Here is a 72,089-nt window from a genome sequence, read left to right on the forward strand (position 1 = left end):
GAACGTCTGTGACTGTGTAATTTTTATTTGCTTTATCCAACTCGTTGAAAGGCTCTAACCGCTCAATACATTGTACAACTTTGCATGATCGATTGGTTTTTTTTTTAAATCATTTTGTTTCATGTTCGTGAGTCTTCAAAACTTTTGTAAATTAAACCGTTTGAGATGAATAGAACGTCTGTGACTGTGTAATTATTATTTGCTTTATCCAACTCGTTGAAAGGCAACACCCCCCCCCACACAAAGATAGATAGATAGATAGATAGATAGATAGATAGATAGAAAGATAGAAAGATAGATAAATAGATAGATATTATTTAAAGGTTTGTGGTTTAAATCACTGCTTAAAGAATAATACATTGTAATCTGCTAGCTATTGACATATCTCAAATTACTAAGAAGGAAAAGAAACGGCAAAATATCTGAAGAGTAGGGCACTCTTTCCCATTATTTTGCCCATACCCGTGCTTGAACAAGAACTTCCCCTATACCCTATATTGTTCAAGTACATTTAACTGTCGCAATACAATATCCATAATCAAGGTACTGCATGATTTAATAATGGTACCTACGCATAACCACTAATTTTTCATGAATTCGGAAAACTTTAGCTTCATGTTGTCTTTAAGTCTATACACTCGCATTTAGGTTAGTTCGATTACCAAGTAAGGTGCAAACCATTTTAGTTTCTTGAATCGCATAGTTACCATCTCTGTAAACACGATGTTTTTCACAGTATTGTTCAAGGCGATGTAAACGATACAAATTTTAAAAGATATTGTCTTCGATTAACAACACAGAAATTATCAAATTTGAGGCCGGGGACCCCTACCACAGGTATATGTCAATTTGAGAGTTATTGCAATGTTTGTGCTTATTTTATGTATATATCTATGCAATGTGTATCGTCTCGATCCTCTCAAATTGTCATTTAACTGTATTTCACATGTGTCTTAAGCGACTGTTAAGTGAGCGGCCAGCGCGTTAGTTTCCCTTTGTCATCTAAAGCAACATTTTGGTCGTGCCTAGATGGCCCAGTGGTTAGCGCGGTGGCCGTTCACTGGTAGGAGAATGGGTTCCAGAGGCCGTGAGTTCAAGCCCTGGCTGGGGCGGAGGTGGAGCTCCAATAGGGTGAATTTCTCTGTGCTTTATATATATATATATATATATATATATATATATATATATATATATATATAAAGGATAAAAAGCCACTTATTAATCAGACGTTTTACAGACGTTGAAATTCTGACGCAATTCCATTTTTTAAAATCCAGAATATATGGCACTTAAAATAAATGAATTGCAGCCAGACTTGAAACACAGATGGGAATATAATGCATCGGTAATAATTCAAATGTTGTACATTGAATGCATGCATGGGCAGTGTAAAAAATCCTGCATAAGTGAGAGGAAACAACCTTCATTCTAGTACATTTACTTCTAACATATATACTGTTTCAGATGCTATGATAAAGCTCAAAATATTTTTAGGATATCATTAAATCAGAACAATAAGAGATCTTTCCATCTTAATATTTTTTCATAAATTGCTAGATTGCTCAATAAGGTATTCCAAAAAAAAAACCTTTGCCTGTCATATACTTTGGATAGAAAATGGGAAAACCAATAAATTATGTTTTTAAGGTATTATTTTGGTATTTCAAACCATTGCTTTAAGAATTACCTGTTGTTTATTGTCAATATCTTTTGGATAAATCAAAGCTAGGTTATTTTTATACATATTTATAGCTGAAAGAGAATGAATATAATTTTTTCAGACCAAACAATTTAACCGTATGATTAAAGAACTTTAAAAATTTGGTCATATTTCATCATAGAATTTTACTATTCTAAAACTTAAGGCAGATATATTGTTTTCTTGATGATTAATATTTCTGAAATCTATATTATTGTGTACCAATTCATGTACATTTATCAATAAAGACTTTAGTGCAATATAATACAATTTTTAAACAGTGCGATCAACAAAAGTTTTATGTTAAATCAGATACCGAATCGAGGTTAAACGGTTTGAAATAAATACCAAAAACAAACTTCATTTCGTAGTTTCAGTTTTCAGATCATGAAATACTTATATTAACCCGATAATCTCTCTCTCTCTCTCTCTCTCTCTCTCTCTCTCTCTCTCTCTCTCTCTCTCTCTCTCTCTCTGTACTAAAGCAATGCATTTTTAAATATATACTTATATCGTACATGAGATATTCAATACATATTGGATCATTTAATGCTCAGTTAATCTGCAATACGATATTTTAACGCGTTATTTTTTTCATTTTGTTTTGGAAAAATGGTATAGGGGTTTGCGAGAGGTCGGCATAACAAAACGAAAAAAGGCGAACATACAACACAAATGTAACTAAAAGATTTACCTGGGCCATTGATTGAACTGTGTTTACAAGGTACTAGATGCCATTTCTTCGCCATGTTACGATACAGTTTCATGTAAAAATGTTTAAAAAATATTCTATATTTCTATTTCAAAGTATTTATACATTTTATACAAACAATAAAACTATTTTTCATTACTATATATTTTCCTTTTAGATGCTAAAAGCAATCGTTTGGGAAAATTTTGTCCATTTTAAAGATAAAAATGTTATTTCCTTTAACACTTGTCTTAATGAAACAACTCCTCAAGGTGCAGGATCGAAAACAGGCACCGAAAGCAAAGACACTGATGCCATGATTTTCAATGATCTTAATATCTTCGTTGGGGCAAATTTTTGTGGAAAAAGTACAGTGTTAGAGTTAATAAGAAGATGCATGACGGATGAAATAAATGTGTCCGAAACAAAACCATTTAATGCAAAGGAGGTTGCATATGCATTTTGCCAATTTAATTTGGATTCGTACGGCTTTGTTATCTCTGGAATAATCAAAGAGTCATGCAATGGTGCTGAGTATAAAGTTTTCATTTACAAAGACCGAAATGGAACGTTTTTGCGTTCAAAGGCGTCAGACAACAGTTTTACTTTCAATGGTTTGGTTCATGCAGCTCAAGATAAGATTGAAATCAATGCACTTCTAAATACGCCAGCTAATGCTAACATACCAAATCTTCTTCGATTGATTAAAGAAAATAAGCAAAGAAACAGAATTGTTGGTTGGGCTTGTCGTCTTTTTACTGCCATTAAAAGTAGAATATTGACCAAAAACAACGGACCAAGCTGGAAAACTATCGAGGAAAAATATATCGCTACATTTCCTTTAAGGGGCATTGGAAGTGTACAATGGACCAAAAGTAGGAAACTCGGAAAAAAGCATAAGGCAAGCAACTACAAAATCGCATGTGAACGAGCAGAAGTAATATCAACACTTTTGTCGGAGAAGCACAAGCATCACATTGATGAAGAAAACGAGAAACAGATTTTTAGATACATTACATATCCAGAGGTATTCACATTTAAAGAAGATAAAGGGGTAATTGTTGTTCAACATGACAGCGGTTCAGATGTTCCTTTGTTGAAGATATCAGAAGGAATAATAGAAGCCAAAGTAACATCTTTGCTACTTGCACACAAAGACATTCAAACGCTTTGCCTAGAAGAACCTGATCGAGGAATGCACCCTCAAATGATTGAGAGGTTAAAGAAAGAACTGTACAAAGCAGCATGTAGCAAGACAATAATTGTTGTAACACATAGTCCCTATTTGATTGACACCATTACCGTAAACAAAACACATGTTTTCGTTCGTGAGCTTGACGAAACAACCGATTCCTACGTTTGTTCCGTGAAAAATGTTGGGGAAAATAAAGACCTTAAACAAGTGTCCAACATTGAAATTCGGAGAACCTTATTGTTTGCAACCAAAGTTTTAATAGTTGAAGGACCAACTGACAGGGAAGTTGTGCAAGGTATATTTACCCAAATCACACTGAACATTCTTAAAGATGTTAAAAAAAGAAACTATTGGTCAGAAAATGATTTAAGTGCATATCAAATTATTTCCATGAACGGCTGTGACAACACAGAAAGTATACAAGCCTTTTGCGACTTCATAAATCTACCGTGGTTGTGTTTATGGGATCTTGACAAAGTTGTTGTTTATGATAAAAAAACACAAATGATTACATCTTTTAACAGTAAATTAGTGGATGGAGAGGATTTGAAAGATCTAAACAAGGATTACAGTAACAAATCTGTTGATACTTTTTATGAATCTATTGAAGATTTTAAAAAGATATCCCAAAGAAATACATTCATTTGGAAATACGGTACACTGGAAGATGCGATATTAAAGTCTGCTGCTGGAAGTGAAGAAACTTTTTTTTCTCAAAGATATGAGTAGAAAACAACTTAAGGATATAATCAAGAAATACGGTACACTGGAAGGTGCGATATTAAAGTCTGCTGTTGGAAGTGAAGAAACTTTTATTTTCAAAGGTATGAGTAGAAAACAACTTGAGGATGAAATCAAGGAAAACGGTACACTGGAAGATGTGATATTAAAGTCTGCTGCTGGAAGCAAAGAAACTTTTATTTTCAAAGGTATGAGTAGAAAACAACTTGAGGATGAAATCAAGAAATACGGTACACTGGAAAATGCGATATTAGAGTATGCTGCTGGAAGTGAAGAAACTTTTATTTTGAAAATGATGAGTAGAAAACAACTTAAGGATGAAATCAAGAAAGGATTTAATGAAAATGATAGACAAAGGTTTTTTTCGCAGATACTCAAATTTGATGTAATAAAGGATTTTATTGAGTTTATGGATAAAAAAGAAGAAGAGAGAAAAAAGAAATACGATGCACGGAAACAATCATGTACTGCTGAGATCACAAAGCAACCCTGTATTCATCACCAAACTTTATTTTTTATCTCTTTTGGTATTCCATTGCTTGGTTACTGTATTTACATGGTTGTAAATTATCTCAAGTAGGTATTAAATTAAAACAAATGTTACAAAAGTTTACAATTTACATTTAATCTTGTAAAATTTTGCTATTACATGTATACACGGGGCTTTACGTGTAAATTTAGATTATCGATTTGCAAATGTAATATTTATAGAACAACGATCATCGACCAAAGTGTACATGTTGGTCATGTAAATGTAATAACTTTTGATATGCAACACACTTTCACTACCTTGTCAAAATCACCTGTAGGTGAGCTCTTATCAAAAAGTCATTCTGTCATATATATGGTAACTCCAGAGACATGCCTTCAGTCAACGGAAATATCGTTCGGAACAATCCATGAATTGCTAGTACCAATGGAATCTAGACTTACAAGCATAGAACCCTTAAAACCGACTAAACGAAATTTAAATTAACATTTATAACTTAGACAATTACATCAAGATAGACAAACGTACATTGAAATGAAAGTAAATGAATTTGACAGTGAGATGTCCCAAATGAAAATCAAAACAGTGCAGGATGACGAAAGTAGCGCTTACACAAGACGCAAAATGATTCAAAAATGTGATAGCATGTGTCCAAAAAATATTTTGTTGTTATCATTTTGTCTTGTTTTTAATTTTTTTATTACACGTATTATTCACACACTGTATTAAAGTCACGTTGTAGCAAGATGTACATGTTTTTCAATTTACGATAGTGCATATATGTAAAATACCTTAAATGAATTGCAATTACTGTTGCAAATTTAATATGCGTTGTTTTACAAAACGAAAACAGATAGAGGAGATTGTAAGAAAGCGTGGAGAAAGGGGTACATTTTATAAACATTTATCATTCTTTATGTAAGTCGACAACAATTGTTTTGTTTCAATATTTAAAAAATAGGCAGTTTCAGGTCCATGCAGAAACCATTCAGAAAACAGCATTATAATGGGTTTTTTTTACCAAATGTTTGTCAATGCCTTTCATAATCTAAATATATATATACAGTTCTTTTAATTTACAGCATTTTTTAAAATCCTGTTCTTAAGGATTTGCTTTACAACATTGGTATTCAGGTATGCATTATAATGATATATGTATGCAGAAATATATTTGTCAAAAACAAGTTTAAGTCAAATTTGGCCTCCATAATTCAACATTTTTTAGTGTTTCGGGTACATTATGTTGTAATGTTATTTTAATAGAGTTGATATAAGATATATTTTCTGACATATCGTTTTGATTTATTTGAATTCACTGGCAGTGTATGATGTAAGAAGTTACGCTATTTTTTATTATTCAATCAAAATCAGTCAAAATTGACATTCTTCTTATCTTTTTTTTCGAATGAGAAATATAGCGAGACACTTTGAGAAAGAAATATTTTTGTCTCTAATTTTTCTTGGATAGATACATTACTGTTGAAAATAATTTTTTGTTCAAGAATTTGCTAAAAGTTTTCTAAAAAAAAACCATTTAAAAAGATCATATTAGGCTAAAATATGGGAAAATAGTGGGAAAAGTTACTTTATGGGGTCATATTTTTAAATTTTGTGTATTGAATCAAAATGAAATTTATTAACGTTATTAATATATATTTGTACAAAGAAAAAAATGACAGTAAAATGACAATGTTTATTTTAGGGGTCATTTCAAGTCCATTCCATATATATAGTCCATTACCAAATATTGCTGATTTTTTGTCAATATTTATAGAGAGATCAAATTCATATAAAAAAAAATCTTTTAGATCAAATCATAACTATTTAACAAAATATCATTCATAAAATGATAATTATTCGTTTCAATGCCTGCTTAACAGAAAGAACATGATGGGAAGTCGATTAATTTTATTGGGAATAAGTATTGACTAGTTGGTATTATTCTGTTTAAAATTTGAAATTAGAGCCAATGTAGCTTAGTTTCTAATTCCATTAAGATCAAGAATATCATTGATAAAATTTTAACTTTCCCTATAATAATTAATGTGTTGCCTATCCGAATGTTTGGGTTATCCTTAAAATGTTCATGTTTCTGTTGATTTTCTTTTTAATTTCTTCTTTCATTTATAACTTTTGTTCAACTTAATAAAACCTATTTTAAAAATAAGTTTGATATTATCTTATCTTCAAATTTAAAATGAAATATGACACTCTCTTGTATAGTTCTGTACTGTTTCTCTACTGAGCTGTTTCATGGAGTTTTACCCATTTTGTCTCAGAATGAATTGATCGTTTAATCTAATATGACTTTAACACAGTGATAAAATCATGGTTATTGATTTTTAAGCCCTTCATATATGTAGTTTTGTATTATAGTTGCTCAACTTATTTTACTTATCTAACCGACCCATTAAAAGCCGTATAAATCATTTTCGACTAAAAAAAGAATATGGCTCAAAGTTAGGTTAATTTAGAATACGATGTAAAATGAGTCATATTAATATTAAAAGTCTATCTATTGGGGTCGGTTTGGTACATCACCATTAATTTTCGTTTTCCCTTGGACTGAAATGTCACACTTTCATTGGTTTTAACATAGCACGTGGTTGCCTCATATATATCTATTTTTGTTCGGTGAGAAATAATATTAGGCAACATGACCGTCAATGGCCGACGCTTTGCTTACTCATTTCGACATTTCATAGGATTTAATACATAAACCGCATGCCGTAAGTTCTTAAAGTATTTGGAGTAGTTGCCCTTTGAAATTCTTTAAAATTAGAGTAGTTGTCCTTAGAATATTGACTTCACATTGTTTTGTCTGGAGCAGAACAAAATGGCAGCGAAATTTGCTCAAATCTCTGCCGAGGAAAGGGAGAAACGTTTAACATTAACTAGCAACAAAACATTGTAAGTAAACATGGGTGAAGCAAAAATTTTTAAAGAGTATTTGAAAGGTGAGATTGAAAATTTTAAAGAGTTTAAATGAGTTAGATTGGTCCAGATGTTAGGCATCTTGTACATACATGGCTTTGCGTAGATCATCGCTATTTGTGAATAAATATGTCGCTTTATTGTCCTCAGAAAAACAAAACACTTATGAGGTTAGTTACTGACTCACTACGGAAATATATTGGGTTGATTAATCTCATACACGGCTCGGCTTCGCCTCACCATCTTTGAGATTGATCAACCCAATATATTTCCGTAGTGAGTCAGTAACTAACCTAATAAGTAATAATATACTCATCAATATCAACTAACTATGGAGTATAACCTATTTCAATCTTATTTTGAAGACTAACAGAACATTTCATTTTAAGTGTAAGATCCATGCTCAGACGACCACATATTCTCTATCCTTTCCCCCAATCTGGCTTAAACTTCACTTAAAAATGTATGTGGGTAGAGAGTGTGCAGAGATCCTGAAATTTCATTGTCAAAGGGAAGGTCAAATCTGACCTAGCAGGTCTCTTTGATTTCCTAATTTTGACCGTAAGTTTCTTACCCATGCATTACATTACTCTATCTAAATTAAGGTGGTTGGCACCTGAAATACTAGTAGTGTCAATCATCTAAAAACCACTTGGATATTAAGATGGGGCCCTTAAATGTTCATTTGGTTTTATTTGTGATCCATGTCACATGCCATTTTTTGGAAATATAGGGCCCCAAACATAAATGATAATTTTCCTGAACTGTTTGCTAAAATTTTACATGGAAATTGATAATTTGAAGAAATCAAACAAATATTTATAGTTTGAACTATTATTTAATTATGATTTTAATACAGAATGAAGTTGAAAACAAGTAGTGACTACAAAAGTAAAATCTAAGTCAAAGTTAAAAAATTCTTGCTTCACTAGTGGCTTCAAAGGCCATTACATAATGAACACAACAGCAGATGTTACAAAATTTTGGAGCAATCAAATAATAATGTAAAACAAATTATAGGAATGGCATCGTTTCAAAACTTTGCAAACAAAAAGACATAGTTACATTTAATGTGTTATTTAAAACTAAAACAAGTAGGGGTCACACCTAAAAATTTGAGATATAGCATGAAATAAACTTATTTTAGACCAAAATTTGAGTTAATTTTTTCTTAACTTCAATGATATATAAGCTAAATATGCAAAAATATATCGACAGAAATATCAAAATATTGTTAAAATGTGTTTTAGAACATCATTTAAAAATTTGGTCTGCGCTGAAAATTAGGAAGCTAAAGTAACAGTACTCTAAAACTAGAGAGTTATGAAAATTATTCATTTCCTTCTTTAAAACCTTCCGCCACAAAATATAGTCCCTTAATAAACTCTGCAAAAATGTAATTTTTTAAAACCAATTTTATTCAATAAAGTTTATTTGGCATTGTAAAATATAAATATACTACTAGAATTAATAAGTGATACAGAATTTTCAGACTAGAGGTGACTCAATGTGGCCACTCAAAACCTAAGGAGCGAACCTCTGTAAGTATGAACTAGACTTTGACCCATGCATGCACGGGTTGACATTGCATATATCATGCATTTACAAAATAAATACATCGAAACACCGTATATCGTTGACATAGTAGTATAGATACATGTGTTTCAAATATCCTAAAGTCTTTGCAAACATATTTAAGTTACATAAATTCAAAAACATAACAAAAGAAGACAACAATCCAGTCCTCATAAGAGATGTTTGTTTTCCATGGAACTGTTCATTGCACACGGCATGGCTCGGCCAAGATTCGTCCCTCTGTTACATATTCAGTATTAGACATAATCACCACACGATCCTAATTTTTATTAAACATTCTAAATCTATATTTAAAAAATATTGTAATTCAATTAGGAATTACAAAAAGGAGGCAAAATTTAGGCAGCATACAGTAATTTATATCAACCTCATAGTATTTACTCCTATTACATCTGTTGGAGACAGGAACTTTACACAGAGGGCAAACAGACTTTTGAAGCTACAGTCCCCACAGACGACCTTGTGTTTACAGGTGTGGAGGCGTGTGTTGGCCATGGAGTGTTTGCATCTAGTACAGAGGAGGGGCAGCTCTGCTAACAGCTTATGGAGAGCATAGGCTTCCGAAGTACACTGTCTACTAGCCCCGAACCTACTATTTAAAAAAGTGAAAATTTTCTTATTGAGCTTTTGTGTCAAAAGTAAATGAAGGAAGTTTCTCAAAATGGTTGAGTGAAATTCGAATCGACAAATTCATTATGAATGGTTTTTGGAAATGAATTACAATCCGACCATTACTGATGGCGAGTGTTCGTTAAAAAGTATTTCCCACCTTGCTTAACACAAACTGAATACATGTAAATATAAAATTAGTGGAATTATTGTTCAATTAATGACAAGGCCAAAACTATTTAGTGTTAATTTGACAGAACAGTGCAAATATAAAGATTAAACAACAATTAATTCAAATCAAAGAGTTATTATAAACAAGAAAGCATTTATTGACGCAAGCGTCAAATGGGCCGCAAAAAATATAATTGTTGTATGAATTATCATTCATTTGATTGTTTACATGAAAACACACCAAAGAGGAGAAAATAACGAGTTGATTTATTAATTTTTATGGTAAATTTTAATATATTTTCAGCAACACGTTTTGAAGTTTAACATTTTACTATAATTATTAAGAATCGAGTTCGTTAGCATTTCTAACGGTAATTGTTTTACAGTTGCCATAGTATGAATTATGTAATATTTTTATAGGAATAAAACATATTTCTGTATGCAAATATTTAAATTCATTACAAAATAAGCATAAAATTAATTCTATTTTTAAAAAAATCTATCCCGCAGAAACGCAGTTACACTATCTAAATGTATATCAAATAACGGACCGCCTTCTGGCGGCCCGTAATAAGATCATCATAAAGTTTTCCCAGAGCAAAAATTAATTTGGGATGTACACCTGATTTAGACGGGCGTCACATGCATTGTGCACTTATATCCAATTTTATTATTAATTCCAGTATTTCGAACACAAAACTTTTAAATCTTTGAGATAACTATTTTGAGATTTTAAAACATGCTGATGAAAAACGGCTTTGACAGACGGAGGTCCTGAGTCTGAAATTGACGTATTATTACCTCTTGGATGGTTAAGGCTTTGTCCGCTTTAAAATTGTACAAAATAAAAGAACAAGATAAGATATATAAGAACATTTTAAAGTGGCGATGTGTGCTAGGTAAAACATTTTTTAAAAATAATATCATAAAAAGAATTTATATTATATAATAATATAATAATATAAAAAAATGTAATATTGATTTCACAATTTTTTCTACGCGTTCGTGGACGATTGAATTGTTAGTTTGACAAAAACGACCACGTGTTAATTATAATGTTTTTGTACCTTGATGTATTGAGTTGACAACTGCAGTTCTTTGGTGTGCGTAACCAGATAACACTTGCACCCATGCATTGCGTTACCATATTAGATTTAAGTATGAATAAAGTCTTTGCGAACATATTTAAGCTTAACAAATCTAACAACCATAACGAAAGACGAAAATGAAACAGAATTGACGAAACGTTACCCTTTTGGTGGTCTGCTAATTTGTCTGCTGTAAAAATTGTTTGAAGTAAGATATAAAGATAATATTTATTACAAAATATCTAAAAATAAAACATACGAGAGCTTACAACGTTAATAATAAATGACGTAGCTAAGTGCACTGAATTTCAAAATATTTTTAAACATTCTAATTCACATCACAAAATACAGATTATTGGAAAATTTTATTTAACTCACATCAAAATGATAATAATGAAATTTTAAAATATTAACAAAAAACAAACATCATATAATTTAAATTATATGATGAAAAGAAAAGGATTTTATCTTCAGTAAAATTAAGTTTGACAGACACCAAACTAATACATAAAAATGACGATCCGCAGACATTGTAAATGGAGTTGTTAGTTTGAAAGAAAATAAAGTTATTTATGATGTAATTACTTGCAGTGAAAGCTTTCCGCTTTGAGATTTGTATTTGTAACTTTATTGGTCAGAGGTTAATCAAATGTGCATCACTTTACATTCAGGTACTTGGCATATAACATCTTCTATGCTCAAATGCGAGCTAAAAATGTATGATTAAAAGCAATTCCATGCATTGCCATGAAAATTAACTGAGGATATCTAAAAAAATCAAGAGACATGCTATGTATAATCATACCGGATTTCAGTGTAATTTCTGATTTTCATTCATCGAATTGAAAGCCTTTTAAACAGTATTCCAAATACGCTTTAAAAGAGTAAGAAAAAGAACGAAAGAATGAACAATGACTCCGATATTAACGTCGAACTTAAGTAATATTACTTTGCTGTTTGTTCACAATTTGGTCTGCTACAATATTGTATGATAAAAGAATAAGATCTAAAACAAACTGTGTGCAATATCACTGCACAATTCAGCTGCTGGGCACCAAACTGAATTAAAACTCTTAGTTTAAATCTGCTTAGGGTGTGAATGTTTAGATTTAACTCAAATTGGAAATTAAATAAAATTAGGAATATCGAGGGATTGTTTTCATATTTAAGCAATAAAAGCAAATATACATCTTTTAAAATTCGCAATAGCATTTCAAATATTATTTTTTTTCTTTTATTGCATTTACATGATAATTAATAGATATTAAGTTATCAGAGATACTTTGGAGATTGCAATAGTCAGCATGAAAATTGTTGTATTTGTAGCAAATATGCAATTCTTTTGCTTAATGTCCTTGTTACATAAGAGTTGATGTGCTTATTTATACATAAAAGCAATGTCAAAATTCAATGTAAATTCATCCAAGCAATTACATGAAAGAAAAATGTTGATGTATGTAAGCTTTGGTCACACGACAGTGTACATGCATCGCCTAACCATGTCTTATATCATTTAGAATCCTAGATTATCAATGAACAAAGTAGAAATATTCAAGACGATAAAGTAATCAATTCAAAAGATGTGCGATGGATATAAATGAAAGTCGAAAACAGACGTTTAAAATAGAGCCGACATGATATAACATTACCTTGGTGATGGTCTACTAGTTGATCTGCTTTAAAATTATTCAAAATTTAGGATATGCATGTACAATAAAAAAAACTGACTCGGCGGCATGATCTATGCAGAAGATTTCAAAAACATGGTAATAATGAAAAATAATGGAATGAAAGATAACTTCAAAATTAAAATTACTTTAAAACATACCGGTATTTATTACAGCTGGCAATTTGTTATCCATACAAAATGAAGGATTCCTTTTTAAATATTTGAAATCGGATATACAGAACCTTGATCAATTACGATTCATTTTAATCACCCTGTATGTATTCTTTGCAATCAACCCAAAAGTGTAAAATTTTTGGGTTGTAGACATTGTAAATGGAGTTGTTAGTTTGAAAGAAAATAAAGTTATTTATGATGTAATTACTTGCAGTGAAAGCTTTCCGCTTTGAGATTTGTATTTGTAACTTTATTGGTCAGAGGTTAATCAAATGTGCATCACTTTACATTCATGTACTTGGCATATAACATCTTCTATGCTCAAATGCGAGCTAAAAATGTATGATTAAAAGCAATTCCATGCATTGCCATGAAAATTAACAGAGGATATCTAAAAAAAATCAAGAGACTTGCTATGTGTAATCATACCGGATTTCAGTGTAATTTCTGATTTTCATTCATCGAATTGAAAGCCATTTAAACAGTATTCCAAATACGCTTAAAAAGAGTAAGGAAAAGAACGAAAGAATGAACAATGACTCCGATATTAACGTCGAACTAAAGTAATATTACTTTGCTGTGTGTTCAAAATTTGGTCTGCTACAATATTGTATGATAAAAGAATAAGATCTAAAACAAACTTTGTGCAATATCACTGCCCAATTCATCTGCTGGGCACCAAACTGAATTAAAACTCTTAGTTTAAATCTGCTTAGGGTGTGAATGTTTAGATTTAACTCAAATTGGAAATTAAATAAAATTAGGAATATCGAGGGATTGTTTTCATATTTAAGCAATAAAAGCAAATATACATCTTTTAAAATTCGCAATAGCATTTCAAATATTATTTTTTTTCTTTTATTGCATTTACATGATAATTAATAGATATTAAGTTATCAGAGATACTTTGGAGATTGCAATGGTCAGCATGAAAATTGTTGTATTTGTAGCAAATATGCAATTCTTTTGCTTAATGTCCTTGTTACATAAGAGTTGATGTGCTTATTTATACATAAAAGCAATGTCAAAATTCAATGTAAATTCATCCAAGCAATTACATGAAAGAAAAATGTTGATGTATGTAAGCTTTGGTCACACGACAGTGTACATGCATCGCCTAACCATGTCTTATATCATTTAGAATCCTAGATTATCAATGAACAAAGTAGAAATATTCAAGACGATAAAGTAATCAATTCAAAAGATGTGCGATGGATATAAATGAAAGTCGAAAACAGACGTTTAAAATAGAGCCGACATGATATAACATTACCTTGGTGATGGTCTACTAGTTGATCTGCTTTAAAATTATTCAAAATTTAGGATATGCATGTACAATAAAAAAAACTGACTCGGCGGCATGATCTATGCAGAAGATTTCAAAAACATGGTAATAATGAAAAATAATGGAATGAAAGATAACTTCAAACTTAAAATTACTTTAAAATATACCGGTATTTATTACAGCTGGCAATTCGTTATCCATACAAAATGAAGGATTCCTTTTTAAATATTTGAAATCGGATATACAGAACCTTGATCAATTACGATTCATTTTAATCACCCTGTATGTATTCTTTGCAATCAACCCAAAAGTGTAAAATTTTAAATGCAATTTTTTGAAGCATAATTTTACTTTTTCTGGATAAAGTTGCTAACCTCAATTTTCAGCTGGCCGTTCCTGCATACTTCGAGGGGAGAGTTACCACTTTTGTTGTTACTGTTGTAGTCGGCCCCCTTCTGAAGCATCGAGACAGCTATGTTATATCTCTCTTGGTTTTGTGCATTTGGATTAACACTAAGTCCATAAAGCTGTTGAATCAAAAAGAAAAACATACATACTACATGTATTTTTTGTAAATCGGTTGTGTTATATTATAAGAACCCATGTAGATGAACAAGTATAGCGCTTTTCCTATTTGATACATTCTAGAATGCTATGATTTTAGATACACGGTAACATACTTGACCAATTCCTTCTGTCTGTCGGCATCCACTCAAAGCCAGATGTAGGGGGGGGGGGTGTCTCCGTCATTATCTCGTAAATCCATGTCAGCTTCTGAACATTAAATGAATTTTGTTAACCATATATTTACACCCTCTCCCAAAAAAAAAAAAAAGTAGCATGTCACATATATTTTAGTGAGTTTGATTTTCAAAAAAGCTCTAATAATCTAAACAGCTTCATTTTTTTAATTTTGTTTAATGCTAGGTAAATATATACAATTTTCTAATTTAAAGAAACAATCATATTGACAATAAGCATCCACTATTGTGTAGAACAAATAACAGTTCTTTCAAAACGAACGAAAAACGTAGTGATGAAGAATATTATATTTTCTATGTAACGATTTAATGAAATCAAAAAGTTACCGTTTTCAATCAAAATTTTAGCCATATTGTCATATCCTTCGTTGGTTGCTATGTGAAGCGGTGATAATCCCTGCCGATTATAGTATGTCTTTGCTGGGCCAACATTGGCTATGTATACATGCATTAGCTGAAAATATTGGGCCAATGTTCACTTGACACATCTAACGTGAGTACCAATGTTAGTTGGTAACACAAAGTTGGGCCAACATTGGGCCAATGTTCACTTGACACAGTTAACTTGAGAGTCAATGCTAGTAAGAAAACAATGTTGGGCAAACATTGGGTCAAGGTACACTTACATATTACTTGAGTGTCAATGTTAGTTTGGCAAACAAAGTCGGGCCAACATTGGGTCAATGTTGTAAACTTGCCATCAATGTAGGTTGAGACCAATGTGAGTTGGGAAAACAACGTACGGCCAACATTGTGTCAATGTACTCTTGACACATCTAACTTGAGTGTTAATGTTAGTAGGGAAAACAACGTTGGGCCAACATTTGGCCAATGTTGTAAATTTACCATTAATGTAAGTTGAGACCAATCACTTGACACATCTAACTTGAGTGTCAATGTTAGTTTGGCAAACAAAGTTGGGCCAACATTGGGTTTACACATTTTTTTAAACCGTCAATGTCAGTTGAGACCATGATAATAGCAAAACAAGGATGCAACTTATGTTAATTACATTTTTATTTACTGAAAAGTCTGTTGGTCGATTACATTCGCTAAAACGCTATTAACTTTTAAACATTGCTTAAATATTTATATATTTTTTGATTAGTTTTTACCATGTTTAGAAATAAAATCATTACTAAAAGCTAAATATATGATGTCAATAATTACATGTATACACTTTTTAAAATATCAGAACCATGTAAAAATATGCAAATTAAAGTTTAAGTTTTATTAATTTAAAGAAGCTTGTAAAAGCCTAAAATTATCATGAAGAGATTCTGCTAATCTATTCTGCTGCACAATTGTTCTAAAGTGAAGAATTAAAGTTCCCGATCCTGCGATATGAGCAAATATACTGCCAAAAGCAATTAAAACAAAATTTTCACAGTGCTAGACTGGCGAGTGTCCATGTTTGTTGTGATATCTCAAATGTTGGGATGACCAAATCTGCTCCTATTTAGCATTTTGTAGGACATATCTAGAGTTAAACAGTCTGCTAAATTTTTAGCCATAGCCTAGCAAATAAAACAGAATGTAAGTATTATTTATATACTAACTGTAAAATGTTAGTCATATGGTACGTACCTTGGCCCACCGTTGGGCCAATAACGCTCATATTCTACCCACTTTGGACCGTCGTTGGTTCAATATCAGAAGATGACAAACGTGACATTGTGTCGATATTGGCCCAATTGCAAGATGTGGGGCCAACGTTGGAACGATTAGCAAAATTACATTGGGACAACATCATTTGCTAATAATGGGCCAGTGTAACTGATAGCATCGGGATAACGTTGGCCCAACAAAGTCATGATATCTGGGGGAATAAAACTTAAGTGTCTCAGTAATGAATAGAGGCAGTTGTCCCACCTTTAAGATTAAGATATTAGCAGAATCTTGTCGACCGTTTATTGCAGCAATATGAAGAGCGGTGTATCCATCCTTTTTCTGGGCGTTTACCAGACTGTGCTTCATTTCGATCAAACGTTCAACCGCGCTGTAAAATACATTCATTGAAAATTTAGACATCAGACGGTCATCATTTAACTAATATCGATATCTTGTAGTCTTTCTATAAACTGATAGTTACAACTCGTGGCCCTTCATCGCCGCCCACATCAACGGTGTTGTTTTTGTTTGTTCGGTAACTTCAGGTTTATTTGGGGATGACTCAGAAGAATATTGACGGCCCTGTCACTTCTCTTTGCAATGGCGTCGTGTAGCGGGGTGTTGCCTTTAACATCCTAATGTATTTATATAATTTTCTGAAAGATATAAGCATTACTTAATGAAAACTTTTGAGTTGCGTACTTATGATACATGTAAATACCAATTCTAAAGTTTTTGTGCTTTGCCAATTCTGACCTGTTTATTTAGACTTGCCCCTGCTTCCAGAACTGTATTCAAAACCGAATAAAGTTCGTACTGCACTGTAAAATGTGCAGGAGTTCGTCCTTGCTTGTTGCAAGCATTAACATCGGCTTTGTTTTTTATCAAACAAATAGAACTGTCCGTCTCTTTACTACAATAAGAATTAGTAAATTCGCATCATTGTGTAAAACTACATGCAAATCATATTTATGTGACAATATAGCTTGGTATTATTCGAGACAGATCAAACCGTTCGTCTTTACCCTGCTTTTGATACCATCAAAGGTGTCATGCCGTCTTTATTGCTTGCGTTTATACGAGCTCCATTTTGTAATAGTAATTTGACAACGTTTTCATGTCCTTTGTGTCCAGCAGCCATTAATGGACTCAGATTCTCATGCCAGCTGTTAACCTTAAGGATGAGATAAGTTATCCAATTATATTGGAATTCATTATATAATGTAATCCTACATATATATTGGAATACTCATATGATATTTTGTCTAATTTTGTGAGCAAGGAATTTAGGTCAGATCTTGCTTACTGCAACATAAATTCTATGAAATTACCAGATCTTTGTTTCTCTGCATCAACTGATTTACTGCCCCGATATTGCCATCTGCGCAAGCATTGAACATTTGCTCTGGATCGACAGTCGGCTTTTGAGCACCCGATGCTTTTCTGAGAAACAAATGTGCCACCAGCTTTGTAAGATCTGTCCTTTCCTGGAGTTTTTCATCACGGTTTTGTGAACCTACCAATTATTAAACGTGCATAAGTGACATGACGTGGTAAGACATCATTGGAAATTGTGTAGTCCTGTATTAATTATAAATAAAAAAGTTACCACTGAAGTCATCTTCGTCCTCGTCATCACTTTCTTTGTCATTCTCGTCATCCAGAACATCAACATTGCCCTCTGTAACAGGGATCAGCAAACCAGGGTTATATAGCCAGGCCTGGTAACCAAAGGCAACAGCTACGTCACCATCTGAGTCTATCTTCATCACTTTACCCACCTTTCCAAGCGACTAAAATATATATAACAATGCAAATATCTATTGAGATACTGCGTATGTGCAATGTGAAAAGTATACATATAAAAGTCAATTCTTATAAGAAAACTCAAGATTTGAACAACGTTGCAAGTCCCTTGCTTTTTTAATGTCATCATTCCAACCACCATGATTTCTTTGGAGGAGAATGGCCTTTGTTTCATCTTTCAGAACCTGTACCACATCTCCCACTTTGACTTCGTCAACCTGCGTTAACAATATCAAAAATTTAAGAATCATGAAATATTAAATAACATCACCTATTATTACTAACGCCTTCTGGTGCTAGAGTTTTCGCTGTTTTTTGTTGTGTTTTTTTTTTGCTTGAATTACGCGTGCAAAGAATTAAGAGTAGAAATTCTTGGAAACATGCACTCGTGCTCTAGGAATTCGTAAATATGAGTTTCATCCTGTTCTTGGTCCGGCTTTATCCCACCCCTTGTCATGTAACGGGGTAATAACACAGCAAAAGTTGTGTTTCTGCATTTGATAGGAATGTCGCGCTAACCTTGTCTTGTATCGCTCCACACAATGGATGCCATGTCAACCCTACGTTCATTTAAAGCAGAGCTAAGACTTTATTTTATGGGAGTGACCAAAAAACTGCATTTGTTGATTGTTTTGTTTATTTCTGCTGGCTTTAGACATTAACACTGTGACCGAAACTTTTTGTTCATTGTGTTTCATTCAAATACATACGATTATTACATGTTAATTAGTTAGACTCAATGTGTAGGTCTTCAACGTAAATTGTAATTTTTTTTGCATCACCTAATATTGATCCATTAACAAACAGACGCACCGTGCAGTTAGACAACTTTCTATGATAAAGTTTTCATCAAATTTATGATAAAGTTTTCTACGTATTCTAAAACTTAGATTAGTAAAAAATACTTTTTTCTTACCTTTTTGCAAAATATTGTCGTGATTTTGTGTTGTTTAGATAAATACAGGTAAAACAAAGGCAAGAAAATATTCTTTTTAAAAATCAAATTAACATTTCCGTGATTTTTATTCAACTTCGCGAGATTACATATACTTTATAAAAAAATAAGCTTGTTTGGATAATTGTTCAATCAATTAAATACCAGAGCCGTTACCTTTCTGACTGCGCCTGCGTGAAACTGGTAAGTCTTTCCTTTGTATTCAATTTCGACTGTGTTGTCGTCGGGGAAATTTTTCACTACTCCAATTTCGCCTATGCACTATAATAAGTTCTAAATATTCTTATATTCTTATCGTTCTGCGAAATTTCAATGTTTTGGGTCATTAAAAATGAACTTAATTCCACACCTCTGACATTCTAATGGACCATCCTCCATGTCCCCGCTGTAGTTCTTTTAATGGCTTCTCCGGTACGTCGATAACACATTTATCTCCCTTATTTAGCAATGACTCAGGTGATTTTTCCATAGATATCGACTTTTCCCTCTTCTTTTCAACTTTTCCTACATTTGGTTAAGAATCGATATCATAAAACATTTTTAAAGCCTTATGAAAATTTTTAGAAAAAACGACATTCATTGGTAAGAGTTGTTTTTTTTTTTTACCAACAACCGGAAAGTTGGAAAGTTCTCGGTAATAAGAGCTCCCAGGAACTTCTTCTACACATTGTTGGTCAACCTTCCCGTGGCACCCAACACGATTCACGTTTGCCTCCCCTGATGTTTCCAAACGCATGCGCACTGCGTTTCTTCCGCCTACACCTGATCCATTTTCTCGGAGGTCTTCTACCTTTCCTGTATTTCCAGATCCACCTTAAATTATTTTCAATAAAGGATATTCATATTGCGTAGATAGGGTGAGTGTATATATCGTCTTGAGGTGTGTCTTAAGCGTTTTTATCTTTGCATACTATTTAAAGGTAGGCATATCCTGTGTTCCAAAAACCCAATTATGACCTTTGCCCCAGGTTTATTTGAATATCCCAAGTGCTTTCATTTTGATACTAGTGGACAGTTTTTTTAAAGAAATTTTCTTATGGTTATGGTATTGGTTAATCACTTTCAAAATTAATTTTTTTGGTCGTAAGTTGAGGTACAAAATTGTATTACTATTAAATGCAAGGCACACTGGTTAATTATAAAAATTTCCCTTAGGTTTAGGTCAGTGTTGAGGGATTGATTATTACAATATTGAGGTATAACCATTAAGTTAAATATGAGAGACCACAACAATTTTAAAACTTAAAAAAAAATTCAGGGAAAAGGGTTAATTTGCAATGAAAGATATGAAAATATTTGCACAAAATACAAGTATTGGCGTATCTCTCTTACTTTTCATATGCATGCTCAAAATGAGGTTAGCTTGTTCTTAAAAAAAGACAAAACGCAAAATCCTTTACAAGTGTCAATATAATGATTATATTTAACCCCTTTTCATAAGTACAGTGGGTAAGTCTTACATGTAGGTTTGTTTGTTTGTCATGTTTGTCAAAACCAAGTCATTTTAAAAGTATATCTCAAAATACTCAAAACCGTTAATCTAATTAGCCGAAAGAGTGCATGTATATTTCAGTTTATTGCATTGAACTGCTTGCAATAGTTATACATGTACATGCAGGATATAAAAAAACCCACATACCAACTGGTGCATTGTCTAAACTGTGCAGGTCAAATTTCCCGCCTTCACCGACTCGACATGTGGACTTTCCAACCATGTCCGAGTAAACGTCATACGTTTGTTTTCCGTTGTCCTTGAGAACTGTGTTCACGTGACCCTCCTCCTTATCGTCATTTTCAAGGTTCAAGTCAGGACTACGCACGACCCATAATCCCTCGGCCATTTTCCTTCCTCCGTCTTTACCTAAGGACAGCGATTAATTTGAGTTACCACATTCCCGTTTCAAGTACATTGACTTTAGTTTCTATTGTATTTACACTTGTCTGAAATACTGTTTCTAGAGAAATAATGCCTTCAAAAATCATCAAGGATTAACTATATACATTTGGAAATTTTCTGGTTTATATGAAGAATATTTCGAAATATTTTATAAAAACTGCACGGATATAACTACTTTTAAATTATTTGACTTATCTTCCTGATCAGAAAAAATTATGTATACGCATACCAATCTAACGTTCCGCTTAGACGCTAACTATTTATTTTCTTTTTGGCCTTTTTAGAAATTTCAGTACATTACATATGAATTATTAGAATATGTTCTATGTTGCTAGCATACAATTATAAATGTTTAACTTATTAGAATGCAGTAAAACTTTTGGGAATTTTTCCATATACATGTATTGTAATGAGTAACAATTTACTTTAATCATCATGTTAAACTCTAATGTTAGTAATAAATCCATTCAATGAAATACTCTTGATTAAATATCGTACTATCAAGAACTATTATATTTAAATTTCATAGTCTATAAATTGAAAGTACATATAGTCCAAAATTAAACGGTTACATTTTGAGTATAAACGATAAATATTGAAAATTGCATCATGCAAATTTGACAGATTATTTTGATGTTCTATTAGTAAATTTTATAGCATTCTTTTGAAATTGCATTAAACCTACCTTTCTCGGTGGTTGACGAATAAGTTCTCAATATATCTAGATTCTTCGCTTGATATTGCTAGCTTCTAAGCTGACCTTAGAAATTTCCACAAACATTGATGATGAACAATAATTGCGGAAGTTTATTTTTCCCTTTCAAAGATATTTATACTGTTGAACAACTTAAGATCTACTTATAATATAACCAGAACGTTTTTGGTATAAACGCATTGTAACATAAATAGAATATGTTAATATTTCTATGAATTTTGTAGAAAAAAAAAGACAAAAGAAGTTAGATCGAATCATACTTAATCGTTTTACAAAGTTTATTTACTTATTGCCTGGTCCTGAAAATAAAAAAAAATAGCTGTAGCCAGATATTTTAATCTTAATGATTTAGATGCTCGTGTACGTAGGCGTTCCTTGATACATGGAACCAGAATGTCAAATACAAGTACTAATCAAAGTACTGAAAGTACTGTTAGACGATGGCGCCGCTTGAAAGTGGCATATTACATGTATGATAATTATTGTTGTCGAAAATCCAAAGCCAGTATCCCATTCATGTACTAATACTTAACGCTTACTCGCACAACTGGTCGTAAGTTTCCTACATGGATAATTCTGTGGAAATCGTAGTTGTGATCACAATCCACACTTTACAAATGTTGTGTCTCTTTATCGTCATCTTTTGGGGAAAATCAATAGATTTATTACAGTAGCCTTTGTATTATAGAAGTTTGTATCTATATGTTTGTATCTATATCAGTTGACATTAAAACTCCGTTTTCGGTAATACATGTACTACATGTATGTATTTTGATTGCCCCAGAATGACTCATTAAATACATGTAGGTGGGTTGCCACCACATATTGAATGAATAAATCAAATCCAAAGCGATTTCATCACAATACGCCCAAATATTTGATTGTATAAAAAAGGGGATTTTTGTTTTTTTCCCTTTTGACTTTTGGGTTGACCCCGTAAAGGGGAACAACTTTTAAAAAGTGTATATTGGATATAATAAATGCATAAAATACTTATCAGGTTTTTACTAATTATTTGGTAGACATTTACATGTAGTATGTTTATTATCCCTCTCGACAGCATTTTCCGTCAATTTCTTCACGGGGAAAAAGTTGCAGTCTTGTGGACCATCACACTTGCTTTTGTCCTCATAGTCACAATGAAAGTTAATAAAAAATTGAAAAAAAATATCATTCAATATTCAGTTGCGGCAGTTTCATTATTCAACGTTTTAAAGTACATTTGTCCTATTGTATTTAGCTATAGATTTATTCAAATCATTTGAATGGATTTGGGAAAGTCACATGTATATTTTATCGCATCTCAGTACACTTTAACACGCATAATTTACTTGCTACATTAAACTCTTCTGGTTAACTTACAACAAATATTGATTAATTATTCAAAATTCGTTTTCAAAAAAAAAAAACAAACAAACAAAATCCAAGTTGAACGCATGTTTTTCTGACCGTACAGCTGTGTATATAAATTTCAATTTATTCTTTGCATGTACTATATACACTATATCTAGGGTTCGCAAATCCCAGCAATATTTCCGGAAAGCTATAGTTCTGTAACTCAGCAGAAAACTACAGTCATCTATGAGGCAAATTTTTTGCCGAGTTCATGTTTCATTATTTATCGCAATTATTGCATGGATTATTGCATGGATATACGCTACGGCTGATGTAGCATTTCGTAGAGTGATGACACTTTCTAACCGTTGTGTATTTCGATTGCGAGTCGCAACAAACTGGCGCATTTATACATGTATATTAGGCCTGCCTATTATGGAAACAAATGTCGAAGAAAGCTCATAATAGAGTTGTACTCGCAAGATAAAAATAATTTGAGAACAAAAAGGGCGATATTTACGTACGTACATGAGTAATAATGTTATCTGTTAGTGAAAAAATCCCCCCAAAACCAAAGAAAAGGTTCTCTAATAGCAGAGACGTCGACGGGCGCATATGGATTAAAGTCACAGATTGTACTTCGCTTATCAAATTGCGTTATTCAGTTTATTGTGAAAAAATTCGTCAGAAACTGTTTAGTGAACAAAATTATTATATCTTACATTACCGTTCACAATGTACCATAAATGTAACTATATGGAATATTGCATGAGTTGAACCGATTGTTTTTTCTCACAAAAAAGCTAGCGTTTGCTGCAAATAAGAGATACACGAGCTGACACGCCGTGAAATCCATAAGACGTTTTACAGCATATGTCTTTAATCCCTTATTTGCTTACAAAAAATCTGAACTAAAAATCTTTGAAACATCGTATATTATACATGTAAAATTATAAAATGGCGACTCGATTTGCATATGAATTTATAATCCAAGGTCGATCGATTAGCGTGTTTGAGAGAAAGTCAGCAGCAAGTAAAGCGTAAAATTCAGTAGTAAATATTGTCTGATGAATATTGAGGTTCCTGTAATAAAATTAATGTTCCTACAGACTGAGTGGGTTACAAAATAAGGTTCATGTAAATCACAGGTCAGTCCAAAATTAAACACATTTGTATCGTAAATTTCAAGTTTTTTGTGTGTTTGAAAACACATGTACACTTGTAGAAGAAAGTGTGTCATTGATCGGTTGAAGTTAAAAAAAAATGTAATTTATGTTATATTCATTGTCAGTATCTGTTGTGAATTCTTTGGAATAAGATACAACAAAATAAATATTCTGCCTCAACTAAAATTAATGCGTTGAAAAATTGCTGAAATATGAAATGGCAAACATGTTTAAATAGTGTGTTTCTGACAATTGTTTACATCATAAAAAAACAAGAAGCGATTATTGTGAGATCTCTTAGCAAATTATCGCAGTGATATAGTTTATGCAGCCGTGATACAGAGTTTAACGTCACAACTGGCAGTTGGTGCATAAATTATCGATACCGCGTAAGCAGACAGGGTAACGGCCAATTTAAACTAAAACACAATTTCATAAATTATTTACATGTAAATATATGTACAAAATAATTAGCAGCTATAATTCTTAAAATATCTGATAAGATTAAAATTAGTTCTCATACTGAAATCGACACATAGATAAAACATTGTCTGTAACACTGCATACCTAACAGCGTTATCGTTCCTTATTCGCTAGGGTCCCCGTGAGAAATACAGTTATCGTTCCTTATCCGCTAGGTTCCCCGTGAGAAATACTCTTCCGGTCAGGACGGTAGCAATAGACCGTGGCTATATATAGCCACCGTCTAAAAAGGGCACATTAGCCACATCGCTCAGTTGAGTAATATACTAAATATCTTGACAGAGTAGTAGAATGGATCCAGTATGAAACTATTTCCAGTTTTATTTCCCGATATTTTCATGTCCATTAGGATACTAGGGGGGTCAACATATTCACTATAAGATCCTCCAGAAATATTCAGATATCATTTGTTTAGATATTAACTATCACTCATTAAAGAAATAATCAGTTTATAAGTTTGTAAATAAAAATGAATATTTTCTATATCTTTATATAAAACTCTTCTTTATAGGATATAAATATAGTCCAAAAACGTTGAACGCCCGACTTTTGTAGTGTAGTCTTAACAATTTAGAGTCAACAAAATGTCAAAATGCTTGCAAACAAGTAATATTTGAGTTTTAAGAATAATTTCAGGTACCTCATTACATCAATACTTATTAAGACATTTTGTTAAAGATTTGTACTATATGTATATAATCGGTTTGGTTGAATGTCATCATAGTGATGGGACATCTGCTCATATTTACTGAATCAATTTTTAAAAAATAAATTTTTCATTCGAAATGAAATAGCCTATTTGACTTTATTAAACATTTCTTATCCATTATGCTATCTATCTCAATCAACTAATTTTCTGCTGATTTAAGAAACTGTTTTAAGGTGTAGTGAGTCCCGTTAAATTTTTTCCATGGTTTTTGAGAATATTTTTCTTAAATACCAGCAATTATTTATTTCTTCTTAATTATCTACCTTTGAGAGATGGCATGTTCCTTTCTTTAAAGAAATTACAATTTTCACGTAATACATGTAATGCATTGAACCAAGTTTGGTTGAAAATAGCCGAGTGGTTCTTGAGAAGAAGTCGAGAATATATATAGAATATCACACTTTTGTTTTGATCTCGGCCCTGGTATCAGCCCGAGCGGTTGGTATCGGCCCAAGCCCGAAAGGCGCGGGCCGATACCATCCGAGGGCTGATACCAGGGCCGAGATCAAAACAAAAGTGTGATGTTGTTTAAATCATATATCTAAAATCAAAGACTTCAATTCAAATTTAAATTCCAAATAAGGAATATAATGTATCATGAAGAAGCTATACATTTTTTTCGGATTTACAAAACTTGTTCGTTTTTATTTCTTTTTATATGTGTTCAAATTGTAAGAGTTGTCGGACTTTGTTGACAAACCATCGTCATTTGAAATACAGTAGAAGGGAGTCTGTCGTCTGAAATGAAGCACTATCTTCTAGAATTCAAAATTATCGAGAGAGAAACTTCCCTCCTACGCAGCTTCGTTATGAGTCAAATTTTTTCACTGGGATTTCGAAATCCCAGTGAAAAAATTTGACTTATAACGAAGCTGCGCAGGAGGGAAGTTTCTCTCTCGATAATTTTGAATCGTAAGTTTCCCTTCAGATTCCATTCATAAAGATCCATACTGTTAAAGCAACTAGAAAGTTGTTTGAGAACGTTCATACATGTAAGCGCGTCCATTACTTTAACCCCTTAATTCTTACAGTCTAATCTCTGGTTTTCTAAGATTAAGTCTCGTTCCATCCTTCTCTATATCCTCCATAATTTAAACGTTGATTGATATTAAATAAAGCGTGCTATTGTTCTAAATACACAACCGTTGTGTAGGTTACCTCCCCTTACTTGAATACACATCACTCTTTGGCGCTATTTTTGAATTATTATTTTTCAATTTTCGGTAATAAATACAATTATTCAGACGTGTAAGGTGAAAATTTGTATTATATATTCGTAATTCTATCGTTATTTCACAAACTAGTCTTAATTTAAAGCAGATATATATGGAAATTATCGATTTCAAATTTGAGGGCAATACACCCCCTTGACGACGGGCTGAGACAGAGAAATATCAGCCCCGAGGGCGATACAGCCCTAGCTTTCGGTTGCTGTCTCACCTAGTCCAAAACACGTGTATCAGGGCTGATACACTACTAGGTATATGATATAAAAAGTTTACAGACGTAAGGACAGATAGACGGACGCACGGACACCGGACAAAAAGTTATCACAAGAATTAACTTGAAATCTTAGCTAAGATGAGCAAAAACATTTCAAATATCAAAAAATTAAAACTTCGAAGAAAATCTGGATATTAAACTTTTAAATATATGAAAAAGTTTTTTAGTTCTTATGTATATTGTTCTTATTAATGTGTCTGACTGAAAAAAAATAGTTTGTTACAACGGAAACTAAAATTTCAAATGCATGTTTTGGATAAATAACCTATTGACGATTTATTAGATTAGATTGTTTATTATAATTTTGTATATCGGTTCCAATGTCGTTGAAGTACAAAATTGTTAAGCATGAACATGAAAAAATAAGATACGGAAACCAGTTGTGTTAGGCATTAGACGATGTTTATTTTTTTCTGCCAATTTGCTTTATTGATATCTTGATTAGATGCCAATATTATTCTTCTATTGTAAAAAAAAAAAAAAAGGGTTTGTGAAATCCCTATCATTAAGAACAAGCACTTTTTAACATTTAGCGCCTTCAAGTCACCTGCGGAACCAAAAACATTTTCCAAATGGATGGGGGAGGTGGTTCGAGAAATATTAAGGTTTGCCAGGGGGATCCGAGGCAAATTTTCAATAATTTTACTACGGTTTATTTCTACAAACATACAACTCATAGGAAACAAGCATTTTAAGAGTATTGCTAGAAATTTGTGAAAACAATGCACTGTTATGCTTAATATCATTTCTGACCGTCTCAACAGACCAGCCCGATAACGAACCCGATTGTAATAATACAAAAAACCCTGTCGATTAAATTTACCGGTGAAACCCGGTAGGGGACTACATGTAATAAAAGTATCTTTCTTAAGATGGAATGGAACATCACCGTTTAAGAATTTTCAAATTTTACAATATTTAACCAAAAAATAGCTTTTGAAAATATTTTTAGAGATAAAAACTGTAAAACCACCAGTGGGATTCGAACTCATGACGTATACTCAAACAGTACTGTATGAGAAAAATATCAGATAGTTTCGAGGCCCGTTAGGGGCGAGAACTGTCTGATATTTTTTTCATACAGAACTGTCTGAGGATATATCGTACTTAAAACATTGCCTTTGAATTTCATTGCTGATTTACCTGAGACAGTCCGATTTCAAAAGAAAACTTCATGTACATATATACAAACTCGTTTCGAAGGAAACTTAACAGTCAAGGAGCAAATGTTACAATGGAGTTTCCAACGAGACCCCAAACAACACATACTAACATTTAGGTTATTATGTTGTCTACTATAGACATGCCGTCGCACATGCGCAAAAAACTGAAAATAGAGATTGTACTGAGACTGTGGTTTTTCAAAAAAAAAAATTATAAAAAGGTCCCAATCTGCTATCAACTGCATATAATTTTGTAGTATCTGGTTCTACAATCAAGCAAAAGCGTTTCGCATTGATTGGAAAATACCCGTTCGATATCTTGTCTGTGAAAAAAAATTGTTATCTTGTTAATTCTTGCCCGACAGATTTATTTTTCTATAGTTTCCTTATTTATTTTTTTTTTCAAATTGTAATTAGACCAAAACGGAAACAATATTAAAATGTTTACGAAACGTGGTAATTTTGAAGTGAAGCACATTAAAAAGATATTTCTTGGGCATTTTAAAAAAGATAAAAAAAACACATTTCATTGAAACTTATAATTCTGCTTTCGCGTAACAAATATATTTAACAACTAAATTTTACAGAATGCATCCTTAGACAAAGTGGATTAAACAAATGTGAAAATTAAGGACTACGCCCTTTTTGAAGAGGAGTTAATAAGGAATATTGAAAAAATTTTTTTTTAGAAATTTTCAAAAATCTTCCAAAAACTAATTTATCGGCAAGGAAAACTGAACCTTGTGTGGAAGCATCATCAGGTAGTGTGGATTTAAAGTTGTGAAATTCGTGACCCCTTTGGGGTAGGTTGGGGCCCACAAGGGGGGGTTCAATTTTTTTTTTACATAGAAATATAAAAAGGTAGTCTTTAAAAATCTTCTTAGAAACTAATCAGACAGGAAAGCTAAAAAGTGTGTGGAAACATCCACAAGTAGTGTCGATTCAAAGTTGAGAAAATCATGACCCCAGGCGTAGGATGGGACCACAATTAGGGATCGAATTTGTACATCGGAATGTATAGAATTTTTAAAAATCTTCTTCTTAGAAACTAATAAGCCAGGAAAACTGAAACTTGTGTGGAAGCATCCTCAGGTAATGTAAATTCAAAGTTGTGAATTTCATAACCCGAATGGGTAGGTTGGGGCAACAATGGAGGGGGGGGGCTGAAATTCTTACATAGGAATAAAAAAAAATCTTTAACATTTTTCTCAGAAACGTATCAGCCAGGAAGACTGAAACTTGTGTTGAAGCATCCTTATGTAGTGTAGATTCCAGTCGGTGAAAACCATGATAGTTTGAATTATGACTCCATTAAGCTGATTTTATCATACCTATTGTTCCTCAGATTAGTAATGTGGCCCATGGGCCTCTTGTTTTTTAGTTCATTTTAAGCAGTACATATATTTGATTAAGCTATCGTCTAGCCTTGCTCTTCTAGATTTTTTGTACATGTATTACGTAAACATGTTTGTTTATTCGAACATCTTGTAGCATTTATATAATTCAGGAATCAATGAAATGAATAAATTTAAGTTACTCGTAAACATTACAGTTATAATCACCATGGTTGGTGCCTTTAAGAATGTCTTTGGAGAGGACCTGTCTATCAGCAGTGGTCCCTGGTGCTGGATCAGAGGCTGCCTAAAGAATATGGAAATAGTGAAATGGATGACAATCACGGGAAAGGGCTGGGAAATTGCTACTTACATCGTCACAGCTTTCCTTTACATCTATCTCAAATACTACATGATTAAGAGGGTAAATCTTAAATTGGCTATCTAAAAAGTTAATTTGCGTCAATGAAAACATTTAATTATTTTAAAATTAAACGCTCTTACTCTCAGTTGATTTTACATGCTTAACACTTTGTTTATATGAGATAAATGAGAAAGATGATTGCATTTGAGATTAGATAAGTATCTTTTTTTTTTCAAAATTGGCGAGAGAAACTGACTTACTTTGAAAATTTAAAAACTTCCTTATTAGTTTTCAAAATTAATAAAACTGGTTTTAATTTAAAATTTAATTGCCATAATCTTTGAGAAATATAACATAATTAAAATTTATTATAAATATTCAATTTTCCTTTCTTGCAGCGCCGGCGAGAGCATGCCCCTGATCTGCGATACAGTCAAATCTCGATGCATCTTCGAGATGACGACGAGAACTACGTCCTTCTGTGGTTCGTTCTCTATCTTCTCCGAATCTGGGGTACTGCTAGATACGGAATTTTTGTTTTTAGGGTAATCCATGGAAAAGATGTGTACAATTTTGACGAGACGGACATGGTGCTGATGCATTTACAGAGTATCGGGGACAGCGCTCAGGCTTTTTGTAACTGTCTTCTCTTCTGTGTCAAGGATACAACTGTCCGACGTGGAATTTGGAGAAATTTGTGTTGGAGAGAAAGAGATCGACAGCTGAGAGACTACAATCAAATACATTAAGGAGTAAAAGCAAACTGCAGAAAGCAATTTGATGTCCTTGTGTGTTCAATTATATACCACAAAACTTTACCAATAATTGATAACAATCAGTGTAACTATAAGATGAACATATTTCATCAAAAATGAATTTTCTATTTGAAATGAATTAAGTGTATATCAAAATATATAGTGTTTTTTAAAATTTAATGTGGTTCGTGAACATTTTTTGAAAAGCATAAATAATAATATGGTAATTGATGATTAAGTAATTGATACAATGCAGAGAGAGAGAGAGAGAGAGAGAGAGAGAGAGAGAGAGAGAGAGAGAGAGAGAGAGAGAGAGAGAGAGAGAGAGCGAGCTAGAGAGAGAGAGAGAGAGAGAGAGCTATAACAATATATTCGATACAAATGAATCTATTGAATATATCATTCTTTATTTAGAACTCACTTATTTTAAGATTCAACATTAGAACAAAATTATAATGATACTAGTTATAGGTAGCTCGCGCTCCTAAAAAAAACTTCCCACAAAAATAACCGGTGTTACATGAGAAGGATGAGTTTTACAGATTCTCATAAGATTTGTTTGATACAATAAAATATATAAATGTATACTGGGTTATTTTTGAAACATGTTATTTTCGCCCTTCTTCACTTGCAGACGATTGCACCCTGTCTTGAATTCGCCCAGACATAGATGAAAATTTATGCTCTTTCTAATAAACTCAATTTTAAAAAATTGTTTTGAATTCGCCGTCTAAAATTGCCCCTGACTACAAAGGCGAAAAGGTCGAAAATTAAACGGGGCGAATATGTCCCTTTATACAGTATATCCTTGTATAAATGCTACAATGCAGTGAATAACACATTTGATATTGCAACAAAACTGATCAAAGGCGGAAATTGTTGCTTATCTATAGGGAAAATCCCACACAACACGTATGTAGGTAACTCAGCGTAATAATATTAACCAACTCAGCAGAGGTCGAATTTAATGAAGTAATTTATTGCATGTAGGTATACAAGAGAAGAAAGATTTACATAAAAGAAAATAGATGACTTCGTTTTATGCATACTAGTAGTTGTAATGTTGTATTTCCAATATCTACAAATTCTGATATTTAAAAGAAATAACTACTGTATTTTATTACTATAATTTACCAAAAACATCATACATACACTTGTAAAAAAAGTAATGCGGGCATAGACAAAAAACGTTACAATTTTGTATAATAATTACATGTAAGCTTGAAACAGCAAAGAGTTAATTAACAATTTTTTATACTAAATTATTATCAGCTATTAGCTATACTACTTTTTTATACTAAATTATAATTAACTGAGCTATTTCAGAGTTAAGTCTTTCATATAATAACACCGAAAACTTACATTGATGATAAATATTTGATAGAAAATGTGTTTAACCACTTTCATTTTGTCAACTGTCATTTCCGGTCCTCACCGGAAGGGTTCGAACAAATCAAATTGTTTAAAAGTTGAACTGTTTTACTTAAACAGTTTTTGTGAAATTGATCAGTAATAAAGAAGTGTTCTTTAATGGTCAAGAAATACTTTACTTTTCACTGAGCACTTCCGTTTGTCCTTTTCCTTTCCCGAGACAAAAAAACGTTACTCCACGAGATCTCAAAAACAGTATATTTCAACAACCAATTTTTGTGGGATGATAGCCCTATGCAAGTTCATGTGTTTATACTATTTTGTTTGATTCTTCGTAACTCCCAGTCGTCACCGGAAGCACTTCAAAAATATTTTTTTCTCTTTTCTTTCTTTTTAAACATTTAATGAATATATGAGTATAAAATCTATATATGTCATCTATACAATGTTAAGTAAGCAAACAAATTCTACTTCCGGTGAGATATCTCAAATATATTATGTAGCTTTCCTTTTCACCGATTTGATACCCGCGAGATTTTAGTCATTGTAAGTGACTGATACACGAAACTTTTATGAATGATAGACATTTGATTAAAAATGTGTTTGACGAGTTTTATTTATAAATAAGTCGCATGTTGACATTAATAAGTCGCATGTCGACATAAATATGTTGCATGTCTACATAATTATCTCGCATGTCAACATATTTATGTCGCATGTTGTCATAATTATGTTGCATCTTGCATCTATGATGTCAGAGTATGGCATTAGTAAGTCATTTTATCCACACATAAGTCTGGCTTTCTTTAGAGATTTGTAACTTGCATGTCAACATAATTATCTTGCATGTAGTCATAATAACCTTGCATGTAGACATTATTTATCTTGCATATAGGGGCAGAAATATGCCACTATAAATCTAGAATATTGTTTCGACACTCAAGTTTCACTGGGATTGGTTGGTTTTGTTTGAAGGGAGGGGAGTGGGGTTTCTATTTAGAGGAAATTATTTTACCGATCTTAAATATCAATAGATTGAAATCTTATTTTTATCAAATCGATACTTATAAGGGATTATTTTTTAAATACTTTTGTACGTTGGTATTTTGTTAAAAATAAGTTAACACCGACAATCATACATGTATCATATGTAAGGATCAAGTATTTTGAAAACTTTAGCACAAATGTGCCCTTAGCACCGGCGCTATAATTTAGCACTGTGTTTTAAGAAAATACTTAACATTATCTAAACACTGTCCTTCATGCGGCATTCAAAATTAAATAATCCCATTAGCAAGTAACGGCAAGTAACGGCTCCTCATCACGTACTGGTCTGCACATTCCTCGTATCCGATTCCACATATCCTGTCGCACGGCAGTGTCTCGGATGCAGAACAGAATGCAGTTAGCAAACGCCTGCGCACTGTCTCCAAAGCTTTGGATATGAAGGAGAACCATATCGAAGGTACCTGGAGAGTTGTTGAAACTTTTGCTGAGAATAATATCGGAGGTACCTGGAGAGTTGTTGAAACTTTTGCTGATGGCGTACAAAAATCGGATAGTTCCTGCTGCGCGGAGAATGATGATGACGAAGAAGATCATAATATACAACTCGTCCTCCTCCCTCAGGTAATGGTGGCTTCGATCTCTAAAGCGCAAACGCTATGAAGGAAAAAAGTTATTTATCATTAAATGTATAAGAATGAAATCTGTATCAATAATACAAAGTTTGTTACGTTTTAATCCTAAAATATATTTCAATTTAAAAAATAAAATCTGTATCATTAATACAAAGTTGAGTTCAATATTTTGCCGCTTTTTTATGATGATAATTTAAACTCCTCTTCAACGAATACTGTGAATTCTATTTATCATGATCTCTTCATGTTTATTCAATATTACACTACAGTTAATAAGTGGAAAAGAAGGAAAATCTGGCAGAATTCTATTAATTGATACGGATGACAAATTTTACAAGTACCCTTTTCCACATGTAAATCTTCATCATTATATAAAATGCCATTGTCAGAAAATAGGTAAGGATTTCCCAGCCTTTTCCGGTCAATGTCTTCCATAGAAAAACTTTGGGTTTGTGTAGACACCCTTTAATCCAGCACCATGGCCCCGTGCTGGTGAGAAAGTCTTCTCCGAGAGCGTCGTATGATAGAGCTAGGAATGTTATACCCACTATGGACAGAGCAACAACATTAAAAGTTAACGTAGCATTTTCAAATCACATGCGTTGTAAAGACTAACTACATAGGATTCATAGTCATGCGTTGAGTTAGATGAGGCCTGGGGTTTCCGGACCCCACCCACCACCTGGAAAATAAATCATAAAATTAACATATTTCTAGGTCTATTTTTGCGAAATATTAACGAAGTAAAAGCCATAATTTGTAAATGAATAACAACGATTGACTATGCATATTCATTCAGGTTGATTTACGCATTAGCGCGGGAATAATAATTCAGAGAAGCAGCATGGGGATCGAAGTTTGTTTACCATAGGCGTCGGAACCGGGGAGGGGAGGGGGGGGGGGGGGCTGGGGGGGGGGGGGGCTTAGCCTCCCACTTTTTTTTGCAAAGTTAGACCTAACCATTAGGCTCATAGCACCATAGAGGGTTCAGCCCCCCACCCCAACTTTTTATCGTAGCAAACGTATTTGTTTCCAAATTAAACTTGAAAAGATGGGAATATTGAGAAATTGGAGTCATAGGTATACTTGCCCCCCCCCCCCCCCTCACGGATTAGGAATTTCACGATTTGGGAAAAAAATTTGGGTAGGTCAAGATTTTTTTGGAACTATAGGTTTACCCCCCCCCCCCCCCCCCGCCCGGATCAGGATGTTTATGATTTTGGGAATTAGGTTTTTTTTTTTGCTTGTCAAGATTTCCGAGGATTAGTATAATAGCCCCCCCCCCCACTTTCAATTTGCTTCCGACGCCACTGATTTACAATTGTTTGAATTCATATAAACAGGTTTTGTGCTGTAAACAGAAAAATATCAGATATTGTCATCTGCATTTTTTGAGGATGGCTGTATATGGGTGTCGATGACAATCGATGAGAGCTTCTTTGCATTTGACCGTTATTTTCATACCAATCAGAAAAAAGAACGTCAAAATTACCCCTTCTGGGGCCCCTCGACTCAAAACATCTACAACTAATAATTTTTAAAAAAAGTATTCAGGTGAAAGCAGTACAAGTTTTATCATCTTCAGACTATGAATATCGTACCACACACATGAGCCTCTTTTTGTTTCTGAGTAAACAAACAAAATATAATCTATTTCGGTTAAACTCGGTGAATTAGAATAAAATTATTTCCTTTTGCGGAAACGCAAATATGAGTAAGGGGTGGGGCTTAAGGTTTTGTATGTAATTCGTGTTCGATATGTATTCATTCTGGCGTTCAAACTTTACACGGGAAAGTTTAAAGTGTATGGTTGTGGTAATCAGTACTTGATAAGGTTCTTATATAGTATACCGGTATAATGGTAATACTCTTGCGCATATAATTATGACAAGCTGCTTGTCAAATGAAAACTTCAGAAGTTTTAAGATATGGTTGATGTTGAATATTGCAGAATATTTATGTTAAATATTGCAGATTCTTTCTGAGTGACTCTCTGTAATGCAAGAACGCAAATGCAAAAATTAAATTTTTTTTTGTTTTTTTTTGTTTTGGTGCTTACTGTTCTAGTTAAGTGCAAGTACAAACAAACAAAGAAAACACATCGCTGTATGTGTGACCTACCTGTCTAGCTTATAGTTCAACATGAAGTTTAACTCCTTTCTAACACGTGTACACAGCTCAAAGTGATCTCAAATATAGACTCTCACATTTTCTGTTAAACAATTTCTTTTTTTTTTCTTCTAACTGCTTACATTTTTGTTTTCGCATCTTGTGTACGTTCTAAAATTAGCTTGTCACATCACGTGATAATGAATTTTTCAAAGTTAGGCAATTACTAACCGACCCGATCAATAAATAAATAAGAATTAACATTCGATACTTGTAAATGCATTTGATTTAAACTGTATAATTTGAAAAAAGGTTATAACTTTTGTAGCTTAATGGAAAGACGCAAACCTTTTTTGTCTCTTTTAAAATTTTTATTCAGAACGGCATAATGATCTTTAACGAAAGCAGGCATTAGACCACCTCCCCTGGCAAATATAATTATCCCTTGTCAAATCGTAAATGTTTTTACGATCTGCGCTTAACAATATATATACAACACAAACTTCAATAATCTTTCATATACTTTTGTCACCACTCAATTAAACAAACTTACGTGGTACTCCCCACGAAACAAAATGGTAAATCACTCTGTTGCGGAAACTGGACCACTCTCGCTGAGTGAGTAAGGTCATGAGAATGTGGACCATGATGATAGACGTCCAGAAAAAAGAAGACAAGGATGAAAACGTCGTTACGAAGCTTTGTACATCACAAACAGCATCTGTCGTGACATTTTGCATTTGACGATTAAAGAGATATTCCGTCTCATTTTTGATGACGTAAATGTACACGTAGCGCAATGCTCCAACAAGGTTTCCCACCGCAGTCATTTAGTCCGCAATAGTCAAGTACACCAGAAGCCGCCTCGTCTGGTTTCTGGCCACTGTGACTAGAGAGTAAGTAATGAAAATAACCACTGCACCAACAATGGACAGTGAACTACTCACAAATGTACAGATAAGCACTGATGGTGGCAGTTGGCTAGTAGGGGTCGTAGAGTTAGTAGAGTTAGAACTATTTGAAAACATGTTTGTAAAATGTAGTTTACTTTCGGTTTTCAGTCTTCCGTATAAAACTTAAGTGTCTGCACAAGGTGTCCCTACAACAAGTACACAGTCCGAATACTAGGGTTATGTTCAAAGGTTTACGTGCAATTAGCGCAGCATACAAATAAATATTTGAATAGTGAGAAAATACATAATGCATTTTGTACATTTAAAAAAAAAATGTTGTATCATAAAAAAGCAATTAAACAAACGTCTACAACATTTATTTGAGGGCCATTGCAGATTATATAACAGAAGAAAGGAATTTAAATATTATATAGATATTCCTCTTAACGTGCAGAATTCGTTATTAATAAACTAAAGCCACTTTAAAATGGGGTTGTAAAAATGCTTCCTTATAAATATTATAAATACTTAAGTAAATGTTTTGTCGAACGATTTACTATCATAAAAAGTTATGCGTTTATGGCAACGTTATTTTTTAACAACAATCACATTTTCTCCACACTTACACGCCATTGCTTAATTTCCCCGTACTTTATAAACGCCGAACTAGCGTTCGCTTTAAAGATTACCGAATAAAACAGCAAAACACAGTTCATTATACACTTGACTTAGGCTGTAGAAAATATTTTATTTTATAAAAAGATTGATACCACTAATTGGCGTATTTATAAGATAAAATCCTTTTAGTATCGCCTTTTCGGAGTCTTCCGCAGAAACTTTTGAGTCTTTCTAATAAGCATTTACGTACTACACGGTCTTAGAAACGAAACAAAATGACGTTACGGGATGCTTGACCACTTTGAAAATAGAGTAAAACATTGTAAAACAGGTTGAAAATTGTCGTTTGATATAGTTTTATACAAAGCGATGACAACATTTCAATTCAGATTTGCAGAAGAACAAGAATCAAAAAGATCATGGTATAGAGTTAGTCCTCGTCACGGAGACTGTTGTTGCTGTTTTATCTAAAGGAAAAAAGTCTAGAAAGGAAATAGACGTTAATACAGTTAGACGTCTGTTATCTCGAAAACCATCCATACGGATTTGTAAAGCTGAGTTGAAGGTCCCAAACGATTGCTTCAATGCATTTAAACTTCTTGCAATGGTTTTTTTTTTATGTTAAATCTCTGTGAAACCAAGAAGTTTTTTTTTCTCAGTCGAGTAACAGATAGACTGTCGGTAATAAGTTTGTAGTGACTGTCATTAAATTTTTTTTAAAATGTCAAAGTCTTAACAAACCTCTGTTAGATACAGTATGCTTTTCGAACAATTTTTCCCTTTTGCAAATCTGTCTATATACGTACAAAACCCAAGCAATGTTTGTTGGATAAACAATGATTGTCCAGAAATCTTGAACTAAATTGTCATTCAAAGGTTAAGTTCAAAACAATGTTCTTTAAAATGCTTTTATTCTAATGCCCTTTTTTGAAGCGGGCCCTTCTTTTTAATGTATGATTAACTCACTGGGAAATAATTTATCAAAATTTATCATAAATATCATATTGAAAACAGTTGTGCATGCAAATGTGTGAGGGTAAAATGTACTTGTAGAGGATCAATTTGCTGATTGTAAAATGCAGGGAAGCATATTGTAATTCTTAAAAAAAATATAAGTTTAGAATAAGAAATTAAATTTTGAATGAAAAGGGTAAAATCAAGCTTTTTGAATTCGTCGAAAATATAAAAATATGTTTTTTCATAATAAAATAATCATCATTCATGATCAAAAAAGAAAAACTGATGTATAATTTCTCTTTGAAATTTTTATTTAACTTAATTTAATTGGTACTAAGCCGCATGTGTATCGAGTTGACTACTACGAATTTAATCAAAATATTTAGACAGGATACTAGTCATCATGAAGTTTATCAAAGGTCACCGGTCGACCTAATGGCGCAGTTTATCTGAACATTTGATAATTGGGTTTCCCAGACTACTTTTTATCGGCAAAGTATCCAGCACCAATCAAGCAGTTTGTTTTGTATTTTATATACCAACTTATTATGTACATACGCGTGAACAATCTCGATGAAAAAAAAACTATTCGTAAAATACACTTTAATTTGTATTTCATACGGGCCTGAAGCTAAACAACCACCTAGTATATTTTGATCATCTTCATCTTTAGCAATCGGAGAAAGACTTATTACTGGATCTCATTCAGTTTAAAATCTGTACAAAAAATTGACGAGTCACTAGTGACAATTCAACAAAAAACAGTTCAATTTTTTTTTTAATTTTAATGTACACCTACATGTATGTATAATAACATCTCAAAAACAATAAAAGAAGTGATTAACGAATGTATCAAATTTTCAAGTTAACAGAAAACATTTCATTTGGTTTGATAGTAACATATCACAATGCAGCCAAGAGCGACTCTGAGCAACTTGCATATCATGTGTTGTATATCATACCATTGCAAAAATTAAAAAAAATTACAACTTTTGTTTACCGTAAATGATAAATGAATTTTCTGACTTTGACGATGTCTCACAAATTAATAACCATCACCATTTAAAATAAGTTGTTAAGCTGTATTTTCAACAAATTATCCATCAGATTTGGCTGAAATTTTAGATTTTATCATTTTGGCCATATAGTATAATTGAGTTTAAAATATCTAATTAAATATTTATGATTTCAAATCTAAATATTTTCCAAGCATATGTTTATACATAGCTCTTCATCTCAAGAAGAAAAATAATATGATGGACTGGTCAAGAATGGCCACGACTGTCAGACCCTCTTAGGACAGGTTTGTATTAACAAGATAATCTATGCACTATACCAATGTCTATTGTACAGTTTCATATAGGTTGCATCGACATCACGTGATAAGAAAGTAAAATGATTATCAATTTACAATAGTTTATTTTATGGAGCTGACCGACTGTTCACTGCACAAAGCAAGGATCGGTCTGGATTCGACCCTCTGCAACATAATAAGTATTAGATATGTTAAACAAACGGTTCAAATTTTTATTAAACATTCTTAATTTATATTTAGAAAATCTTGAAACTCTAATAAGAAATAAAAAAAAACGAAGAAAACTTTAAGCAATTTAATACAATAATTTATATCAACCTCAAAGTACTTACTCCTATTACATCTGTTCGAGACAGGAACTTTACACAGGGGGCAAACATGACACTTAAAGCTACAGTCCACACAGACGACCTTGTGTTTACAGGGGTGGAGGCGTGTGTCGGCCATGGAGTGTTTGCATCTAGCACAGAGGATGGGCAGCTCTGTTAACAGCTTATGGAGGGCTTGGGCTTCCGAAGTACACTGTCTGCTAGCCCCGGACCTACTATTAAAAAAAGTTTTCTTAATGAACTTTTGTGTCAAAAGTAAATGAAGGAAATTTCCCATAATGGTTGAGTAAAATTCGAATCGACAAATTGATTATGAATGGTTTTTGGAAATGAATTACAATCCGACCATTACTGATGGCGAGTGTTCGTTAAAAAGTATTTTCCACCTTGCTTAACACAAACTGAATACATGTAAATATAAAGTTAGTGGAATTATTGTTCAATTAATGACAAGGCCAAAACTACATAGTGTTAATTTGACAGAACAGTGCAAATATAAAGATTTAACAACAATTAATTCAAATCAAAGGGTTAAATAAGATCGTCCTATAGTTTTCCCAGAGCAGAAATTAATTTGGGATGTATATCTGATTAAGACGGGCGTCACATGCATTGCAAACTTATATCCAATTTTATTATTAATTCCAGTATTTCGAACACAAAACTTTTAAATCTTTGAGAAAACTATTTTGAGATTTTAAAACATGCTGATGAAAAACGGCTTTGACAGACGGAGGTCCTTAGTCTGAAATTTAAGTAATATTACCTCTTGGATGGTTTTGGGCTTCGTCCGCTTTAAAATTGTACAAAATAAAAGAACAAGATAAGATATACAAGAACTTTTTAAAGTGGCGATGTGTCCTAGGTAAAACATTTTTTAAAAAATAATATCGTAAAAAGAATTCATATTATATAAGATAATTTTATACAAATTACTTTTATACTTTAAGAAGTCAATTAACATCTATTTTAACTTAACCTGTGTTTTAAAATTTCATACCAGCAAGAAGATTGTAAAGATAATGGAAAAAAGTTGTTAAATGATGTAACGATTTTTACATGATTTATTCTTCGCGGTCGTGAACGATTGAATTGTGAGTTTGATAAAAAAAAAAAAAAAAAAAAAACACGTCTTAATTATAATGTTTTGTACCTTGATGTATTGAGTTGACAATTGCAGTTCTTTGGTGTATGTAACCATATAACACTTGCACCCATGCATTGCATATTTGATTTAAGTATGAATAAAGTCTTTGCGAACATATTTAAGCTTAACAAATCTAACAACCATAACGAAAGACGAAAATGAAACAGAATTGACGAAACGTTACCCTTTTGGTGGTCTGCTATTCTGTCTACTGTAAAATTGTTTGAAGTAAGATATAAAGATAAAATTTATTACAAATATCTGAAAATAAAACATACGAGAGCTAACAGCGTGAATAATAAATGACGTGGCTAAGTGCACTGAATTTCAAAATATTTTTAAACATTCTAATTCACATCACAAAATACAGATTATTAGGGGGAAATTTTGTTTGACTCACATCAAAATGATCATAATGAAATTTTAAAATATCGATATTTTATTACTAACAAAAAACAAACATTATACACTTTTAATTATATGATGGAAAGAAAAGGATTATATCTTCAGAAAAATTAAGTTTTACAGACACCAAACTAATATTATATAAAAATCACGATCCGCAGACATTGTAAATGGAGTTGTTAGTTTGAAAGAAAATAAAGTTATTTATGATGTAATTCGTGCAGTGAAAGCTTTCCGCTTTGAGATTTTAAAGAAAGTGTGTGTCGTAATTTTCAATAGCTTTTCAAATTATAGTGAATCTTTCGTGTTACATTTACATGCTTACATGTATTGATAGTCAAATTCATCAGGGAACATATTTGTAACTCTATTGGTCAGAGGTTAATCAAATGCGCATCACTTTACATTCATGTACTTGGCATATAACATCTTCTACGCTCATATGCGAGCTAAAAATGTATGATTAAAATCAATTCCATGCATTGCCATGAAAATTAACTTAGGATGTCTAAAAAAAATCAAGAGACCTGCTATGTGTAATCATACCGGATTTTAGTGTAATTGTGGATTTCTGATTTTCATTCATCGAATTGAAAGCCTTTTAAACAGTATTCCAAATACGCTTAAAAAGAGTAAGGAAAGGAACGAAAGAATGAACAATGAGTCCGATATTAACATCGAACTTAAGTTATATTACTTTGCTGTTTGTTCACAATTTGGTCTGCTACAATATTGTATGATTAAAAAAATAAGATCTAAAACAAACTGTGTACAATATCATTGCCCAATTCAGCTGCTGGGCACCAAACTGAATTAAAACTCTTAGTTTAAATCTGCTTAGGATGTGAATGTTTAGATTTAACTCAAATTGGAAATTAAATAAAATTAGGAATATCGAGGGATTGTTTTTATATATAAGCAATAAAAGCAAATATACATCTTTTAAAATTCGGAATAGCATTTCAAATATTATTTTTTTCTTTTATTGCATTTACATGATAATTAATAGATATAAAGTTATCAGGGGATACATTGGAGATTGCAATGGTCAGCATGAAAATTGTATTTGTAGCAAATATACAATACTTTTGCTTAATGTCCTTGTGACATTATAGTTGATGTGTTTATTTATACATAAAAGCTATGTCAAAATTCCATGTAAATTCATCCAAGCAATTACATGAAAGAAAAATGTTGATGTATGTAAGCTTTGGTCATACGACAGTCTACATGCATCGCTTAACCATGTCTTATATCATTTAGAATTCTAGATTATCAATTACCAAAGTAGAAATCTTCAAGACGATAAAGTCATTAATTCAAAAGATGTGCGATGGATATAAATGAAAGTCGAAAACAGACGTTTAAAATAGAGCCGACATGATATAACATTACCTGGTTGATGGTCTACTAGTTGATCTGCTTTAAAATTATTCAAAATTTAGGATATGCATGTACGATAAAAAAAAAATGACTCGGCGGCATGATCTATGCAAAAGATTTCAAAAACATGGTAATGATGAAAAAATTTGAATGAAAGATAACTTCAAAATCAAAATTACTTTAAAATATATCGGTATTTATTACAGCTTGCAATTTGTTATCCGTGCAAAATGAAGGATTCTTTTTTAAAATATTTGAAATTGGATATACAGAACCTTGACCAGTTATGATTGATTTTAATCACACTGCAGGTATTCTTTGCAATCAATCCCCAAGTGTAAAATTTTTAAAACATAATTTTACTTTTTCTGGATAAAGTTGGTAACGTCAATTTTCAGTTGGCCGTTCCTGCACACCTCGAGGGGAGAGTTACCTCTCTTGTTGTAAATGTTGTAGTCGGCCCCCTTCTGAAGCATCGAGACAGCTATGTTATATCTCTCTTGGTTTTGTGCATTTGGATTAACACTAAGTCCATAAAGCTGTTGAATCAAAAAGAAAAACACACATACAATATGTATTTTTTGTAAATTGGTTGTGTTATTATAAGAACCCATGTAGATGAACAAGTATAGCGCTTTTCCTATTTGATACATTCTAGAATGCTTTGATTTTAGATACACAGTATCATACTGGGCCAATTCCTTCCGTCTGTCGGCGTCCACTCAAAGCCAGATGTAAGGGGGTGTCTCCGTCATTATCTCGTAAATCCATGTCAGCTCCTGAACATTGAATGAATTTTGTTAACCATATATTTACACCCTCTCCAAAAAAATAAAAAAAATAGCCGCATGCCACATATATTTTAGTGAGTTTGATGTTCAAAAAAGCTCTAATAATTTAAACAGCTTCATTTTTTTTATTTTGCTTAATGCGAGGTAAATATATACATTTTTTTTTTAATTTAAAGAAACAATCATATTGACAATAAGCATCGACTATTGTGTTGAATAAATAAAATTTTTTCAAAACGAACAAAAAACGCATGGATGAAAAATATTGTATTTTCTATGTAACGATGTAATGAAATCAAAATTTCTTTCAGTTACCGTTTTCAATCAAAAGTTTAGCCATCTTGTCATATCCTTCGTTGGCTGCTATGTGAAGCGGTGATAATCCCTGACGATTTTGTAAATTAATTTGGGCTTCTCCCTGGATATTTTAATAAAATTGCATCGGACGTTTATCCTAATATTGTCCCAGATAGTATGATTTTGTTGGGCCAACATTGGCTATGTATACATGCATTAGCTGAAAATATTGGGCCAATGTTCACTTGACACATCTAACTTGAGAACCAATGTTATAATACAAAGTTGGGCCAACATTGGGCCAATGTTCACTTGACACAGTTAACTTGAGAGTCAATGCTAGTAGGAAAACAATGTTGGGCAAACATTGGGTCAATGTACACTTACATATTACTTGAGTGTCAATGTTAGTTTGGCAAACAAAGTCGGGCCAACATTGGGTCAATGTTGTAAATCTGCCATCAATGTAAGTTGAAACCAATGTTAGTTGGGAAAACAACGTTCGGCCAACATTGTGTCAATGTACTCTTGACACATCTAACTTGAGTATTAATGTTAGTAGGGAAAACAACGTTGGGCCAACATTTGGCCAATGTTGTAAATTTACCATTAATGTAAGTTGAGACCAATGTACACTTGACACATCTAACTTGAGGGTCAATGTTAGTTTGGCAAACAAAGTTGGGCCACATTTTGTAAAACCATCAATGTCAGTTGAGACCATGATAATAGCAAAACAAGGATGCAACTTATGTTAATTACATTTTTATTTACTGAAAAGTCTGTTGGTCGATTACATCCGCTAAAACGCGATTAACTTTTATACAGTGCTTAAATGTTTATATATTTTTTTGATTAGTTTTTACCGTGTTTAGAAATAAAATCATTACTTAAAGCTAAATATATGATGTCAATAGTTACATGTATACACTTTTTAAAATAACAGAACCATGTAAAATATGCAAATTAAAGATAAGTTTAATTTTTTTTAAAGAAGCTTGTAAAAGCCTAAAATTATCATCAAGAGATTCTGCTAATCTATTCTGCTGCTTATTTGTTCTAAAGTGAAGAATTTAAGTTGCCGACCCTGCGATATGAGCAAATATACTGCCCAAAGCAATTAAAACAAAATTTTCACAGTGCTAGACTGGCGAGTTTCCATGTTTGTTGTAATATCTCAAATGTTGGGATGACCAAATCTGCTCCTATTTAGCATTTTGTAGGACAGATCTAGAGTTACACAGTCTGCTAAATTTTTAGCCATAGCCTAGCAAATAAAACAGAATGTAAGTATTATTTAATATACTAACTGTAAAATGTTAGTCATTTGGTACGTACCTTGGACCACCGTTGGTCCAATAACGCTCATATTCTACGCACTTTGGACCGTCGTTGGTTCAATATCAGAAGATGACAAATGTGACATGGTGTCGATATTGGCCCAAGATGTGGGGCCAACGTTGGAACAATTAGCAAAATTACATTGGGACATCATTCGCTAATAATGGGCCAGTGTAACTGATAGCATCGGGCCAACGTTGGCCCAACAAAGTCATGATATCTGGGGCAATAAAACTTAAGTGACTCAGTAATGAATAGAGGCAGTTGTCCCACCTTTAAGATTAAGATATTAGCAGAATCTTGGCGATCGTTTATTGCAGCAATATGAAGAGCGGTGTATCCATCCTTTTTCTGGGCGTTTACCAGACTGGGCTTCATTTCGATCAAACGTTCAACCGCGCTGTAAAATACATTCATTGAAAATTTAGACATCAGACGGTCATCATTTAACTAATATCGATATCTTGTAGTCTTTCTATAAACTGATAGTTACAACTCGTGGCCCTTCATCGCCGCCCACATCAACGGTGTGTGTTTTTGTTTGTTCGGTAACTTCAGGTTTATTTGGGGATGACTCAGAAATATATTGACGGCCCTGTCACTTCTCTTTGCAATGGCGTCATGTAGCGGGGTGTTGCCTTTAACATCCTAATGTAAGAAATAATTTTCTGAATGATATATATAAGCATTAATTAATGAAAACTTTTGAGTTGCGTACTTATGATACATGTAAATACCAATTCTAAAGTGTTTGTGCTTTGCCAATTCTGACCTGTTTATTTAGACTTGCCCCTGCTTCCAGAACTGTATTCAAAACCGAATAAAGTTCAAACTGCACTGTAAAATGTGCAGGAGTTCGTCCTTGTTTGTTGCAAGCATTAACATCGGCTTTGTTTTTTATCAAACAAATAGAACTGTCCGTCTCTTTACTACAATAAGAATGAATAAAATCGCATCATTGTGTAAAAACTACATGCAAATCATATGTGTTTGACAATATAGCTTGGTATTATTCGAGACAGATCAAACCATTCGACTTTACCCTGCTATTGATACCATCAAAGGTGTCATGCCGTCTTTATTTCTTGCGTTTATACGAGCTCCATTTTGTAACAATAATTTGACAACGTTTTCATGTCCTTGGTGTCCAGCAGCCATTAATGGACTCAGATTCTCATGCCAGCTGTTAACCTTCAGGTTGAGATAAGTTATCCAATTATATAGGAATTCATTATATAATATAATCCTGAATATATTCAGGAATACTCATATGATATTTTGTCTAATTTTGTGAGCAAGGAATTTTGGTCAGATCTTGCTTACTGCAACATAAATTCTATGAATTTACCAGATCTTTGTTTCTCTGAATCAACTGATTTACTGCCCCGGTATTGCCATCTGCGCAAGCATTGAACATTTGCTCTGGATCGACAGTCGGCTTTTGAGCACCCGATGCTTTTCTGAGTAACAAATGTGCCACCAGCTTTGTAAGATTTGTCCCTTCCTGGAGTTTTTCATCACGGTTTTGTGAACCTACCAATTATTAAACGTGCATAAGTGACTTGACGTGGTAAGACGTCATTAGAAATTGTGTAGTCCTGTAATAATTATAAATAAAAAAGTTACCACTGAAGTCATCTTCATCCTCCTCATCACTTTCTTTGTCAGTCTCGTCATCCAAAACATCAACATTGACCTCTGTAACAGGGATCAGCAGTCCAGGGTTATATACCCAAGTCTGGTAACCAAAGGCAACAGCTACGTCACCATCTGAGTCTATCTTCATCACTTTACCCACCTTCCCAAGCGACTAAAATGTATATAACAATGCAAATATCTATTGAGATACTGCGTATGTGCAATGTGAAAAGTATACATATAAAAGTCAATTCTTATAAGAAAACTCAAGATTTGAACAACGTTGCAAGTCCCTTGCTTTTTTAATGTCATCATTCCAACCACCATGATTTCTTTGGAGGAGAATTGCCTTTGTTTCATCTTTCAGAACCTGTACCACATCTCCCACTTTGACTTCGTAAACCTGTTTAACAATATCAAAAATTTAAGATTCATGAAATATTTAATAACATCACCTATTATTACTAACGCCTTCTGGTGCTAGATTCTTCGCTGTTTTTTGTTGTTGTTTTTTTTTTTACTTGAATTACGCATGCAAAGAATATAGAGTAGAAATTCTTGGAAACATGCACTCGTGCTCGAGGAATTCGTAACTATGAGTTTCATCCTGTTTTTGGTCCGGCTTTATCCCACCCCTTGTCATGTAACGGGGTAATAACACAGCAAAAGTTGATAGGAATGTCGCGCTAACCTTGTCTTGTATCGCTCCAAACAATGGATGCTATGTCAACCTTACGTTCATTTAAGGCAGAGCTAAGACTTTATTTTATGGTAGTGATAAAAAACTGCATTTTTTAATTTTTTTAAATTTTATTTCTGTTGACTTTAGACATCAACATTGTGACCGAAACTTTTTGCTTATTGTGTTTTATTCAAATACATACGATTATTGCATGTAAATTAGTTAGACTCAATGTGTTGGTCTTCAACGTGAATTGTAATTTTTTTTTGCATCACCTAATATTGACCAATTAACAAACAGACGCACCGTGCAGTTAGACAGCTTTCTATGATAAAGTTTTCATCAAATTTATTATAAAGTTTCATACGTATTCTAAAACTTAGTTTAGTAAAAAATACTTTTTTCTTACCTTTTTGCAAAATACTGTCGTGATTTTGTGTTGTTTAGATATATACAGATAAAACAAAGGCAAGAAAATATTCTTTTTAAAAATCAAATTAACTTTTCCGTGATTTTTATTCAACTTCGCGAGGTTACATATACATGTATACTTTATCAAAAAATAAGTTTGTTTTGATAATTGTTCAATCAATTAAATACCAGAGCCGTTACCTTTCTGACTGCGCCTGCGTGAAACTGGTAAGTCTTTCCTTTGTATTCAATTTCGACTGTGTTGTCGTCGGGGAAATTTTTCACTACTCCAATTTCGCCTATGCACTATAAAAAGTTCTAAATATTATTATATTATTATCGTTCTGCGAAATTTCAATGTTTTGGGTCATTAAAAATGAACTTGATTCAACACCTCTGACATTCTAATGGACCATCCTCCATGTCCCCGCTGTAGTTCTTTTAATGGCTCCTCCGGTATGTCGATAACACATTTATCTCCCTTATTTAGCAATGACTCAGGTGATTTTTCCATAGATATCGACTTTTCCCTCTTCTTTTCAACTTTTCCTACATTTGGTTAAGAATCGATATCATAAAACATTTTAAAGCCTTATGAAAAATTTTAAAAAACGACATTCATTGGTAAGAGTTTTTTTTTTTTTACCAACAACCGAAAAGTTGGAAAGTTCTCGGTAATAAGAGCTCCCAGGAACTTCTTCTACACATTGTTGGTCAACCTTCCCGTGGCACCCAACACGATTCACGTTTGCCTCCCCTGATGTTTCCAAACGCATGCGCACTGTGTTTCTTCCGCCTACACCTGATCCATTTTCTCGGAGGTCTTCTACCTTTCCTGTATTTCCAGATCCACCTTAAATAATGATTCATATTGCGTAGATAGTGTGAGTGTATATATTGTCTTGAGATGTGTCTTAAGCGTTTTTATCTTTGCATACTATTTAAAGGTACAGTCATTTCATGCATATCTTTTACAATTTAATGCTACGCTATGGTATGCGATTTTAATGATATGCTATGAGATTTGTATGGTATGTTATGAGATTCGTATGGTATGCTATGAGAAATTGAAATGAAGGGCTTAATGATATTGTATGCTATAAGATTTGAACAAAAACGCCTCCATACACAGAAGAGTTCCACACATTTCGAAGTGAAATAGTAAGAAGCCAAAGTATACCACAAATCTATCATGTAAACATTTATTTTTTCAAATAAAAACATTTAAAACCGATTTAAAATAATGTTGTATGCTGTGCTCTGGTATGATATGACGAATGCGATTCTATGAGATTGTATGCTATGGTATGAGATTCCAATGCTATGGTATGAGATTCCAATGCTATGCTATGAGATTTCAATGCTATTCTATGCTATGGTGTATGTTGTAAAAGATATGCTTGAACTGACTGTAGGCATATCCTGTGTTCCAAAACCCAATTATGACCTTTGCCCAAGGTTTATTTGAATATCCCAAGTGCTTTCATTTTGATACTAGTGGACAGTTTTTTTTAAAGAAATTTTCCTCTCTATTTAAACGTTAAGGGTTATGGTATTGGTTAATCACTTTCAAAATTATTTTTATTGGTCGTAAGTTGAGGTACAAAAATGTATTACTATTAAATGCAAGGCACACTGGTTAATTATAAAATTTCCCCTTAGGTTTAGGTCAGTGGTGAGGGATTGATTATTACAATATTGAGGTATAACCATTAAGTTAAATATGAGAGACCACAACACTTTTAAAACTTAAAAAAAAAAAATTCAGGGAAAAGGGTAATCTTGCAGTGAAAGATATAGAAATATTTGCACAAAATACAAGTATTGGCGTGTCTCTCTTACTTTTAATATGCATGCTCAAGATGAGGTTAGCTTGTTCTTAAAAAAAGACAAAACGCAAAATCCTTTACAAGTGTCAATATAATGATTATATTTAACCCCTTTTCATAAGTACAGTGGGTAAGTCTTACATGTAGGTTTGTTTGTTTGTCATGTTTGTCAAAACCAAGTCATTTTAAAAGTATATCTCAAAATACTCAAAACCGTTAATCTAATTAGCCGAAAGAGTGCATGTATATTTCAGTTTATTCCATTGAACTGCTTGCAATAGTTATACATGTACATGCAGGATATAAAAAAACCCATATACCAACTGGTGCATTGTCTAAACTGTGCAGGTCAAATTTCCCGCCTTCTTCGACTCGACATGTGGACTTTCCAACCATGTCCGAGAAAACGTCATACGTTTGTTCTCCATTATCCTTGACAACTGTGCCCACGTGACCCTCCTCCTTATCGTCATTTTCAAGGTTCAACTCAGGACTACGCACGACCCATAATCCCTCGGCCATTTTCCTTGCTCCGTCTTTACCTAAGGACAGCGATTAATTTGAGTTACCACATTCCCGTTTCAAGTACATTGACTTTAGTTTCTATTGTATTTACACTTGTCTGAAATACTGTTTCTAGAGAAATACTAGTAATGCCTTCAAAAATCATCAAGGATTAACTATATACATTTGGAAATTTTCCGGTTTATATGAAGAATATTTCGAAATATTTTATAACAACTGCACGGATATACCTACTTTTAAATTATTTGACTTATCTTCCTGATCAGAAAAAATTATGTATACGCATACCAATCTAACGTTCCGCTTAGACGCTAACTATTTATTTTCTTTTTGGCCTTTTTAGAAATTTCATTACATTACATATGAATTATTAGAATATGTTCTATGTTGCTACCGTACAATAAATGTTTAACTTATTATAATGCAGTAAAACTTTTGGGAACTTTGCCATATATTGTAATGAGTAACAATTTACTTTAATCATCATGTTAAACTCTAATGTTAGTAATTAATCTATTCAATGAAATACTCTTGATTAAATATCGTACTATCAAAAACTATTATATTTAAATTTCATAGTCTATAAATTGAAAGTACATATAGTCAAAAAAAAAAACGGTTACATTTTGAGTATAAACGATAATATTGAAATTTGCATCATGCAAATTTGACAGATTATTTTGATGTTCTATTAGTAAATTTAATAGCATTTTTTTGAAATTGCATTAAACCTACCTTTCTCGGTGGTTGACGAATAATTTCTCAATTTAGATAGATTCTTCGCTTGACATTGCTAGCTTCTAAGCTGACCTTAGAAATTTCCGCAAACATTGATGATGAACAACAATTGCGGAAGTTTATTTTTCCTTTTCAAAGATGTTTATACTGTTGAACAACTTTAGATCTACTTATAATATAACCAGAACGTTTTTGGTATAAACGCATTGTAACATAAATAGAATATGTTAATAATTCTATGAATTTTGTAGAAAAAAAAAGACAAAAGAAGTTAGATCGAATCATACTTAATCGTTTTACAAAGTTTGTTTACTTATTGCCTGGTCCTGAAAATAAAAAAAAAAATAGCTGTAGCCAGATATTTTAATCTTAATGAATTAGATGCTCGTGTACGTAGGCGTTCCTTGATACATGGAACCAGAATGTCAAATACAAGTACTATAAAAGGGCACATTAGCCACATCGCTCAGCTGAGTAATATACTAAATTTCTTGACAGAGTAGTAGAATGGTTCCAGTATGAAACTATTTCTAGTTTTATTTCACGATATTTTCATGTTCATTAGGATACTGGGTGGTCAACATATTAACCGTCAGATCCTCCAGAAATATTCAGATATCATTTGTTTAGATATTAAATATCATTCATTAAAGAAAAATCAGTTTTTTAGTTTGTAAATAAAAATGAATATTTTCTATATCTTTATATACAACTCTTCTTCATAGGAGATAAATATAGTCCAAAAACGCCCGACTTCTGTAGTGTAGTCTTAACAATTTAGTATCAACAAAATGTCAAAATGCTTGCAAACAAGTAATACCATGTATTATGATACTTCAGTTTTAAGAATAATTTCAGGTACCTCATTACATCAATACTTTTTAAGACACAAATGTTTTGTTAAACGATTTGTACTATATAATCGGTTTGGTTGAATGTCACCATAGTGAGATGGTTAAAGTATCAGGCTTGCGAACCGCAAATCATAAGTTCGAACCCGCCTGGGACATCTCCTCATATTTACTGAATCAATTTTTAAAAGATACATTTTTCATTCGAAATGAAATAGCCTATTTGACTTTATTAAACATTTCTTATCCATTATGCTATCTATCTTAATCAACTAATTTTCTGCTGATTTAAGAAACTGTTTTAAGGTGTAGTGAGCCCCGTTAAATTTTTTTCATGGTTTTTGAGAATATTTTTCTTAAATACCAGCAATTATTTATTTCTTCTTAATTATCTACCTTTGAGAGATGGCATGTTCCTTTCTTTAAAGAAATTACAATTTTCACGTCATACATGTAATGCATTGAACCAAGTTTGGTTAAAAATGACTGAGTGGTTCTTGAGAAGAAGTCGAAAATATATAAAGTTTACAGACGTAAAGACAGATAGATGAACGGACGCACCCACGGCGAACAAAGAATTATCAGAAAAGCTAACTGAGATCTTAGCTAAGATGAGCTAAAACATTTTAAATATCAAATGATTACAACTTTGAAGAAAATTTGGATATTAAACATTTAAATATTGTAAATTTTTCTTAGCCTTTATATATATTGTTTTCATTGATATGTCTGACTGAAAAAAATACCTTGTTACATCGTAAACTAAATGTCAAATGCATGTTTTGGATAACTTATCGACGATTTATTAGATTAGATTGTTTATTATAGTTTTGTATATCGGTTCCAATGTCGTTGAAGTACAAAAATGTTAAGCATAAACACAAAAAAATAAGATACGGAAACCAGTGGTTGTCATTGTATCAAGGTTTGCCAGGGGGGTCCAAGGCAAATTTTCAATAATTTTACTATGTTAATTTACGATATCTATATTTCACAGAGGGGTAGGGGGTCCTTTTCCCCTCTCCTCATCGACTCCCCCAGAGATCCGCGCATGAAAGTATTCCGGTATGTATTTCGGTTCGACAGCTTTAATAGTCCACACAATTAAAGACTGTTTAGGCTAAACCACAAATGTTTTCTGTGTTTAAGTATGTTCAAGAATATGAAATATATACCCAGTAAAAATTTGACGGTATTTGTAAAGTCAAGTATTTGATAATACAATATGCATCACTATACAATATAAATTGAAACAATGAAAAGCATGGCAAGTCAAACGTTGCAATATTCGATATTTTCCATTTGTAGTATATAAATATTCATTTGTATTGCATAATTTGCTATTTGTATTGTATGATTTTCCATTTGTATTGTAAAATTTTCTATTTGTATTCTATAATTTTCCATTAGTATTGTATAAATATTATTTGTATTGTATAATTTTTTATTTGCATTGTATAACTTTCCATTTGTTATGTATAAATTTCATTGTATTGTATAAATTTCATTTGTATTGTATAGTTTTCTATTTGTATTGTATAATTTCCATTTGTATTGTATAATTTTCGATTTGTATTGTATAATTTGAAAATTTGAAATTGATAATTTTAGAGCACAAATTGAAATTTATACAATACAAATGGAAAATTATACAATACAAATAAAAAATCATACAATACAAATGAAATTTATACAATACAAATGAAAAATTATAGAATACAAATGAAAAATTATACAATACAAATTGAAAATTATCCAATACAAATGAAATTTATACAATACAAATGGAAAATTATAGAACACAAATTGAAAATTATACAATACAAATGAAATTTATACAATACAAATGGAAAATTATAGAATACAAATGGAAAATTATACAATACAAATGGAAAATTATACAATACAAATGAAATTTATACAATGCTTTTTATATATTTCATAATAATATATTTCATAAACACATTGAACAAGTTTGCCTTGTTTCTTACGAGTTATTTTGTGCAAAAAAAATAATAGTAATTCATACTTTACATTACTTGGAAACAAAATTAAGACTCGAGCATTGTGTACATAACAATGAATTCTTACCTCTGTATCTCTCTTATAACTTAAATTATAACATTCAAATTTTGGTCAATCATTCAAAATCTGCAAGTTAACCATTTTATATCTAAAAAATAAGAAGTAAAATTTTGATCTAAAATCATGTTCAAGTCCCTTTAAGATGAATTGAAAAATTATAATTGTTAACGGATGACAATCGTCAATATGATACCTCAGTGATTCAAATGACCTGAAAAAATACATATCCACTGAACATATTTGTCACTACCTCCAAACAAAATCCCCCAACCCCTGTCCCATGGGCAGCGAATTTTACAAGTGAACAACAGGACATTATGTAAATAATAACGACTGTGATTGTACAGAAGAAAATATTATAAAATTCAATACATATCCACTGTGAGCTCATATGTACCCTACCCAAATTCACAGTTTTGGTAAAGGGCTTCATGAACATCATAACCATGCATGTTGTATTTTTCCAACTTGTGTGAAAGTAGAGAAGACGATTTTCAAAGATTTAATACAAGTTTACTATATGGTTATATGGTTGGGACCGCCCAGAAGTCACGGATTTCAGAATTACAGTAGAGGTCTTCATGAACATCAGATTCATGAATTTAATTATCTCCAGCTATGCGGAATGTGAGAAGAAGATTTCATAAGAGATTTTTAAATACATTTGTACCATACGGCTAAATTGGCCTCGCCCTAGGGCCTGAACTTCTGGGGCCCGTTTCTCAAAAAGGCCTACGTCCAGGCGTAAGCTTAGTCCGGACTAAATCGGGGACTAAACCTCAAAACTAGACTAAGTTGCGTTTCACAAAAAGGCGGAAACTTAGTCGGGACTTAATTTGGGTTTAAATCTACGCTTGCTAATGGGTAGGCGTAAGTCATTAGTCTGTGCACAAAATTGGACAGTGTTTTGTTTCTAAGGCAAAATATACAGAGAATCTTATTTTTTTGGTTTGTTTTATGTGTTATAAAAGAAAACATTCACATTTATTTAAATATTTGTACATGAACGTATAACTTTAAAAAATACCTATTGTTCGATAAGTGTTTAGAACTATTTCTAAATAAATTAAGATTATATCAATTTGATAAATATTAAACTTATGTAATATACATTACTACTCGTAATGAAATTTACCTAAAGTGTAAAGAATGGGTATACCCCGATGAATGATATAAACATAATAATTAAAAAGATGCTTTATTTCTAAATTAAACATGTATTCCCCAACAAGATAGATGTATATAAGTAAGAATTTTTTAAATCAATACTAGGTAAGCATGAACTAGAATTTAATGTTTCTTATCAAATTTGAACCTGTGAAACGAAACTGATTTTAAAATTATCAATAGGAGCAACTCAAAACGTTTACATTTGTAATTTGTCCTTGTGTGTGGTTGTTTGTTCTTTACTTATACATGTATTACTGAAAACTTTACAACACGTATGCATTCTCATTTTCATTTTTTTACTCCTAGTATCTTTACAAAACCGTATGAAAACTACATGTATTGTGGAATCTTTGTGAACTCGCATTTAGAAACAATCAATTTTTGTTTGTTAAAATATTACTTAAAAATACGTTTTAGAAGCGTGCAGAGTGTTTTAATTTTCAATTTTAGATCTGTTGACAAGCGTTTGTTTGTCAAGGTTATCGAATGTTATAAAATTTCACATGCACACCTTGAATGTTTGGAAATCAAATTCATTAATCTTATTAATTCTAGGATGAAGTGATAAATTGCGTTCATATTTAACATCGATCGTAATTCTTTTAAAATAGGTATGGGGCACATGTACTATCAATGATCTTCGTACATATTCATATGCATTGTTTATTTGTACTCATTTAATTGAATTGATCTTTGATTACTGATAGTTTTGTTTCATCATATTTAAGATGTACGTATATCAAGGGATTTTTTTTTTATTTCGAAGTTGTCGACGTGCAATATAAAAGCGTTGTTTTAGCAGTTTTACAACAGTGTGCATTATATTTACAAATTTTACAAGCTTGCATTTGTCATACTTATTATATAAACAATTGTATACACCCCCACCCCAATAACCCAAAGCAGATAGGGAAGAATGTAAAACTAAATGCACTTGTTAAAACCGCAAAGATGCAAAATGTCTTATCCGGAAGGGGATAGGGGATTTTTAGCTGCAATTTCCATTAAACTTTTAAAAACCTTTTATTTATAAAACTTTCTTTAAATAGGAAGGGTGTTCTTAGATAACTGCTTTTATATCTTTATTTTAATCAAGATACTGTATACAGGGATATTTTGGTCCCGTGTAATTTCCGTCCTTCTACACTTGCAAACAGTTTCACTCTGTCGTGACTTCGCCCAGTCACAGCTGTTACTTAAGTTACTTAATATTAGATATTGAAAATCAACATAATTCCGCCCGCTGACAACCAGTGTGAAATGATTGAAAATTAAACAGGGCGAAATCTTCCCTGTTTATGGTGTATATTACTTCCCCCCCCCCGAAAAAAAAAACAAAGCAAACAATCGATCGATTAAACCAAAAAACAGGAAAGGGAGTTGGGGAGACCCCGGCCTCAAATGATGATAATTCCTGTCTTATTAATTGTTTACTATTAATATCTTTCAAAACTATTATCATTTGAATCGCAGAAAATCAGAAATCATGTCATTGTCTACATTCTTTCAATATTGGAACAGAGGATGGACAAGGTTCCTGTAATGTTATGGTCCCTTAAAAGTGTGTGTGTGGGGGGGGGGGGGGAGGGGGTAACTCCATCTTAATTCAATTTTTTGTATGTAAATTTAAGAAAAATCTTTGCTGCCCAAAAAAGTGGGCGGGTGGGGTGTGGGGTGGGTGGGGGGTGTGGGGTAGGGTGTGTGGGTGGGGGGGCAGCCCCCCCCCCCCCCCCCGATGCTACGTGCCTGTATTCGTGGTCATATTATGTTCTATAAATATCATAGTAAATTCATAAAAAAGAATCAAGCCTTATCCCAGCATCTGAAAATGTCTAAAATCAACAGTGTCTATGAATCAAACTTCTCATTCTTCAGACGTATTGGGGCATATCCACTGTACCTTGTCCCTGTATCCTATAAATATTTGACGTTTACACGAACATTGAAGTTAATTTTTATGTATTGTTTCGTTCAATTAATATGTAAGATTGTGCCTCAATATCATCTACAATGCATTTAATTGTCACATATTTGGTTTCAGAACCTCTTATATATGCTGCTTTCATATCAAGTGTTTTTCTCTAAAATGTCATTATGTTAAAAAGTGTATAGGCATTTGTTCTACTTTTATCAATATAAAATGTTATGAACAGCTTGAAATATGCACATTCAGTGATAAAGTATAACATGCGTACTTTCGGGTACTACATGTTCTTTGAATTGGAAAATTGATCCACCATATATAATTATAGCCTCAAAGCAAAACAAAATACGATATGCGCATGCTTAGTACTCAGCGGAGATATCTAAGTTTTTCGACTTTTAAACCCTAACTTACGCCTCTTTCAGAAACGCAACTTAGACCCGACTAAATATTGGCGTAACTTTGTTAGTCGAACTAACTTAGGCCCAGATTTACGCCTTTTTGAGAAACGGGCCCCTGAGTGATTCAGGCGGCCTAAAAGACTATATTCCGCCTAGTGATACTGTACATACTTACTGTGAATTGTAGATTTCGTACCAGGAAAGACTGTACAATATCGACAGGAGACTATCTAGACTATCGGCTGGTATTCTTTTATCTTCTAAATTCTAAATGTAAATTACAATCATATTGTGATAATAACTTAAAATTCTCTATATGGTCAGATATTTATTATTTTTTTTAACCATTTTATATAACACTACGCACATACATGTAGATGTAAAGCCTCAAACAGTTCTGTATGAGAAAAATATCAGTTTCGAGACCCGTTTGGGGCGAGAACTGTCTGATATTTTTTTTCATACAGAACTTTTTGAAGCATATATCGTACTTAATACCCTGTCATTGAATTAAATTGCTTGTTTAACCTCAGACAGCCCGACTTTGAAGGACCACTTCATGCACAGATTTATAAACTCGTTTCGATGGAAACATAACAGTGAAGAAGCAACAATGGAGTTTCCAACGAGACCCCAAACAACACATACTAAAATTTAGGTTATTCTGTTGTCTACTATAGCCATGCCGTCACACATGCGCAAAAACTGAAAATAGAGATTGTACTGAGACTGTGGTTTCTTAAAAAATCATTAAAAGGGCCCAATCTGCTGTCAACTGCATATAATTATGCAGAATCTGATTCTGCAATCTAGCAAAAGCGTTTCGCTCTGAGTGGAAAATACCCGAATGTTCGATACCTTGTCTGTGAAAAAAATTGTATCTTGTTAATTCTTGCCCGACAGATTTATTTTTCTATAGTTTCCTTATTCATTTTTTTTTCAAGTTGTAATTAGACCAAAACGAAAACAATATTAATTTTTTTATGAAACGTGGTAATTTTGAAGTGAAGTACATGAACATTTAAAGATACTTCTTGTGTATTTAAAAAAAAGATATAAAACACATTTCATTAAAACTTATAATTCTGCTTTCGCGTAACGAATATATTTTATGAATATTTATACAAGTGAGATGCTTTTGTTGTTTAATTCTAAATATAAATTTCACATGCACATCCTGTAAGAGGGATATTTCTAAAATGAATAACATTCTCGCAAATGAAACCTGTCTGTGTCATATAGAGATAATGAATTTTGCTGATTCTCATTAACTTTTTTGATTGATCAAAATATATTAAAAATTTTTTTAACTGAACAGAAAATAATAACAGGTATATAAATTTGATTACTTTTATTGATGACGGAATGCAATGGGGAACATCCTTGATATTGCGACAAATGTGAGGGAACAGGGGGAAATGTTAGCTTAGAATTTATGCGGAAAACACACTTATCAAGTTTAAAAATATCATACACCCAAGAACCAGGCGTGTCGAAAAAGTGAAAATTAAAGAATGTTCCTGTATGTACCACATTGCGCAAATGCATTATGATGAAATATTTACTATCGAGTGTAGTGCAAAAAAATGAAGTGTAATAATTCGTTAATTTACCATAACTAATATGTAAATCACGTGATCAGAGTGCAGATTTATTCATAAAAGAAATTAAAAAATATCATGTTTTTGTGATTCCGTAAAAAAAGTTTTTTTTAAATTTAATTGACGATAGTTTAAATTTTAATGTTGAGTGCAAACAATTTCATAACAATGCTAACTTAAATAAGTAACGAGTTGTAATTCTGTGTTCATCGATTAAAAAAAACCACGTGATTAAAGAACAGATTAACAGGATCTACCAGAAATAGGTCGTTAACAATCCTTCCGCAATGAGTTATACATATTTCAAAATGGATTTGGAGTATGTATGTTTATTCATTTTTGCCACGAGATTCATATACGGTAAATACTTTGACTTCTAGATTCACTTTTTATTTTTTTTTTCATTATAAGAATATATATTTTATGGCATTGCCAAAATCTACAATTGAGGTAAATCAAAATGCTTAAACTGATACAATGTACATTGTTGTGATAGACGTGAATCTCTTTGTAGTGTTCACAGAATGTCCAGCTGGTTATCATGGTTTAAATTGTTCAGAACCCTGCAGACATCCGAACTATGGAATTTTATATCAACATATCTGCAATTGCACAGATGAATTGTGTAACCACATCACAGGGTGTTTTCAGGTTGAAGGTACAACATTTTCATTCTCTGAACATTTACTTTTTTCCAACTACTAGTATTCATGTGATATTAATTTATTTTAGAAATATGCAATTTATTCAAATCTAACACAAATCTAAAATACTAGTCGGACTTAAATGTATTAGTACATGTAACAAAGCTTTCTGATAATATTGTAATTTGTTTAAAGTATACATTTTAAAAAGAATTGACAGAATCTGTTTGGTTTTTTTTTATAAACAGAAGAACCAATTTAGTTATCGAATAATTCAGATTTTTCCCCAACATTTAAGCTTTTACAAATATTAAGGCTTTTTTTCCCTGTTTTGTGTTAAAGAATGCTTAGATGGATACTACGGGAAGGACTGTATTTCTCCGTGTAGATACCCGAACTATGGACACAGATGTCTATTTCAATGCAACTGTAACATTACAAATTGTAATCACAAAATAGGATGCAAAACAGGTAATGTTAACGATCAAAATCATAAAATGAATATCGATATTTTATTTATATATATGCATAATATCCGGAGAGAGAGAGAGAGAGAGAGAGAGAGAGAGAGAGAGAGAGAGGGGTGTCATTATTCAAAACTTCTTTAAAACACATTGAAAACTTACAACATAACAAATATGTATGACTGTAGTAAGCTATGGTCTGTAAACATTCTCACAAAAATAATCTGTCTGTTGGAATTTGGGAAGAATGAGTTATTCAAATTCTAATCTGATTTTCTGGTTGAAATGAAGTTGAAGTAAACGAAAAGAAAACAACGAGGATTTATCTTTGAATTCTTGTAAAGATGCTACAATGCAATGGAGATGCTACAATGCAATGGAGAACATCTTTAATATTGCGACAAAAGTGATCTAACAGTAAAAATTTAATTTGATAATAATAATTTAGCTTATATTTATGGGAAAAAAGCACAACAAACTTTTAAAATTATCAAATACACAAGAACTGAACGTTTACGAACAAGTTTTTGCATATATCATATAGCGCAAATGTCAGATATTTATTTAGTATAATTATATCAATAAAACAAAATTCCTGAAGGTACCACATAGCGCAAATATATTAAGATATTTTTTTCAATATCCTTATTCCTTCCGTTCTGACACTATACAAGTGTAGGAAAAAGATAATGACTTAGTTCCCTATTATTAACATTATAGGGGCGTTATTTCATAATGAGAAACAATGTTGAAAAGTACAACCACAAAACTGTTATTCATTCCAAAACAACCTTTGAATTAAGGAATGAATTAAATAATTTTTCTTTTGATCGATGTATAAAAGGAAAAAATAACCAAAAAACTTCATCAATGCGCGTACCGTATCTATAAAAAAAATTCTGGTTCTTTTAATCCTTAATTCGTCGATCAAAAAAAAATAATATTCATTAATTTCTTATTGTTTAATGAAAAAAAATTCAAATCATAAAACGTGAAGTGTCACTGATAAAACATGGAATTAATGTAACTGAAGCGGCGCATATGAATACACAACAATAACAGCAACATTATCAAAATGGATGCGCCTTCAGCTTATGCAGAGCTATTAAGCTGAATTTGATGGATTAAATACGAATAGAACAAACAGTGTCATAGTAAGTCTTAACAATGCTGCATGTTTTGTTAATAACTCTATTTGTTGGGACCTTTCCAATAGGCGTCGAAACGGGGGGCCCACAGCTTTTTGGCAAAAGTTAGACCTAATCATGAGGCACATATATCATCGTGGGGGGGGGGGGAGTCCCAATTTTTTTTCTTGCAGCAAACAAAATTGTTGCCAAATTTACAGTATCAGGAAGTTACTGCTCCCTCACCCCCCCCCCCCCCACGGATTAGGAATGTTATTATTTTTGGAAGATTTGTCTTTGGTAGGTAATATTTTTTTGTGTTATATGTATACTACAACTATCCCCCCCCCCCCCCAATTTAGGATTTTCATGATTTGGGGAATAATCATTTAATTTTAAAAATATTTATTTCATTTTTGCTTGTCAAGATTTTTGATAAGTCTAGCCCCCCCCCCCCCACCCACTTTCAATTTGCTGCTGACGCCTTTGCTTTCCAGAGATGAACGACAACCCGTGCGGTAAAAAATTCATAAAATCAGCAAATCGAGATTTTGAAATGGTCTTTCAGCCTAAAAATGGATTGGTATATCCATTATATAACTTTTTATAAATTCTGTGTCGATCTTTTTAGAAATCATGAATACCAATAGAAATGTTATGCTTTTCGTCTTTCAATATGGGAAGACCTCCCGAAAATTAGAGGGCTGTCATTTTGTACATACTTAATTTTCAATTTCAAAAGCGGTATTTCATTTTTAAAGATGAAGCTTTTTAACATATTGAAACAGTATTTTCAAGAGTTATGAACTGAGATCTATGCATTTGTCAAAATTTCAGTTTTGTGCCAGCGCATACTGTAACACAATACTTTCGTTACAACTGCATTATTTGATGACGGAAAACTTAAGCGCTATTTAATAAATTATGAAACGTAAAAGACAACACAGACTTATATACTAAAAATATTTTCATTATTTATATATACATATAATTCAAAATTTGGAAGAGCATGCTCACGATATTTTCCCCTCAAAGTTTACTTTCCCAATGTAAATATTTACAATGCCTATTATGATAAATGTAACTGTTTTCTAAAGTCAGTTATCAAAATGTAATTGAGATAAAGAGTTTGACGATAAATTTTGTTATATTAATAAGGATTTTGTTATATTTTGTTTACATACATGTATACAAGTTGCTGAATGGAAAATATATTATCCATAACAAAATAACAAGTGACAACATTAGAAGCTAATTATGTTCATAATGACCTTGCAAATAAAAAAATGTAAAGAAAACAAATGAATGTTTTTACCAGAATGTACAACCCATGTTTAAGTTCAAGTTAAGTTTATTCACTAAAACCAAATAATCTGGTACATAAGCAATAAATATACAAAACTAACACACCTACAAATCGTTTGAAGTTTACATACATAGTCATTCAACAGAAAGTAAAAATTGACTTAAAACAGAAATGTAAACGAAACATGGCACGAGATATACATAACAAAAAATGTGAGTCATGTATCTAGGTTATTACTTGACAAATGTCCTTAACCTTTGTTATGAATTTTAAAACTTTTAAAATGGACAAAAACAAATTTCAATAAAAATCATAACCGTTAGAGGGATATCTTAAAAGGTTATATATTAATAATATCCTGTAAGATAGCAAATTGACAGTTTTACGTTGAAGAAGTTCAATTAATGCTGGGCAACTCGCCCCCAAGACATCTCGCCTCCAAGACAACTCGCCACCAGCTCAAGACAACTCACCCCAAATTTGGAAAACTCGCCCTCGGTCGAGACAACTCGCCCCAATGAAAAAGATATATTTTATACATATTTAATCGACATAAAGTGTTAATTTATCAACGATTTTCGAAAATATTAATAGGAAGCCAAATATTAGAATCTAAACTCAATTTAATTGTTAAATACATAGAAAGATTTAGAGATTGCATACCTTAATAAGTTGTCACTTTGAAGAATCAAAATTAAACGTGTACATGTCACTCTAATTTTTTACAGCTTGGGTTTCATCATAATTTTAACTAATTATTATTATCACATGAATAATATATCGCGATTGTTTGATCGCTGATTTTTTAATTACGTTGGTCATAATTAAGTTATTTTAAAACTTAAAACAATGTGCTCAATTTAAATTGCTCCGGTTTCTAATATCATAGTTTTTAAAGTACATTTACATGTATTTGACCGAGTTTATATCCGGAAAGAGAATTTATTATTAATGAAAAACATATTTTTAATTTCAATGCATACAACCTGTGCTAATTATAGATGCATTTGAATAAAACTGTTCAAGTAACACTGTGATTGAAAGTTTTGAAAGTCTATTAAATTTCAAATTAAAATATATCAAAAATTAAAATAAAACCTGAAGAATATAAAATGCGTTGTGGTATATGAGGGAAAAAATTAAATTTTCGCTATATAGTTTGTTGTAATACAAACAAAAATACTGGGAGCAAGTTATTTTTATGTTTGGGGCGAGTTGTCTTAAGAAGTGGCGAGTTGTCCTTAATTTGGGGCGAGTTGTCTTCATTTTTACTGAAGGCAACTTGTCTTAGAGGCGAGTTGTCCTGCTTCCAGTTCAATATATGCTGGAAAAGACAACGATTTAAAAACTTTTGTTCTTGTAAGTTGAATTATCAATGTATTTAAAATGTGTGTAAATCAACAAATTTCCATTAACCTTCGAATATAACATATTACAATTTACTATGAATTCTTTAATAAAACAAAATTGCATCTGGAAAAATAAATGCAGACTAAAATCAATTCATCATAAATTATGAATAGAAAAAATAATATTACAGATGTAATATTCATGTTTTGAGCACAAGCAGCACTCTCTGCATACTATTACAACTTGTTTAGTTTAATATAAATTGCTCATAAAAACTACTTAGGAACACTTTCGGAAAAAGGTGTTATAGGCTGGGTTACTTGGTAACCTATAAAAGTCTTTGCAAAAAATAAAGATCGTCGTTTGAACACAGTAAAAATAAAATATTGATTTTGAAGACATAAACACTTAATTATGACTTATTGACAAGTAAAATAAATTAAACCTCGCCAAAAAAGTATAAACTGAGTATCTAATGTATATAAAATATCTTCAGGTCCGTATTATTCCACAAAATATCTTTGAAAAGCTCTTCTTTTTACCAACTGGTGGAATTAGTTAAACAAATTGCTGTAAGATGCTTCAAAAATAACTTCGAGATTCAAGCATTAACTTTAGAATGAAAATACATGAAAAATTCATCGGTATATCTTTTTCGGGAAACTATTTTCATGTATTTTGAAGTTTGAGATTCCGAAGATTGGTTTAATTTCTCTCTTTTTAAAAAATAATAACGATCGTATAATGAACCAGATTTAAATTAACAAAGTGCATATAATCTTATTACATTTCATTTTTTTCCCTCCTCGCACATTTTGAGATTTTGATATTGTGGTGCTTTTATGACCCTTTATAATCATGAGTAAAGCAATTTGAACATATTTGAATTCAAGAACGAAAATCAAAATGTTTTCAGTGTTTACATGTGCTTTTCGAGGATTTAATTGTTTTTGACACTCCAGTTTAATTGAGATGGTTATTTTTGAGAGGAGGGTTGTTTTTTTATAGAGTGGTAACTGTTTACTTAATCTATATTGATAGATTGAAATTTAATCTATATCAAAGTAATAGTTATCAAAAAGAATTAAGAACTTTGTAATAACAAATTGATTATCTGTTACACGTTGGAACTTTGATACATGTATTACTTTCACGACAATCATTTACGTACATGTCAGGATTAAGCATCTTGAAAACTGATGTAAAAAATGCATTTTAAGCACCGACGTTATAAATTGGCACCGAGTTCTAGAAAAACACCAAATACTGTCATAGTACTGTCTTGTCCTCTTGCTTTTCGCGACTCTAAATATTAATTCATCGTATTTGCAAGTAACGGCGCCTCACCACGCATAGGTTGACCTATCCCACGTACTCGATTCCACAAATCCTGACGCACTGCCGTGTCTCGGAAGCAAAAAAGTATACAGTTAGCAAACGCCTGCGCACTGTCTCCAAAGCTTTGGATATGAACAAGAACCATATCAAAGGTACCTGGAGAGTCGTTGATATTTTCGACGCTGGCGTACAAAAATCGGATAGTTCCTGTTGCGCGGAGAATGATGATGACGAAGAAGATCATAATATACAACTCGTCCTCCTCCCTCAGGTGATGGTGGCTTCGATCTCTAAAGCGCAAACGCTATGAGGGAAATTCTAGGTTAGTTATTTATTATTAAAAATATAAGAGTAAAATCTATATAAATAATGTTTGATAAGTTGTAAATCATAAATTAAATATATTTCAATTTTGTATAATCACTACAGTTTAATCCCTCTACTTCGTAAGCATTCAAAACGCAGTTTTCTTTATCAGATAATTCAAACTCATCTTTTCGAATAAATGTTCACATTTTACTTATCATGATCTTTTTCTTCTGTTCCAATATTATGCCAGAATTCATAAGAGAAAATAGCATAGAGAACATTTTACAGAATATTACAAATTTATTTTTTTTGGCTTGAATATTTTTATCACTAAAAAGTATATTTTTAAAAATTCAAATCAAAGAGCTTTAAAGAGGTACCTTTTTCCACATGTAGATTTTCATTATTATATAAAATGTCATGGTTAGAATATAGGTAAGGATTTCCCAGCCTTTTCCGGTCAACGTCATCCATAGAAAAACGTTGGGTAGACACCCTTTAATCCAACACCAAGGACCTGTGCTAGTGAAGAAGTCTTCTCCAAGAACGTCGTATGAGAGAGCTAGATAGGTTATACCCACTGTGGACAGAGCAATAACACTTGAGGTTATTGTTGCAATCAAAAACGTCATGTGTTATATAGATTAATTATAAAATAATCATTACCATGCGCAAACAAAAAGGGGATGGTGATCCCGACCCCAATTTCTCATGGAAAATTCAAACTTATTAACGTTACTTTAACTTATTTAAAATACTGAAAGAAGGCATTGCACCCCCTTTCCCGACAAACAAAATTATTCCATGGGCCATTTCGGAATTTTTCGAGATCCGTGTCTCATTTTTTATACCAAGAAACAAACCTTAAACTTAAACTGTTTTTAACTTAAATTCCCATTCCCCCACTCAATAAAACAAACTTACGTGGTACTCCCCACGATACACAATGGTAGATCACCCTGTTACGGAGAGTGGACCACTCTTGCTGGGTGATGAGGGTCATCATAATGTGAATCATGATGATAGACGTCCAGAAAAAAGAAGACAACGATGAAAACGTCGTAACGAAGCTTTGTACCTCGCACACTGCATCTGTTTTAATACAAGTATTTTGCATTTGATGGCGGATTGTGAGATATTCCGTCTCATTTCTGAGGACGTAACGCAAAGCTCCAACAAGGTTTCCCACCGCAGTCATTAAGTCCGCTATAGTCAAGTACACCAGAAGCCGCCTTGTTTGGTTTTTGGCAACTGTGACTAGACAATACGTAATGAAAATAACTACTGCACCAATAATGGACAGAAAACTACTCACAAATGTACAGATGAGCACCGACTCTGGCAGCAGCGAGACCCGGTCGGAGACAGTAATGTTCACCGGGCTAGAATTATTGGAAGACATTTCTGTAAAAATAAAGTCAACTTTCGGTTTCGATCAACGCAGTAACTACTCGTCGTTCTACGGAAGTCGGTTGGCGTCACGTGGCAAGTAGTAGATTTACCGTATGACGGACTTTTCTACGTGATGCTAAATTTTTCGAGATTTATAAATCTTTGAAATTTAAGCGCGTAGCATCAGCGCGCGTTAATTTTTAACATCGCGTTACTGTATGAGAGTAAGGTTAATTGACCCTCAACATAGTCCAGCTTTAGAATTAGTGGTTGGTTTTTAAATACGAGTTCATACCGTGCAACAATGATGTTACCTAGACTTACAGGAATAAGTAGGGACACATTTTTTTTTTATAAAATAAAGGTAAGAAAAAAAAATATCATAACTCAAGGACGCGTTAACACGAAGACGATTTTCTGAACATAAGATTTGTATGTAAACGCAATGAATGTGTACATTAACAAACATGACCAGGACTTCACCTCTGATGATTTGAAATTTTACGGACATATCCAATTCGAAAAAATACAATGCGTAAAAATTTAAATCGCCCGACCTTTAACCCAAAGTCGTAAAATATCATAGTAGTAAATATAAACTGTTATATTGAAGCTTCAGTCCGTCTCAGTATTCTCGTACTGACGAAATTCTACCTCATAGATCTTCCATCCTTTGTCACATGCCCTGCTGGGTTCAACAACAATCGTTGTGGCGTGGTCACACACATCGGGTAGCTTCTACCACGATCCAGCAGGTTCCTTCCTAAGTGAACCAATTTTGTTCCAGTGTGTGTTGATAAGCTTGTATGTTTTTTTTTGTAAAACGTTTCTTTCCTAGACTAAATCTTTTTATTCTTAAGAAATAAACGGTTTGTTTAATTCCACGAAATAAAATATATAAAATAAGCTCTCCTTTTGTTACAATTTGTACTAGACTTAAATATAGAATGCGTTGCATTTTTTTTTTATCAAGAGAGTCCTCTATAAAAAATATATATATTTAATAATATAACTTTTCACAATTGCGCTTGGTTGAAACAAAATATTAACTTTTTTTTTTATAAATATACGGTAAATAAAGTGCATGTACGTTTTCCCTATCAACTATGTTCAAAATAAAAAAAAATATTTAACGAAGAAAAAGGTTGTAATTCTTACTAAGAAAAAAAATGTTTAATTTTTAAATCTTAAAAAACAGTACAGACACAAGCATGCAAAAAATATAAACAAATCCCTAAGAAAAGTTAAAAAAAAAAGCTAAATATTTCAAATCTTAAGACAAAATGCTGACAAACATTTTAAAATCACGTCTGTGTATTCTAACATTGCCTCTCTATTGTTCGATTATCAGAAAATCTTGACGTCTTACATAAGATGCTGTCCTTCATGCTTAACTGGAGACCAGTTATGTAACAGTGTTGATTTGAATATATATAATTTGTTTATTTTTGTCTCTTATGAATATCGTATGTATATTATACTCGTAGATGTATAACTAAATCAGTATGAATTTTTGTCAACATACAAAACTGTCAAATAAAAAAAACATTAATTTTTATTTATATATTACTGCTGTACAAATGTAAAAATAAAATATTTCGAACTCAGATTCTTCTGAAGTATTTTCAAACATAAAATAATAACAAAATATACATTTAAGTTTTCTTAATAAAGAGAGAGCAAGCGAGAAAAGATAAGCCTTTGTTGTAGGAGAGAACATTACCGTCAGAAAATGTTTAAATGATAAGTTTCAAGTGCATTTCTTGTTTGATCTTCCGTAGAAAATTTGAAGTGTACACACAAAGTGGAAGCTTAAGTACACAGTCCAAACATTAGGTTTATGTTCATTTGAGTGTTATTACAACCATGTATACATGTTTAAATAGTTGAATAATGAGGAATTATATAACAAATTAATGCAAAATAGCATGTTAAAAAGCAATAAAATAAACGTAAAAATGTCGTATTCTGCAAAATTGATATAAATGACAAATGAAGATATATTATAAAACATTAGAAAGAAAACAATATCCAGATTTTTAAGTATCGTATTATTGTGTGGAGGTTTCGGTATTGATGCATTAACACAGTAAATCATTTTCTTTAAAAAATTCTTTTGGATAACAGGAATGTACAGTAATGCTTTAAAATGTGTTTCGACAAACACATTATCATATGCGTTCAGGCTTCGTTTTATTTCTCACAATAGAAACATGTACTCAGCATTAACACACCACAGCTCAAACTTACATGTTCCTTATAGTCGCCTGCAGCTGACTGGCGCTCGGGTGAAATATTACCGGATAATTTAATTCTTGTTGTAACGCGCTTTCTGATTGGCTGAAAAAAAATATTCTATAATAATATCGTATAAAGAGTGTTGCCTAAGTCACAGTAAGACTAACGTCAAAACCGTATACATCCGCCTGACGTTACGTTTGAGTTTTGTGCAGTTTAATCATTAATTTAAACAACCGGGACGCGGTTTATAAGCGTGAACTCTTCTTACATGTACCCATTTTATATTCGTATAAATTGTTTTGCAATTGAATATATTCTTTATATAAAACAGCTATGCATAGGTTTATACTACATTTTAAAAACATATTCCTTTTTTATCATTAATATTTCCCTATAAACAATTATAATGACTTTTTTTAAAAGCGTGATAACACTAACTGACGTAATTATTTGATAAAAGTCTTTCTGACTCGCCATGTGTTGGTCTTCCACAAAAACGCCTCAGTCTTTCTAACAAGCCTCTACGTACTACACGGTCTTTTAAACAAAACAAAATGGCATTACAGAAGGCTTGGCCGCTGTCACCAACGCTTTGGAAATACAGCAAAACATGGTCAATATGGTTAAAAACAACCAAATTGTCGTTTGACATACTTTTGTGGACAGCGATAAAAAATCGAATGGTTCCAAAGATTCGGAGAGGAACAAGAACCAAAAAGATCATGGTATAGAGTTGGTCCTCGTCACGGAGGTTGTAATCGCTGTTTTCTCCAAAAGAATACGTCTGAAAAGGACAAATGACGGTAATACAGCCTTCCTTCTGTCTCTCAAACATTGTTATCTTGATACACTAAATATGTCGAGATGAGTTAAAAGTCAAAACTTCTTTGTTTTTATTAATTATAACTTCTTTATATCGAATCTCCAAGAAACCAAAAATATTGTTCTGGTTAGAGATAAAGATGATTCACTATATATAGTCATCCTAGTTTCAGTATAATATAACACTTCTTTTACTCATGTATTACAGACTAGAAACCTAGATGGTGCATCATTTTGTCTATGATCATTGATATTTGCAAAAATAAGGCGATTTTTCCCCAATACTATATTAGGAAATTAAATTAAATTCTAAAAATCATAAATTACTCACCTGTGTTCTTGTTCTTCGCCATATTAGATATTTGGAACCCAGGTAAAAGAGCATCGATACTAGATAAGTGAGAACTTCCCAGAACTTTCCCGTCACGGACATCCACATGATCACTGTGGTTGGAGACAGGCAGCCTTTGATCCAGCACCACGGGCCTGTACTTATTGAGAAATCCTCCCCTAAAGCTCCCTCCGCTGCGGCGGCCATTGTTAATGCCACTGCAAGGTTAAGGGAAATACATGTAATATTCTATTTTTTTTAAACTGTAAATAAAAAATAGAATATTACATGTATCATAACGATTAAAACGCTCGTGAATTAATCACATCTTTGTCATGTGCATACATAATCTTGGTTAATTATATTGAAAATAAATATAATTTTGATTCTTGCATAACTTATCATTACGGATATTGTACGATTTGCGAAAATATGTGATATTATGATAATCTTAGAAAAGACTGTCTCAAACAAAAAAATCAGATAAAGCATAATGCATTCTAAAATTGTAATGGCTTGTGTAAGTTACCTGAAGAGGCTGCAAGCAATTTGACAAAAAAAATTAAAAAATGACTTGGGCGATTTAAAATAATGTCCTTAGTTTGCAAATGATTTTACTCAATTTAAGGGTAGAAATATCATTACACGAAATATAGAAAAACAACTTTGACCTTCAAATTAAAACGACACATTTTCAAAATTCAAGTAGTTGTTAATTATAATCAAAAACTTAATTTTCTGCCAGTCAATCACGTCTGGCAAAAGTATTTAAGAAAAACTGCATCAAACTTAAGGCCTCTTGCAGATTTGAGTTTTAAATGAACATGTGGACGAAATACAAAAGCAGATAACATTTGGACGGTTGTGACTCAGGTAACTTGTAAGCGTTTATTTCGAATCCTTATGTACATATATGCAATGGATACTTACGTGGTATTCCCCAGGAAATGATATTAAAAGCAACTATTTTCCAACAGTTCGTCCAGTCTTCCATTTTGTGCAGCGTCATTAAAATATGAAGCATTATGATTGCGGTCAAGAAGAAAGACGCCATAGCAGAGAACGTGTTGACAAAGCTCTGTACAAGACACACGTTGTCGGTCCCAGTACAGTTGATTGCCAAAGTCTTCTCTTTAATTATGTAATCGTCTTCATTTCGTAAGAAGTACCTTATGGACCCTCCGAAGGTACCAACACAAGTGAATAGGTCCGCAACTGTGACGTGAACCAGCAGCAATCTAGTAGAATTCTGAGCTTCACGAACAATGAGGTAAGACAAGAAAATGGTGATGGCTCCAAAAACAGACAAGACACTGCTGATGGTAGTAAGAATGACAACAGAATCAGGGAGGCTTATTGCTACAGCTGAATCAATGTCGGCAGGAAAGCTGCTATTGTTCCACATGTTTATAAGT

At 32.3% G+C, this 72,089-nt stretch overlaps 5 protein-coding genes, 1 long non-coding RNA gene and 2 pseudogenes across 9 annotated transcripts in view; 3 read left to right on the top strand and 5 right to left on the bottom strand.

Annotated features, from left to right (window-relative positions):
- Positions 1–2,568: 2,568 nt before the first annotated feature.
- LOC128187554 (uncharacterized) lies at positions 2,569–4,314 on the top strand. The gene has a single exon (XM_052857970.1). It carries the CDS (start codon positions 2,569–2,571, stop codon positions 4,312–4,314), a length of 1,746 nt encoding a protein of 581 aa, XP_052713930.1.
- A 5,213-nt stretch (positions 4,315–9,527) lies between these two features.
- Positions 9,528–21,421, bottom strand: LOC128188547 (E3 ubiquitin-protein ligase MIB2-like; annotated as a pseudogene).
- An 8,154-nt stretch (positions 21,422–29,575) lies between these two features.
- LOC128187555 (G-protein coupled receptor 157-like) lies at positions 29,576–31,222 on the top strand. Its single transcript, XM_052857972.1, has 3 exons — positions 29,576–29,579; positions 29,999–30,204; positions 30,543–31,222. The coding sequence occupies exons 1-3, from the start codon at positions 29,576–29,578 to the stop codon at positions 30,891–30,893; spliced, it is 561 nt and encodes a 186-aa protein (XP_052713932.1). The 3' UTR covers positions 30,894–31,222.
- A 637-nt stretch (positions 31,223–31,859) lies between these two features.
- On the bottom strand, positions 31,860–37,545 carry LOC128187556 (G-protein coupled receptor 157-like; annotated as a pseudogene).
- Positions 37,546–39,269: 1,724 nt separating this feature from the next.
- LOC128188545 (E3 ubiquitin-protein ligase MIB2-like) lies at positions 39,270–51,431 on the bottom strand. 4 transcript variants are annotated; one of them, XM_052859652.1, is made up of 20 exons: positions 51,316–51,431; positions 50,376–50,597; positions 48,873–49,079; positions 48,621–48,775; positions 48,428–48,532; positions 47,432–47,536; positions 47,122–47,305; positions 46,844–47,028; positions 46,538–46,686; positions 46,268–46,424; positions 45,989–46,143; positions 45,769–45,895; positions 44,173–44,275; positions 43,757–43,845; positions 43,430–43,605; positions 43,079–43,102; positions 41,463–41,489; positions 40,898–40,924; positions 40,135–40,346; positions 39,270–39,967 (listed from the first exon to the last, which is right to left on the bottom strand). In XM_052859652.1, exons 2-20 carry the CDS (start codon positions 50,575–50,577, stop codon positions 39,930–39,932), a joined length of 2,427 nt encoding a protein of 808 aa, XP_052715612.1. In that variant the 5' UTR covers positions 50,578–50,597; positions 51,316–51,431; the 3' UTR covers positions 39,270–39,929. The 4 variants fall into 4 exon arrangements, with proteins under 4 accessions (XP_052715612.1, XP_052715611.1, XP_052715614.1 ...); XM_052859651.1 differs by having other exon boundaries at positions 43,079–43,105; XM_052859654.1 differs by lacking the exon at positions 41,463–41,489.
- An 8,219-nt stretch (positions 51,432–59,650) lies between these two features.
- On the top strand, positions 59,651–60,535 carry LOC128187847 (uncharacterized). The gene is made up of 3 exons (XR_008244094.1): positions 59,651–59,710; positions 59,865–60,008; positions 60,337–60,535. It is a non-coding gene; the product is annotated as an uncharacterized LOC128187847 (long non-coding RNA).
- Positions 60,536–65,090: 4,555 nt separating this feature from the next.
- Positions 65,091–67,593, bottom strand: LOC128189032 (G-protein coupled receptor 157-like). Its single transcript, XM_052860438.1, has 3 exons — positions 66,813–67,593; positions 66,269–66,468; positions 65,091–65,883 (listed from the first exon to the last, which is right to left on the bottom strand). Exons 1-3 carry the CDS (start codon positions 67,288–67,290, stop codon positions 65,554–65,556), a joined length of 1,008 nt encoding a protein of 335 aa, XP_052716398.1. The 5' UTR covers positions 67,291–67,593; the 3' UTR covers positions 65,091–65,553.
- Positions 67,594–68,054: 461 nt separating this feature from the next.
- Positions 68,055–72,089, bottom strand: part of LOC128189033 (G-protein coupled receptor 157-like) — a 4,048-nt gene continuing 13 nt past the window's right edge. The window contains exons 1-3 of the mRNA XM_052860440.1: positions 71,605–72,089; positions 70,675–70,892; positions 68,055–70,305 (exon numbers count right to left, since the gene is read on the bottom strand). The exon at positions 71,605–72,089 is cut by the window's right edge and continues 13 nt beyond it. Coding sequence (XP_052716400.1) covers positions 69,955–70,305; positions 70,675–70,892; positions 71,605–72,079 — 1,044 coding nt within the window. The 5' untranslated portion in view covers positions 72,080–72,089 and the 3' untranslated portion in view covers positions 68,055–69,954. The remainder of the gene's footprint in view (positions 70,306–70,674; positions 70,893–71,604) is intronic.

This window comes from Crassostrea angulata, chromosome 6 (genome assembly GCF_025612915.1).
Source record: "Crassostrea angulata isolate pt1a10 chromosome 6, ASM2561291v2, whole genome shotgun sequence".
Lineage (NCBI taxonomy): Eukaryota > Metazoa > Mollusca > Bivalvia > Ostreida > Ostreidae > Magallana > Magallana angulata.

Coding starts and splice junctions, on each gene's coding strand:
- LOC128189032 (XM_052860438.1), bottom strand. CDS start 67,290: ATGTCTTCCAATAATTCTAGCCCGGTGAACATTACTGTCTCCGACCGG. Junction 66,469..66,812: donor TGTATCGTGGGGAGTACCAC/GTAAGTTTGTTT, acceptor CTCTGTCCACAG/TGGGTATAACCTATCTAGCT. Junction 65,884..66,268: donor AAATCTACATGTGGAAAAAG/GTACCTCTTTAA, acceptor TTTCCCTCATAG/CGTTTGCGCTTTAGAGATCG.
- LOC128187555 (XM_052857972.1), top strand. Junction 30,205..30,542: donor AATACTACATGATTAAGAGG/GTAAATCTTAAA, acceptor CCTTTCTTGCAG/CGCCGGCGAGAGCATGCCCC.
- LOC128187554 (XM_052857970.1), top strand. CDS start 2,569: ATGCTAAAAGCAATCGTTTGGGAAAATTTTGTCCATTTTAAAGATAAA.
- LOC128188545 (XM_052859651.1), bottom strand. CDS start 50,577: ATGGCCGAGGGATTATGGGTCGTGCGTAGTCCTGAGTTGAACCTTGAA. Junction 46,687..46,843: donor TTCAGAGAAACAAAGATCTG/GTAAATTCATAG, acceptor CTCAACCTGAAG/GTTAACAGCTGGCATGAGAA. Junction 40,925..41,462: donor AATAGCAGACCACCAAAAGG/GTAACGTTTCGT, acceptor ACAATTTTAAAG/CGGACGAAGCCCAAAACCAT.